The sequence below is a fragment of the Opisthorchis viverrini genome (genome assembly GCF_000715545.1).
Source record: "Opisthorchis viverrini unplaced genomic scaffold opera_v5_100, whole genome shotgun sequence".
NCBI classification, from domain to species: domain Eukaryota; kingdom Metazoa; phylum Platyhelminthes; class Trematoda; order Opisthorchiida; family Opisthorchiidae; genus Opisthorchis; species Opisthorchis viverrini.
Genome location: NW_008751756.1, coordinates 1,052,325 through 1,124,413, shown reverse-complemented (window position 1 = coordinate 1,124,413; position 72,089 = coordinate 1,052,325). Strand labels below are relative to the sequence as shown.

Here is a 72,089-nt window from a genome sequence, read left to right as displayed (position 1 = left end):
GACTCCCTTTAGTCTCCCCGGAATTTTCAAAACCCGAGGAAATGTCGAACAGTGTGGGCTATGGCATCATGGCACTACTCCAGCCTGACAATATCGCCAAAGTGATAGTTTCCCGTCGAAACAATTTGCGTTTCCAGTTAAAAAGTCGTCAGGAACAAGCTATCACTAATATATCCTCAGACGTTTTCGAAATTAGTTTTGCTCTGTCCACTAATCCGAAATACAACATGCAATCGAGCATGTATACTGTAAATGGTCCAACCAACCATACAGCATGATTGACTATGTACCCCACACTTCATAAAATAATGGATAGGAACAAAACCAAAGTTGGTGCGTAGATACCGATTCGTCTACTAAACCGGGAAAGCCAGAGTAACTTGCGCAAATCTCCGACACTTGTAATACCACTGTCCCTGAAACACTGGTTAAGGATGATGGGAATATCTGACTAGTGATGATGAGATAGATCGGGCGGGTTAGCAGAAGCAAATGACCTTCGATGAAAGACTTCATCAGCACGGACAGAGTTTAAGGTGGTAGTTTGTCAACCACAAACTATGTACAAGAGAAATCTTGGTTACAGATGCTGGTTTCGGTCACCAGAGCGTGGGAAAGCACGGGAGGTACAACCAAGCGCTGGGGACAATGGTACAATTATTTGGTTGAGTTTGAACCCCTCCGGTTGTCTGATAAGGAGCAAAACTGGGCAGCTCCAATCTGAAGGCGATAACTTTGAGGCGGGAGTTGTCAACCCGAGTGAATTTGCTGGTTGGCGACTTCACATACCATTGCCAGGCTGCAGACTGACAGCCTCTCAGTCGCTTCTTATATAATCAGCATAGGGATGGGCTACAAGAGGTCCGCGAGGCAGACGGTTCTCTGACACTAAAAGTTCACGTCATGACAAGCACAATCTATAAGGCGTGGATAGCTTGTCCATCGACGAAGAGTTCTTCCTTCCTAAACTGAGCATTGCCAATTTAACATCCCTGTTAGACCGGTTACCGAGTCTTCATACATCTTGTGAGTACAGGAGCGACATTTCTGACCTACAAATCACTAAGAGTCACACTGTCGCAGTGCCTTTGACAGATAAACTGGTATCACGTCGGTGTGGAAGGCTGACCAGGTCATCGCAATTCGAGAATTGGTTTCTTCTTCAGCCGCACAACCGGAATCTACACAACTGATCAGGCTTACCTGCCACGTTGATTGGCTGGTCTGAAAGCATGAGGTTTAGGTTAGATTTTACCAACCCCTCTAGTAACACTTTGCACTTCGAAGTGTGGAGTGCAAGTCAAGCCATGCAACAAAACTATTCGTGTTCAACATAGCATCTCTGAGGACGATCCTTCAATGTCAGTGAGGGAACGCTCTAAGAGCAAATCGATCCCCAGGGTTCCAAAGATAGGGGGAGAAGTTTCAACCGAAATGTTAAATAACAAAGTTGAGGATGAACGGCAGAAAAGGACAACCTTGTCAAGATCCCGAGAAGTGATGAAATTAAGTGATGATCTGTTTTGTACCCACAGGTGGATAGCTGACTCGGTATACGCTAATAATTTCGTTGTATCGAGTGATAACTTGAAAGAATCCAAACAGGTGCTAAATAACCTAACCACAAAGTACTCATAGGAATGTAAGTCGATATACCGACAACCAATTTCTAACTCAATGAACGTGCTTATTCAGCCTCTCAACGTAACAGGTGAAGTAATCCCGCAGACTACCCACTTTAAACATTGATTTCACTAGTTTATCCAAAGGACAGGCTAAAGAAATGAAACTGCATACAGACAATACCCGACATACCTTCATACAAGCAGACGCCATTTCATGAAAAAAACCTAGATTGGTTTACGAAGGGAAATCCGGGTCCTCAATGTAACCATCCGTCTGGTCCTGATTTATGCCTGCGGAACACGGCCTCTACGAGCACAATATACCTGAAAACACAGGTGTCTCCAACGCTATCTAAAGGACATGTCCAATGATGACAAGGAGGAAGTTCTCATGATCTACGTCTACCTAAACTTCTTCAACGACGGCATCTACAACGGTTTGGGAATCTGCTGCGTACAAGCGATGGCGACATTATCAAACACTGGTCAACGCAACAAGTCAAGGATACCGCTGTTGTGTCATTGGACAGCTGAAAACCTGGCTCAATACCTTTGTGAATGACATAAGGCAGCTTAACCTCCATGTGGCCTGTGGAGCCGATACTGCGTCAGTTTTTTTAGACCTGGTAACCGATAGTCGTGTCTTGCTGGCATCTATTCGAGATATTTCTGGAATGGGAACGTGAATTCTTTACCAGCCGCCTGGTTGACACCCGCCTTCTTTAAACCAGCTGATCGGGCACGGATGCTTCTCGCTTCCATCGCCTGAGCTCACGAAATCTATGAGCGTTCTGTGTAATCCTTCAGACTCTGTCTATGAGATAGATAACCAGTCAGCTGTAACAACCTTTCGGTGCCTAGCTGCCATGCCACGAGAAGGAAGCAAGAGGGCTGGGATACTGCCAGATTGCCCAAGCCTAGACAGACTCTGTCTAGCATTTGATGACTGTGTGCACCATCATGGCCGGTAATTTCTGGTGGCTTGTAGCCTTTTCTGGTGTCAAAAAGACCTGCTGATCTTGAGGAAATCTAGGTTCCACTTGATCGCGTCGGATAGCTTGGGCAAATACTCATAAAAGTGGAGAGTACACCTTCTTTCGCTCTTCTTCAGTCGTCCTCTAACCAATCTTCACCATCAGCGCGATTGCAAAGTAAATATTCAACCAACATAGCCAAACGCTGTTGAGCTATATAAAGCACAGAAGTTGGGGAATTGGGTCGCTAAGTATCGGCCTGTGTTATTCTGGTGGGAAACGAATTGACAATCGACCCCGGGCAACGGAACGATTGGAATCAATCTGCTAACCTCAGAAAGACAAGCTCCCTATTTGGTAACTGAAGTCTGCATTATCTAACTGAGTTCATGAGTAGCCTGTGGTTGATGAACTTCAGACACCTCAAAGGACGTGTTGGAAGGTTTTACTGTCTAGGAATACATGATGTTCAACAAAAAATCGTTCAGCTGTGGCATCCTTTCGGTACCTAGCTGCCATGCCACCCGAAGGAAGCACGAGGGCTGAAATATTGCCAGGTTGCCCAGGCCTAGACATGGAAAGTCGAGAGGCACAGACCTTTCGGTCAGTCAATTCGCGCTCTAACCACACAACATACGACTGAATAAGTCGCCCACATTATCCGCACGGTGACAATCGATTCCAAATCGCTATCTTACTGCGCTTCCGAGTTCGGCCGCTCAAAATGGGTGTTGCTATCACTCATCAGGGTAACATCGTCCGTCTTTCTTGTTAACCGGTGCAGTCCTCGCAGTATTCGACAAAATCCACTTCCTTCAACTTCGGATATGTATCCCGTCGGGGCGTATGTGGGCAAGAAAAACAGATATCGTTTACCATATCGATTGCTGTTGAGCTCAATTGCACCAAACAACCACATAGTGCAAAATCGACTGGTTATTGTAATCTATTCCAATGAAGCATTATGGGAATGAGTGCAACTACTACGCCGTGCATACCAAGAGCCAATTCATCGTCAGATATGCGAAGAGTGACTATGTGGTGAACTATTTGCTCGCCCAAAGGTGCTTGAATGAAGTGGTGTCTTGTATAAGTGTTTCGGAAACACATCGGCAGATGGAGCAAGCAAAGTTCAAACGAGGGATGCCCTTTGCCCGATTTCACAGAGTACGGACACTGATACCTACCGTGTGGATAAGCTCTGTTATCATTACTGAGGGCTTATTTTGGTTTATTTTACTGTGTATTGATCAAACATGAAAATGACAGCTGAAAGGATCGCAGTAGACATTCGAAAGGGTGGAAAGAGTGTGCCGAGGACTGATGGACGACGAACTGTAAGGGTATATGATATTTTCCCGTTGATTACTCCAAAGATCATCATCATCACTATCAGTTGTAAGAACCGCATACTTGTCATATAGTGGCTGTAGCTGCTACATTTTCGTTCACCGNTATGATATTTCCCGTTGATTACTCCAAAGATCATCATCATCACTATCAGTTGTAAGAACCGCATACTTGTCATATAGTGGCTGTAGCTGCTACATTTTCGTTCACCGATGATTCGGAAATGTGAGGTAGGTGGCTGTGTATTGGCGGTGGGAGATGAAATAATTGCTGCGACAATACAGGGTTGTCGGTGGAATTTCAAGTGGGGAGATTGTGAAGGGAGCCGCGCATTGAAGGCAATAGCTTAGATGCATGAGCGCCATCGAGGGCCATGTCTGACAATTTCTCTAACAACTGATGTGACCCGTCTCGGGATCCCCATACAGGAAGGCAGCAATGACCATCGCAGCTAAGCTTGCCGGTAATGGCTTCCATAATTCGCTACTCAGCCACCGTTTGACCGCCTCTGGCTCGTTTCCACCCTTCACGTGGTTGTGCAAAAAGAACCCTTAGAGGAAGTCGGTCGACTGGCATACGCAGAACGTGTTCAAGCCAGCGCGACCTTTGGCGTGATCATTTCATCTACCGAGGGTGAGTTATACCTTCCGAATACCACTGGACGTACCTCAGCATTGCTGATCTGGTGTTCCCACCACACTCGGGCAATACTCCCAAATTATCGGTGGTCTTTTGACGTGCTCGGAGCGCAGCGGCCATGTTTCTGACCGGTACAGTAATATGGAGCGCATCGCAGCAGTTTAAACTCGATCCTTGAAGTATAAGTTGATATTGTGCCTACGTTACCAGTGATACAGGTTCACAAAAGCTGTTCTGGACTTCCCAGTCGGGATGGAAATAGCATCGTTCGCGAGAATCATCGGGGCTGATACAGCTGTTCAGGTAAAGCAACTTGTCTACTACCTCAATGGGCTCATCCGCAAGCATGAGCTTAGGGTTCGCTCCCACCCAGTCCTACAGTAATACTCTACACTTTACAAGCGTGAAGCAAATGCCGAATCGCGAGGCAGAATTATTTATATTATGTAACATTGCTTACATTACGACGGCGTCCGATCAGAGAAGAGCTATGTTGTCAGATAGCTCGAAATCTAGGACGGACGTCCCAGGAGCACTTCGACTACACAGGCGTTGGAAGCTGATTGTAAGTCATCCGTTATCCTATCAATGACGAAATGAAGACAAAAGGTGAAAGAGGACAGCCCTGGCTGACACCACTTAATGTGGTGAACTCAGGCGAAAGCTTCCCGTAGACCTTCACACGGCCGCGGGAGTTGGCGGCTTTCAAATCAAGAAACAAAATCATTGCTGGTTGCTGGAAGCAGTGTCGCTGTTCCGGAAACTGCCGGAGGGTGAAGATTTGATCGACACGTCCTCTTGAAGGACAGAATCCAGCTTGGTTTTCATGGACCTGCATCTCCTTGTGTTCAGTCAACCTTCGAGGGATATGAGCAGAGAGCACCTTCGATGCCACAACTAACAGGCTCATGACAGGGGCCAAGGAACGGAGTTTGCTTGGGGGGATCGAGACTCTTTTGCGGTACAATTGCAGCACACGTAGCTGCCAAAATGAAAATTGATCAAGTCTCAGACTTTTCAGTTTGAAGTTTCAAGCCACAATGGGATTGACAAACACGAAGTGAGACTCTGCATTTCGTGATTATATTGACAAATTTGCACGAAAAGGATGATGGCACCTTCAGCGAACCCCACAAGTTGTAATTTTTTGAGTCGATTGCAAATTGAAATATGACCAAAGGTGATCGAATAAAAGACGCGGAGGGTACTTACACATCAGGTCACTTTTTTAACTGCAGTTAGTGTCGTCCTACCTATAGGGTGAAGGAAAATCGCGACTGGAGGGCGATAGTACACGTAGTCCTGCTAAATTACTTAATGTAATGTGACGATGTGATCAATTCACCTCCCACTGGATCGAATTACGGCTTGATACTCTCAAACCTGAGTCCCACATGATAAGGTTAAGCGTCGCAGTATTGTGAGGGACAGTCATTTCGAGTTCCTTTTTCGAAAAAAGAGGTGACGGCCCCAGTCATCACTGGTCCCACATAGGTTCAAAAAATTTAGTTCAGGCAAAAGGGTGAGACGTCAAAAGAGTAAGGCCTCGGGACCATACTGTCATTAACTTTCACTGCTCATCGACTCTAGATCCGGCAGCTTACAGAGGTGCATGCGTCGAATCCCGTACATTTCAAATCCAGCCAAGTGTAGAGTATTAACCACAGTAATATTCACAAGGGAGAAAGTTCCAGTTTTCAACAAATTCGGCAAGGGGTTTAAACTTGTTACAGGTTTTGGGTGATTTACTTAAAAAGGTTTAGCAGGCTGAGGTTGTGCTCTTTCGGATTCCGAAGATAGTACGAGAAACACGTGACGGAAACTCCAGTGAGCTTGACGGCTGATGCGGTTCTAAGGGTCAGTCACTCTAAGGTAGAATGAATGGACAGCACACACAGGGGACACGGCACACTTTTCCAGCACTCTCCTTCGTGAAGGTATACTTAGAGGTATCACTATCTCAGCCCTCGTGCTTCCTTTGGGTGGCACTGTAGCTGAAGGGTTATTGGTATGGGTATCATTACCACTATTATTATTTACACGCAACACTAGTGGATAGAGTAATATATAATCGTTCAGCTGTAGCACTCTTTCGGTGCCTAACTGTCATAATACACGGAGGGACGAGGGCTGGGACACTGCCAGGTCGTCCAAGCCTAGACACGGGAAGTTGAGGGACAGAGGTCGAGTTCGAACCACGGACCTTCCGGTCAGTAAATTCGTCCTCTTACCACTTGGTCAATCTCGTCTAGTGGATGGTTTGAACAAACTTCCAAGTGAAGTCAATGTGGCACAAGGCTACTAGCCAGTTTCTGCTCGCAAGTACGGACCCACGCTGCAGTGAATGTTTTCAAACTACCAACAACGCAACTACTACTGCGACGGATAGCATGCGAGAGGATGGAACGCCAAAAACCCCACATGAGAACTCAACTTGTTTTCCAATAATCGATCAGGACGGCGCATTAGCAGGAACTACCGCGTCCGTTTTGCAGCTATCTATAACCTCTGCAGACAACTATCAAACATATGCATTCTCGATGCGTTACTTGTATCCAGCAGCACGCACGAAACGCTGCAAATTGTCATCGCTAAAGATTGACTTCATTCAGGCGAACCTTTATGGCCTGTACACAGGTAACGACGGAAGCTAGAACCACTGTAGGCTCGTAAACGCTGCGTCAATTGATGTTGCCCCATCAGCATCAAACCGGATAGCGCACACAACCAAGCAGTTAGTCGACGGTAGAAGACAGTCTCTCTCAAATCTAACAGAGGTTGTGGTCAGGTTAGCCATTCCGTTAGGCATCCTACAAAAACGCACTACACATTTCGTATCTTTTCATAAACGGAAGGTCCATCTGAGGTTTATTTACATGAAACCCGATGACAGCTGTAAGCCCCATCGGCATCACAGTACACAATGTAGTGATTCCGAAAAAGCTCAGAAAGCATTGGGGGCGCACCGAAAATTCCGACCTCTCACTGAAGTTCTTTTATTATCAGCTTAACTGTATCCATAAAAATGCAATTTTCTCTGGATAACCTGATCAAGTCGTGCCCAAACTAGAAAGTAGGGAATTTCGCAGTCCGATTTTTTATTTTGAATTTGTAAGTGCTGAATACGGTTAAGAATTATCGATTGACTGCGGACTGTTCGATTGTCTATCATGTCAGCGATCCTGTGTCCTGCCGTCTCGTACATGTTGATCATGGTCAATGAATCTGCTAGCGTACACTGGTCATACGTTCCACACCAACGACTAGCAACCGTTGGAACACATGCGTTTCGTGTTCAGAAGTGAGCATTCGTACCTACTAACAAGGGACTCCAACACTCTTCCCCTTTGAGAATGTCCTGGATACGGTTCAAAGAACAACCTTTAGATCTAACCATTTCTGTGCCCTTGTCTAACCACGTAAAAAATAAATAAATAAAAACCACGTGAAGAACACCGCACGGTAACGAGGCTCCAACGTGCTTAAAATTACAGACGATGAGTTTCTATATTACCACACCGCAACTGGCTACACTGACAACGTGGTCAGTGCTCCTAACTACGCACATACACCAAAAACGGATAGCCGAATACCCTCGCCAGGACAGGCACCAGTATTCTACTCCGCAGGGTTAGTGCGTACGGCTGGCTGACACGAAGATGCTAGCACCAGATGAAACACGGAAAGCTTTTACACAGTGCTTACTGTCCCAACCGGTTCCAGAAGCCGAATTTGAAACCAGACCAAGAAATAAATGAGATCATGATAGGAAACCACGGGAATCCACACGCCAAGTCACTGTGACCCATATTCAGCCCAAAGCACAAAAGCTAGCTTTGGTGCTCTAATCTTCGAGGTCACCAATAGGAAACGACCCACCACATACTGGCTTAAATTGTCACCGCCGCTTTTCCATCCGCATCTACTGATTGCGGAACCTACCATGTGATGAGGTGCGTGCACTGTTTTTGACGAAAGACGAGCTACGGCCTGACATTTCAAAAAGTCTTAGATTGCACCTGCTTTGTCCCACCCACCCCCGACGTAGTCATGTGTGGATTCTTCCCGCTTCATCCATGGAATCCACGTGGAGCTCCCTATCGACCTATCGACCCCGGTTCCTTGAGCGACTCAATCAACTCTTCGCCTAGTGTACATACAAACACATTTCTTATGAAGTTGAGGATAGCCCATACCCGAGAGTTATAAACGAAGCATTTTGTGGAGAATTTTACCATCGAAATTAAATTTCAACCAAAATCTCAAATTATATGTACTGGATTCGCAATTAAAAGATCACGTATGACAGTGAAAAGTGTGGATAAGAACGTGGATGATAATAATAGACACTGATCAGTGACTCACCTGACCACTCTGCTTCAATCTGCCATTCGTAGAAAGAAATAAGTTTCCCTTTGCGGTTGTTCACGTGTGCTTCACCTTCACATTTAGTGACTTCAAGCTTATTGCAGAGAACTAACAAAATCAGAGGATTTGTAGCACTCACATTCGTCACTGTCAATGGTAAGAGAGCCCAAAAGCTTTTTTATAGTGTCGATGGACCATTGGGTGGCGTTTTTCTCAGTCCAGTGCCAGTTATTGACGTTCTTAGCATCAGCCCTCTCTTCTACTATCCAACGCGGGTCACCTTCACCCCACTTAGCCATGGACAATGTGGATAGCTACCAGAAAAATCCAGAAACCACCGATAAGATGTACGCTGCAGCGGACCAAGCTGGATTTTCGAGCGTGATTGGTCGGGTAACAATCACGTGCCTCAAGGTTTCCAGTCCAGTTCATGAATTTCGCAACCTCCGCCTATATTGAAAGAACTTGGTGACATGAAGGAAACTGCCCACAAGGTTGCTGAAAACTCTTCGGCAGCCCACGACCGGTTTCATCCTTCTTGGGGCTCATCAGGTAGGCGCAGTCTTGGAGATTCCGTCAACCTTATTTTACTTGAACCCAAACTGGACTGAATCATGAGGCGGCTTACGTGCAACACATTCAGTTGTAGAATATCATAAGCGAGAGATTCAGTTGAGTCTCTCGTGTAAACCAACTTGATTTGCAAATGAGTGTATTTCTCGAAAGCTGGTGACATACTGAATGTTGGCTATGTTCCAAACAATGTTTACTAACTGCATCATTTTCACTCCCAGATCCGGAGTAAGCCTTGCAGGGAAAAGCTAAAGTCATGGTTGTTCGGTAAAGTCCGATGAAAAAAAAACAACTTAGGGATTTTCGATCTTCAACTCCAGTATAAGGAAAAGTAAAAACCAAAGGCCCCAACTTGCATTCGGAGTTTGAGTGGCGTATCAAACAGCCACTAACTAATTTGGCGAATTTTCACCTGTATGTTACAAGTCATGTAAAAAACAGTAAGTATCCGGCGAATGAAGATGAGTTTACGACGCGCCACATTATGAAGCAAATATTCTTCGTTCACAACACAGTTCTGGATCAATTGCTATGCCACATGCTGATAAGCAGTTTCAAGGGTGGCTTAAGATCTACGGAACACGCCAGGGTGGCGTCGATTGGCGGTAAGCAGGTTTGTGAATAATGAATAGAAGAATGCAAGCAGTCAAGGTCATATAAGAAGAATACAAACTGCGTTACCGGTAAAGTGCGCAATATCTGTTGTTTCCTGATCTGATGCATCAAAAGCTTCTCACAATTTATAAATATCACAGGCCTGGAAGAAAAAGAAAACGCAAAAGTTGACCTTTTGGCGAAAATCAGTTTCGCGGCTGACTCTCTATCTATATTGCCTTCTCAAAATACAGGAAATTCTGTCCCTATTTGGCACAATATACTTCAGTCTATTACGTCGCGGTGTGAAGTGTATTAGATAATTTATATGCCAGTCTTGTTGCTACACGACCAATCAAGGGTTATTTTGTTCGTATGTCCGAATGTATCATTACGCAAAGATGCTGTGCGTCCTTTGGATGCAGGTGTTGCATCCAAATGAGACAACAAAATTTTAGTTTGCAAACATGAAATTTTGATAGTATACGCCAGAAGGGACAAGTTCTCCTGGCTGAATTTGAGTTAGCTTTCCTTCCTGGGGTGAGTTTTTGCAATTCCCATGCCTGGTTCAGTTTGGTTACAGACCTCTCGTGAGCGGACCATGTTTACTTTTATATAATTCCATGAAGTCGTAAACGGTGGGCTCTTTTAATTTTAAAGGCATCAGCTGTAGTACATGCACCGATGATTTAGTCAGACTCTTGCGTTTGCTTGGTCTGCACTTACTGGTTTTGAAACCGGTATTTTCCCTACTTGGTAGACTCATAAACGCAAAGCGAGCTTACAGAAATAGTTTTCCAGGAGTTTAAACTTTTCGAACGAAACTAAGCACATTTATAGTGAACAACATGTGAACGCAAGTGACGCTGCTTATTGACTTCTCCGATGACGCTACTGAACGACGGCACGACAGCATATATTCGTAGAGTACCAAGCTGGCGTAGCCCAAATGACACCATTGTTTTCAAACTCACAATGCACATATTTGGGCAAAAAATAAAATTGCATAAGTTTCTTGTAATGAAAGGGCTCTCAGCTTTGACAACTGGCGTAAACATAGGCCACCCAAATGAAGTGCTGAAAAGAACCTCCAGATATGAATGCGGTTAGGGGAGGATATACACACGTTCGAAAAGACCATTTGTGGGGTATCTCACTACACAGCAAGATAAGTTGTTTTCTCAAACAAGATGCGTAACCTTAAGGGGAAGAAGATGAATCAACTGAAGGATTCTAAAAACGAGGACTGAAAGCGACATACAAAAAATCCCCAACATTTTTGGAATGTATGGCGAGGTGGTTGGTTCAAATCTTCCCATATAAAAATGGAAAAACGGATACAGACAGAAATGCACTGACGTTATCAAGGGCAAGAAAGCGAATCAAACAAGTGAAATATAACGACATCAAGTGGAATCAAGCGTACGTAAGTTAGATGCCGGTCCTAGGTGTGAGATCTAAATCATAGCCAAGGTAAATTAAGTGCGTAAAATGAATATACGTAGAATAATTACGTACGACTTGTTCGTGCAGCGGGTAACGGAAGCATCAGAGCCGTGAATGAGTGTGCAATATTTGCCGCAGGTGGCCCGCAAGAACAGCAAATTTTTCATGAATCCGAGTCGGGTGTACTTATTCGCAAAAGCAGCACACAAAGCACCGTTTTTCCTGCACTTTTTTGTCCAAGGTGATACAAGAACCATCTTGAAGTTTTCTCATATTTAACTGAACACACTCATAAATTTTCCACTTTTTCGGACGATCAACTTCCGGTAACCGGAATGCTAGCCGAAGAGGGGGCACCTGCACGGCGTTTTGAAGTATGGAACGTCGTTGTGTGAAGCGCTGCAGTTGATGACCGATGAATTCGGCAAGGTCCTTAACACTCAAGTAACTTAAAACCACTGTTGGATGTGTCGACCACATCTTTGGAGTTTGTGACGCATAGTTGTGTTCCGCTGATGCAGATGATATGCCTTCGGCCTTGACAAAACGTCGGGAGACCGGACGTGTTCTCGTGCTGTAGACATGATAAAGTCATTATGGCCACATATGATTCTCCAAATGGCAGCAGATATTGTTGTTTTGACGCTTCTCAAATGTAGTAAATATCGAAAAAGATGCACTCGGCGAAGCGTTTTACTACTTCTCATGACAACTGAACGGTGGATACAGGCTGTACACTTATTAGTGCACAGGTGGCGATAGTCATAATACAAATCAGAAGGTGAATGTGCACTAATAGAAGTTTTAACATGGCTGCGACACGTATAAAAATGAATACAATGCGAAAGGGGTACTAGTCAAATAGGAAGTTATCGTATGTCAGATTTCCTTGGTGAAAGTCCGGACGGCGGTACCGTGTTTTCTCCGCAGTTTGGCTGCTACACGTGTTCCATGATTGTCCGTGAACTTGTGGAGAGGTTGACGTCCTGCTACCTGCGCGCGCGCGAATCTGTGTGTCTTGACTTGGTTCGGTTTGCCTTTATGTAGGTCCCAGTGCGTGTATATGAGCGCGTCGGCACATGAGTGGTTGCTGCGCTGACTAGGCGGTGCAGACAATCGATGTCCGATGAGTCAGCTTAATGCGACGTGTTTGTGCGTATGAGAAAAAAGACAAGCCAGTGAGCGACTGTGAGTTGAACAGTCAAGTATGTGGGTGACTGGGTCGCTACACATTTTCCTGATTACCGATGGTATGGTTACCGGATTTCCGATTACGTATGACCTCATAAAAAGCAAACAATTTGCTCCCGGCATATTGAGGGAAGTGATGAAGGGAGATTTTTCTAATGGATTATTTGTGGGCGCAAATACTGGCGGCAAGATTTTTATTTTCAGTTGTGAGGTCATGTTGTGCTATTTTCACGTCTAAAAAACTTTCGGGAGGCATGTATGCATCACATAACCTTCTTGAAGTTGATCACCGAAAACTCTGCGAACTGCCGGCTTAGAGTACACCGTATGTCTTGTCTTTACAGTGCCGTATAAAAGTTTTTGCTTGTGTTAATGCAAACACACAGATTATAAAAAGGCTTGCAATTGCTGTGCCGAACGGACTCACGATCCATCTCTTACCTCATGGCCCACTGGCTTTACACCGCCCGCAAACAGGCAATTCACGCAATATTCTGGATGGCCTGCTTTGGCACGGTGACGAATAACCAACCAAAGGTCATCTGAAGAGGCAAACGTACCACTAGGATGCACTAAGGACGTCAAAAGCTCGGAGAACACTGCGCAAAAAGAAGACCGCAAGCTTCCTGCCGAGGTATAATTAACAACTGAAATGCGCAACAAAGTTCAATTCTTTATCCTCTCCCAGGTGGACCAGTAACTTTACCTAATCGAGATGAACGAGTGCATCTCATCCAGTTGATTGACATACGTTAAATCCAGCTACTTGACTGGTCACTGTGGACTCCTGTGCTACACATCAGCTAATGCCTCATTCATGTGTTACGCAACTGTCAGCAGCATCCATCACCCTCACCAAGTTTGGGACTCAGTGGTAAGCGTGATGATTAGCAGCTTACCATGGATATATGAAGCCAAAGCAATCTGGTAATTCCCCGGGGCCGGCTTCGGTTAACCTGGAGTATTTTGCCATTTGCGATGGCGAATTCTTCTGCAGCGCAACACAGAACTCGACCTACTGGCAAGGGTGATCATCAGTTGACGGGCCTTGCATTCTTCAAGTCTCGTGTAATTTATCCCAGTATAATGAGCACTTCCCTTGCGATGGATACCAAGAGCTGTTATTTCCGGATTCCGAAAGGACAGAGTTCGGTATTCGTCTAGTCCATCGGAAGATACGAAGCAAAATTTAGCCACGGAAGTAATAGTAAAATGTATTTGAGTTCGAAAGTTCAATGCAGGCTGTACCAAGTTAAATAAGCTGATAAAGCCGTAAATTTCGCCCCTCAGAAGCGATTTACGGTTTGCTGCAATTTGCGATATCTTATTTCGAGGGCGCGCCAGATGCTCTTAGCTGCAAAACTTGGCGAATGCAACAAAACATTTTTTACGCCAAAATGTTGCATTTTGTTTCTTATGCGCTCACACCGAAAGCCATTACAATCTACATGCACAATTTCGCAGGTCGCCAAACTATATCGTCCACCGAAGCAATTATGCCTCTGGCGAAAATATTCTGATGGAATACATCCCCAGCATCACTTGGACCTTGGGAGGCCTAGGTGGGGCTCAAAAGTTTAGATTGGTGTTCAAAACTTAATTGCTTGTCTGTTTTATTTCATAAAGGACACGTTATGCCGCGTCCTAGACGCACACCCAGAATTCCTCTGAAACCGTGGTCCGAAAACGTAAAGCTTCAACATAGCGTTTCGGCATTTGATGGTGATTATTCGAGCTCTTAAGATCCCCCAAGCAACCGTACTTTTATAAGAAAGTGTTTAAACGAAATCGGAGTCCACCATGGCCGCGGAAATTGTATATTATTGGCTGCCGATGTCGCTATAAAAGTGGTGGAAAATTTTGTAGAAACGGTGGTTCTTCGCGTGTTTTCTTACGCACTGGACTTAGAAATAATCTCAGAACGGATAGAACAATAATCACGCCCATTACGCTCGCGCAGACTCATATTGAGGCGTGCAAATGCGACCTGGATTTGGAAAATTCTATGGTTGCGGCAAGCGTCCGCTGAAGCTAGGGAATTCGTCACAGCTAGTAAATTTTTTCATTATGGTCAGCACACGTTACATCTGGCTTAGTGCAAGGTTTTATATTCACTGATACACCGGGCCAGCAATAGTGCCGTTGGTTGCACTATTTGGTTTGTAAGCCGATCAAGCGGACGGCACAATAAGATTGTCACTGCTTTTAAATCCTTGTACAAATTAAGCGGGCTGAAACGGTCTTCTAGGCAACACGCTCGTCTGGAAAATATTAGACATAAAGTGAACTATGGACAAGCCATCAGACCGGGTATGGTAGTCGCTGTACCGTCATCGCGACGCCGCACTTAGGTCCATGGGCAGCCCCGTACAGGGGCATCTTGGATGAGCCGTTCAAGGTTGCCATTGCAGTTAGTATATTTTTGGGTCCATCGGGGGTTCACAGTGGTTCACTGCTGCCATTCGAGCGAGGTAATTAGACAACCGCGTCTACATTAAAGACTCGAAATTGGAAAAAGTGTCCGAAAGGTTTGGTATAAAGCCCTTTGATGTCAGTTAGAATGCCTCTTGGAAAAGTTGTCACAATTCCCGACTGCATTATGAGGCGACAGGGCCTGATTTCAAAAACGGTATTCGATATTCACGTGCAGATAATAGGTATGCGGTGGATGTGAGCTCGTGAGAACATATTGGAGAATGAGGGACGTGCGCTGGCTGGCTTGTGCCCAACTAAGTTGGTTCAAAGTTTGCAGAGACACGAAATAAGAGATACTTGGTTTTGCTGCGCTTTTGTACGATGAGCTGACCGCAACATTCAGCTTTTACGGCCTAAGGAAAAGCATGGACCATTGCAAAACCAGTTGCCTCTGAAGCGTCGCATCACGTGTAGTTGGCGCGTCTCCGTTAGCATCTTTTGCTCCCCTACCGATGATGATGATGATAATCGTGTTGTCTGGTGTGCACTTTGTACCAGGCCTGTCAAGGTATCATAACAATGTTTATTCCAACGGGTGGGTGGCGTGCCGTCAGGCATGATCATAAGAGTAAAGACAGAATACAGAATGAATCTGTTCGCAGTTGCATGTAATGGAACAAGTGGGGGATAGGGTACAGTCAGGAGAAGAAAGAGCATGTTGGCGGGTGTGCTATCAAACCAAGCATAGCGGTGTCATGCCATTATTGCACTGAAATAATTTGGGTTCTGGACAGCCACATAGCGGACGTCATCTTTGAGATGAATTAACTGGTATGTACGATTCCGTGGAGAGGAGGATATTTTTGTTTGGCCGAGGAAATCCGCAGTAAAACAAAGCCTACAGAGGATCGCAGGGTATCTTGTTGGAGAGGTTATGTGGAGCAACGTTCCATGTACATTCGAAGTTGTGTAGTTGTGATTGTAGAGTGACAGATGAGGTGAGTGCACGAACCCGAATTGCTTGGGTTGCCTCTGCTAATTCGAAACACCTATGGCGTCAAGGCGGCATAACCGTGAATATCAAGTAACGTGTGTATCAGGCTGCAGCACGGGCTGTTTCGTTGTATGGCTATGAGACCTGGCCCGTTCGAGAAACACAACCAAGGCGATTTCGGATGTTTGATAACGGCTATTTCAAAACCATGGCTCGCGTGCGCCGGTGTTGGCGAATTCGTAGGGCAAATTTCCGGTTGTGCACTGCGGATTTCCACTGAAGAATGTGTCCTTGCAGTCTCCATCCAGATCGTTATCGTTCTCTGGGAATGTTGGATCGCGTCATGCTTGGCTATTTTACTAGCTCATTTATTCGGATATAGTCGACATGATTTCGGAAGTGAAGATGGGCTGCAATGCTTTGGCATGAATGATGGGTTGGATGAAGCCCAGAAGGGTGTCCCTTGTTGATTAGGTTGCTAATGTGTTTGAGTTTGTGATGGTAACGAGGTTTGATGAGGAAGACCAAGCTGTCGAGTTTATCAAGCAATATTGTATCGGTATCAGAGGGCGTCATCGAGTGAAATTGGTGTTTAGTGCCCTAAACGAGCGGATTTGACATCAAGCACCTGCCCACTCACTGGATCTTTGCTACGGCTGCTTCCACGGGTGCGTGTTTGAGGACGCGTGTGGCCCCGGGATCTTAGGGCTCATGTAAACACCACTCTGCCTTACAACCGACAAGTAAACACCCCTCTTTAGCTATAACTTTGCTGCGCGTAATAATGCATATGGTTGCCGAATCTCGCCATCGAATCATCAATGTGCACACGGCTCCCTCGTTATCGCCAATTGGACTAATTCAGCAGGTAGTGAGTTCACCTTTATAACACTAAGTCTCCAGGCTCAGCGCGGAATGGTGGACAAAGGGACTTGTTAGGCAATTGGTGAGTTAGCCACTGCAACTCTGTTTAATTATTTCTTTTGAATGATATCGCGGAAAATGTGCACTAGTCGTAATTAATTATATATATTTTTCAGAAACCCTCTAGAGTAAAAAGCTGGGAACTGGATTGACCACACATTACGTTTGTACAGATGCAACCAATAAAGAGAAACATAATTTGGTGAAGTTAGTTGTTTATTTTTCAGGATATTGGACGACGTATGGATATCAAGGAGTGCCGTTTGTTGTTGAGTTAGCCTATTATGTATAGCTGGGACATTGTAGTCAGCTACCAGCACGTGCACGGGCCCGGTAGTTCCCATATGTGGCCTCGGCAGGCGAGATCGACTATAGTTATAAGTATGACGGGCCGTCGTTGGCCATTGAACTTGGCTACTGGGCATGGTTGGAGCCTCATAATCAGCGTTGCACATGGACACTGGCTTTGCAATTACGATAGGTAGCTAACGTAGGCGATACCGACTACAGTTACGAGTATGAGAAGCCGTCGTTGTTCGTTAGATTAAGACAGCACACATAGTTGAAGCCTTATTTTCATCGGCTCGCAAAGAAACTGGCCTAGTGTTTACTATAGATAGCAGACACATTTGGAAGCATGCATATTTATGACCATCATTGGCATTTAAATTACCACACTGCGCAAAGTTGAGGCCTAGTAATCAGCTTCGCAAATAGGCACTGGCGTAGCAGTTTCGAAAAGTAGGCAAGGTAGGCGATACCGCGTACAGTTGTGGGTATGAGGTCCGTCGTTCGCAGTTAAGTTAGCTATGTGTGCATAGTTTAGGCCTCGTATTCATTGGTATGTTTAAAAACTGACCCCGTGTTTATCATAAGTAGCAAAGATAAGCGACAACGCTTAGGATTAGGTTGGATTAAATTACCGGCCAATCAATGCCGCGGATGGACACGAAACTAGCAGGTACGATTTGTAGCCAGGTAAGATTACATAGAATACAGCAAGGAGCACGATAGGCCACCAGATTAGGCTATGACACATAGTTCCGACTTTGATTTTGCCGGCCCGCATGGATACTGGCCTGGTGTTTACCATAGGTAGCATACGTACGTTTATGGGTATCGTTATCCATTGGATTATTTTACTGTGAATAGGCGAGTCCCGTTAGAGTTACGAGTATAAAAGGGCGTCGTTGGTGATTGGATTTGGCTGCCGTGCAAAGGCGAGGCCCCATAATCAGCATCGCACATAGACACGGACCCAGCAGCTACGATAAGTAATCGAGGTGGGCGACAATAAAAAGCTGGGAACTGGATTGACCACACATTACGTTTGTACAGATGCAACCAATAAAGAGAAACATAATTTGGTGAAGTTAGTTGTTTATTTTTCAGGATATTGGACGACGTATGGATATCAAGGAGTGCCGTTTGTTGTTGAGTTAGCCTATTATGTATAGCTGGGACATTGTAGTCAGCTACCAGCACGTGCACGGGCCCGGTAGTTCCCATATGTGGCCTCGGCAGGCGAGATCGACTATAGTTATAAGTATGACGGGCCGTCGTTGGCCATTGAACTTGGCTACTGGGCATGGTTGGAGCCTCATAATCAGCGTTGCACATGGACACTGGCTTTGCAATTACGATAGGTAGCTAACGTAGGCGATACCGACTACAGTTACGAGTATGAGAAGCCGTCGTTGTTCGTTAGATTAAGACAGCACACATAGTTGAAGCCTTATTTTCATCGGCTCGCAAAGAAACTGGCCTAGTGTTTACTATAGATAGCAGACACATTTGGAAGCATGCATATTTATGACCATCATTGGCATTTAAATTACCACACTGCGCAAAGTTGAGGCCTAGTAATCAGCTTCGCAAATAGGCACTGGCGTAGCAGTTTCGAAAAGTAGGCAAGGTAGGCGATACCGCGTACAGTTGTGGGTATGAGGTCCGTCGTTCGCAGTTAAGTTAGCTATGTGTGCATAGTTTAGGCCTCGTATTCATTGGTATGTTTAAAAACTGACCCCGTGTTTATCATAAGTAGCAAAGATAAGCGACAACGCTTAGGATTAGGTTGGATTAAATTACCGGCCAATCAATGCCGCGGATGGACACGAAACTAGCAGGTACGATTTGTAGCCAGGTAAGATTACATAGAATACAGCAAGGAGCACGATAGGCCACCAGATTAGGCTATGACGCATAGTTCCGACTTTGATTTTGCCGGCCCGCATGGATACTGGCCTGGTGTTTACCATAGGTAGCATACGTACGTTTATGGGTATCGTTATCCATTGGATTATTTTACTGTGAATAGGCGAGTCCCGTTAGAGTTACGAGTATAAAAGGGCGTCGTTGGTGATTGGATTTGGCTGCCGTGCAAAGGCGAGGCCCCATAATCAGCATCGCACATAGACACGGACCCAGCAGCTACGATAAGTAATCGAGGTGGGCGACAATGTTTACCGTAATCATGGCGACAGATTTATGGTGGCCACCACCTGTAGAGCGTCATGTTCACAATAGGAATGATACCCGGAGACATCTCGCGACGCCGTCTTATCTACAGGCTAGTTATGCATATCCGGGACAGGGGATCATCAACAGAGATTGTCTTCGCGTTGCCACTGCACAGTCCATGGTGTTGTCTAACAATGTTGTACTTAATGGAAGTTGAGATCAACAGGAAAATTTGTTGTTACCAGGTTCGCCGAACAAATATATATTTTGCGATTATAATCGCATTTGTTAAAGCTGAGGGGCGTAAAGCAAACAAACGTCAAAAACCGGTCTCCTAGGATGAAGTTTACGTTAGATATTCTTCACATGTTTTTATTCGTGAAGAACATCGAGGAACGTGATTTCGTGTTTTATGTGGAAGTCGATTCATGCACAAGCCAAACTGGAGCAAATAACTGGCTTGTCCTAGTCATGTGATCCATACCGAAACATACGCCTACTACGTACGAGGCTCAGTTGCTTAGCAGAGGTTTGCACCGATGACCGCTCATGGCTAGGTGGATGATGGGGTAAGCCTGAGAGTGGGCCTGGTGGTCCGCGGTTCAAGTCCGGGCGGCGTCGTCCGACCCCTTTTTGACTTCCCCGTTTAACATGTTGCTTTGTAGGATGCCACTGCTTTCGTTGAGTCATATGTAGCATGAAAATATGAATAACTAAGTTGAAAGCAACTTATTATTCTGAGTGCGAAGTCTTAAATATGTATATATATCCATGACTATAGTTAAGTTTGAATTAAGATTTACGAATACACAAATGTCGATTTCCTGCCAGACTTTTATTGAAAGAAGTAATGTGGGTAGTCAGAAAACGTTTGTGCGAAGAAAAGCAGGTCGATGGATACGTTAAGGTACGTGGATACGTTCTGTCACGTTAAGATTTATTATTTAATGAACGTTCTATTGCAACTATTTCACGTGGATAAGCGGAGGTCTCCTGCATTCAATTATTAACATTGCTTCATGCTATTTTCCCGTTTACACTGACAGCCCATCTTTCCTTGATTTATACAACTTCCACCATTTAACTCGTTCTATCTTGGCGCCGGTGGCTAGACGCACACCCAAAATTTCTCTGAAACTGTGGTTCGAAGGAAGAAAACTTTAACATAAAGTTCCAACATTTGATGGTAATTTTTCGGGCGTATGAGATCTTCCCAAATGGCCGCAGTTTTGTTGAAAGTTGTTTAAGCCTACTTAACCACCACGATATTCAAGACCCGCGAAATTCGTATTTTAATGGCTGCTATGGCTGAGCACGTGAATGCGGAGGATGGTTTTGTGGAGAATTTAACTGGTCAAAGTTTTTTCTTATTCAAAGCATAAACAGTCCGCATAACCTCCAAAAAGAGCAGCAATCCGTTACTTTTGTATGAAAAAGCATTCTATCTTTGCAGCAGACATCCCTGCAGACGAAGCCGAAGCCGTGGATTTCGTCGCACCTAGTAAGTTCATGGTTGATTGTGTGTACGCGGTAGCACACGTCGTACTGGTTGTCCGGCAAGGTTCCACATTCGCCGGTACCATGACTGCTTGAGGGTTAATTCCTACTACCTGGAGCACAACCATCCACGCAGCAAGTTTATTTTTGACAGGCTCCCCATCAAACGGCGACTGACAAATGATGAATTAAAGGAGTGTTGTACCCTTTTGAAATATGGTGCTCCGTCATCGGAGATTCGGCAGTACGTCGCCGACCACTTTGGAAGGGTACTCACCATCAAGGATGTGCGTAACCATCGCGTCAAAAGTCGATCCCCATTGTTAAGTAGGTCGTTGGTTACCTTTTAGTTGGTTTCTTAGATGACATGTTGTCCATCATAGCCAAGTTTTGAGAGTGCGGTCACGCGCTGCTAGTGGAATCGGACGACGCTGTTCCCTGCGCCCTTTGTGGCCAGCAAACTGACCCTGCTGATTGGTGGTGTTAACGTGATCGACTTCCATGTCACCGTTATTGCTGCGGCAATGAGCCCTGCCCGCTATGTGGAGAAAATCTTCAGGCGCGTCAACCAGGTGAGTGAACATGTAGCAATTAAACTAATAATAGTAATAATAATTTATTTTAGTTGCCGGTCAGTCTACTCACCGGTCAGATAAAAAAAGCCTGCTTTGATGTTGAACTTGATCGGTTTATGGAGGACGAGCCGAGTCTGCTCCGTAAGACAGTCGCAATAAAACTGTTTTATCCAATTTTGGAGTTGATGGAGACTGGTAATTTGAGGCTTAATTTCTTAGCATACGCTTTGTAGACCTTGCTTTCGAATCCCTTGATGACGAGGAATTCGTGTGATTCTAACGCAAATGCCGAATCAATGCATCCATGGCAATCCGCAAGGACTGTACATTTGTCGTTCATGACGGCAATGGGAACTATGAACCACTAGGTAAGCAAACAAATAAAATTCCATTGCATTCAGGTGCATAAATGCTGTTCCCGAAGATTAATTGTTTGCCCATTCTCCGTTTCAGAATCCTTGTCCCGTGAAGTGGATCTTAAGAAAATGAAAAATTGAGCGACTACCAATGAAGCTTGCATCAGTGGTGCCAATGAATATAATGCAATTCGCCAATGGTGTTTTCTTAAATTCCTGGCGGGCGCATTATCAACACGTGGAGTCATGAGTATGGAGCGCCGTCGTTGGCCATTGTATTACGTTGCCGTGTATAGGTGAGGCCTAATAATCTGCGTCGCGAATAGCGGTTACGCTAAGTAGTCGAGGTGAGCGACAGCTCATTGTTTCGGGTAATGGAGGGATTGGTCGAGGGGGTACAATCAAGTGTAGGAGTTGGGAGTGCGCTATCAAAATGGGTGGTGATTGCAGTTTGACAGGTAATGACCACCGTTGATCGTTGAGTTAGTCTGTTATTTGTCGCCGGGGCATTATGGTTAGCTACGCGTGCGCGGGCCTGGCAGTTACTATAGGTAGTCACGTAGCTTACGCCGACTACAGTTGCGATGTTTACTGAAGGTGGCAAACATAAACGGCATCGAGTAAGTGTGAGTATGACGATAAATAGCCAAGTTATTTGACTTCGAGTACAGTTATGAGTATAACATACTGTCAGATCAGGCTATCACCCATAGTTGAGTCCTTGTTTTTACCGGTCGGCATGTGTACTGGATTGATGTTTACTAAAAGTAGCGAAGATAAGTGGCATCGCATATAGTTAAGGGTATGAAAGACCGTCAGCCTTATATTCAGCGTTTCACATAGACACAGGTCTTGCAATTACGACAAGCAGTCAAGGTAGGCGATATCAACTGCAGTTACGAGTATGACGGGCAGCCGTTGGTCGTTAAGATGTCACGCATAGTTGGAACCTGGTTTCTATCGGCCCGCATAGATACTCGCTTGATGTTTACTGTAGGTAGCAGGCAGGTACGGCAGTGAAGATCGGCGTTTAACACTGATTTCATGCTCTCCATGATGCTATAAGTAGCAGACACAAGCGAGAGCGCGCACATTTATGGGCATGACGGGCCATCGTTGGCAGTTAAATCAGGACACTTTGCATAGCTGAGGCCTACTATGCAGCGTCGCATCTAGGCACTGGCGTGGCGGTTTCAATTAGTAGTCAAGGTAGGCGATATCGCGTACAGTTATGAGCATTAGGTCCATCGTTCGTCATTAGATTAGGTATGTATGCACAAGGACACTGACTCAACAGGTACGATCAGCAGCCAAGTTAGATGACTTCGAGTACAGGTGTGAGTAAAACAGGCTGTTAGATGTGGCTATCACGCATAGCTGAGGCCTTATTTTTGCCGGTCGGCATATATATTGCACTGAAGTCTACTGTGGCCAGCGAAGGCAAGCGGTATCGCGTATAGTTAAGGGTATAAAAGACCGTCGTTGACCATCGGATTATGTTACTGTGCATAGGTGCAGTCTCATTATCAACGATGCACATAAACGCGGGCCTAGCAGTTACAACAGGTATTCGAGATGATTGAAAACTATTAGAGATACGAGTACAAGGGGTCGTCGTTGCTCATTGGATTAGGCTGCCGCGCATATGCGGGGAACCGTAATTAGCGTCGCACATAGACACGGATCCAGAAGCTACAATACGTGGTCGAGGTGGGTGACAATGGCTACCGTCATCGAGGTGACCGCTTTATGGTGGCCACCACCTATAGAACGTCATAGTTATAATAGGAAAGACGCTCACAGCCATCTCGTAACACTGTATTATCTACAAGCTAGTCATGCATATCTGGGAAAGGAGATCATTCACAGATGGCCTCCGCACTGCCGCTGCAAGACTGTGCTGTTATCTAACATTATCGCACTTAATTGAATATGATATCCATGAGGAAAATGTGTTGTGAGCAGGTTCGCCGAGCAAAAATATTTCATTTGTTAAATCTGAGGTGTGTAAAGCGAACAAAAACCTACGACTGATCCTATAGGGTGGCATTTGCATTAAATAATCTTAGGATGTTAGTATATTCTTCAGGAACACCGAGGAACCCCAAAATATGCTAAAGTGAGATTTCGTGTTTCATGTCGCGTAAACCGGCAAGGAATGCAAATCGGCGATGATCAATGACCCTGACATTTCGCTCACTTAAACAAAATGCCAGGTGCAACATGTCACGGGAAGGTGCGAATTGATTAGACTGACTCCCCAGTAAAACAGCAACTTCGAAAACCTTATAGTTTCGGCGAACTCAATTTGGGTGTGCCAATAGCCTGCGGCTTTCTTGGCTTGTGCACAAATGCAATTTGAACGAGCGCGCTTCCCGGGTTGTGCACAGCTAACCAATCAGAATGCTGGCTTGTGCATGAATCGCATGTCGTTTTATGCCACGTAAGCCGGCAAAAATGCGAAACGGCGTTTGTCTGTGACCTTGAGATTTCGCTCGCTTAGACAAAGTGCTACATTCATGTCACAGGAAGGTGCCAATTGATTAGACTAACTCCCCGTTAAAGTCAAAACTTCAGAAATCCTATAGTTTCGGCGAAAATAACTTGGTTTGTGAAAATTGTCAGCAGCATTCCATATAACTTTCCAAGATTTCATTCCATTGTGCGACTACGGATGCCATCGTAAACTGGTCGCAAAGTGCGAATCAGTCAAGGTGAATTACTTTGAAATTTCGCTTACTTACACAAATTGCTATAAGCAGCTCATCACCGGAAGGTACAACTGTATTACGATGGCACTCTTTTAAGGCCACATCTTTGGAAACCCTACGGTTTTGGCGACAATGATCCGGATGTGCTTCCAGGGAGCGGCATTGATCTCTTTGGTAGGGATGTTGAAACCTCTGCCGGAAAAATTCCCCGTTCGCATTATAAAGAATCTCAACCTGGCAATCCTTCAAAGCTTGTAAATATCACACGAATGCCCCTTGGTGACGGGTATTCAAAGTTGTGGGTGAAAAGAATGGGTTTGTTAGTTTGTATTCCTGGAAATGTAAATTTATTATCTGTCATGATTTTCAGACTAAGATTGACTCTATTCTAAACGGTTTGGGTTATGCTGATGGCGTTACACTCCAACTTTATCAATGAAAATTACGGGCTTCATTGCAAGCTTTGGTTCAGTAGCCACAATGAATGACTGATATTAATTGGAATTAAGCTGCAAGAAGTTATTACTAGTTCGTCCGTGTTTGGTCTGCGTGTCCATGGTGCGGGGCCTGTCCGAGTGATATGTTTGGAGCAGCAGGTCAGCCTCTGGTGATAACAAAGAAGCAAAACCTAATTTACGGCTGGGTAGAAGGTGCCGTGACATCAGTTGATTCAATGTTATTCATACAACTGCAAAGCACAGTAATGCTGTGAACATTTTGCAGTTGTAATGTGAACATCTATGAATTGAATCTCTACGTGACACCGCGCTTTTTGGTAACCATAATACCTTGCAATCAACCAAAATTTTAGCAGCGTGAAACCAACTGCTTCTGAAGATTATTGCGGTGACAAAATGCAAAATCACTGACGTAGCAGTAAGCTAATTTCCGCCCACTGCGTTTGTTTCCATGACAAATTCCTCCGAAGCCGCGTTTAATTCACCTCGCGTCCCTTGAAGGACAACGAACCCAGTGTGGCCTGATTGACGTAATTAGCCTTAAATACCTCTCTAATTGAGCTAAACATATCGGGCATGGACCAGAAAAACAACCATTTGATATATTGTATACAGACAGAGTACGGTGAACATGAGTGAAAATTTCCTTTGCAAATGTTCAAATAAAATGGGACGAAAATAGCTAGAAGACCCTCCATAAGATTAAACGTGTTAACAGAGTGGCGAACATCGCTTGGCCGAAAGCATATCTTAACCCTTTATATCGATATTAGGCACAATACTTTGAGTATCTGATGCGAGTCTCAATCAATGGGTATAGTTGTGTTGTAGCCCAAATTAAACGGATACAGGCATATCAGCAACCATTTACAAAAAATTCGGGCGCTCTCTTCTTCTCCTGTTTTCTTAAAAACTGTACATATGTCCCCGCCGATGTAAAGATGGGGATTGTGTGGTCCAGACAATAAACACATATGAGTTCATATGTCGATGAAAAGCGCTAAAAACCGCTAGACTTCCCTATGCGTGTAAGCCTTTTGAAGTCTAGTGTGTACCAACAGGGCAACCAAAAACAGTGCAAAGGAAAACAGAAAAGTAGCCGCAAATACATGCATGCCGAGAGATAGACTTTTAAAAGTTTGCAAACTGTGGATGGTGATGTAAGCATTCTTAGTGAATTGTCAATGATGAAGAAATTAAATCTACTTCACTCGTAACAAGACTGATAAATGTTCCTTTTAAAAGACCCCAAACTTAAATCTACCCTTCGCGGATCAGTATCTCACAAACAACACTTGTTTTCCCGAAAAATACGATACTGTCGGGCAGCCACGTGCTCGAGATGAAAGACAGCTTAATGGAAACTGGTGGATGATGCAGTCGTAAATTTACGGACTTGTGGTGAACAATCCGTGGATCTGTTGCCAAAGCTTTCTCGAATCATTACTGCCAGACTCCCCAAAGTGCTTTACACCTGGATACAAGCGTGAGTATTCACCGTGTAATAAGTGGGTGCCTTGTCGAAATAGGTTAACACTTTCAGCAGTGACACATCAAGATTAGATCTGTCAAACGATTGATGTTCGATAGCAGTTTTCCTAATGTTCAGGTGTGTCTTCCTTCAAAAATCTGTGCGAGCAACTGTAAATCCTTCCACATAGGCTAATTATGCAATGCTCCCGATATGCAACACGCTATTGTGTGTTAGGCAAGTGAATGTGTTGCCAACACATAATTTTCATAGTGATCGCGCTATTTGTATTCGCGTTTGCTAATCCCGGACGCGCTGTAGGACTAACCCATATGTCGTACGTCCCACCAAAAGGTTGATGTTAAGCTGTACATAAACAAAAACCCAATATTCGCACGGGAGAACCTTTACCCGCATAATCTCATCATGTGTCGCTCACCTGACAATGCCCCATCCTCAGGGATGTAAAAAACCGGTTTGACAGGCCATGCCAATCATTTGTGTTAACTAGGACAGATGGTGGCATGTGTCCACTGGTGGAATAGTACTATTTACTCTCCGTTTCCTTTGTTTTTGATTAGAATACCGCATATACTTTTCGGTATGAAACAGGCAAAAAGGCAAGAATGTTTTGAATGGATAATTTTCACGGGCATGACGAGAAGAAATATTGGTTTTAAAATTGATAAGTGTGAGAATTTATGGGGCGTAATATTCCCCTCAAGACCTGATTTGAGCACTCCTCGAGCTTTTGATCGTTAGGTTTACTGTCATCGGGTGATTGGTAAGGTATTAGGCAATATATCTGAACAATAAAAGAGACGTTGCTTGCAAAATTTTGTGCGCCACCGCTTCCTGTTACGTGCCTGCGATACGCGTTTGCCAGTTTGAAACAGCCTGAACAATACCGCACACTGACAAGGGCCTTCACTTGATGACGGAACGACAAAAGTAGATGCTTCAAGCTTAGAATGAACTAATAGGCTTGAGTAGATGTAACTGGAGCTCATTCTTGCCTGATTTATTGTTCTGGTTACCGGGAGGAAATGGCTTGCCACTTATGTATCAACATGAGCCGGCGGCAGCAAGTGTAAGTCTTGGTCTGTATGGAAGTTTGGCTGCAGGAAACTGGCGAGTCTAAGGACAAAGAAGGCATAGTTTGCGAGGTCATAATTGAAAGCGCAAAGGATGGAAAAGTTACAGGCAGTGAAAACAAATTAAGGTTGCAAGCTGGCGCACAGAACACGAAAAATCTGTGGCTACGCGAAAAAAAAACAAGAAAAAGCCACAGCAGAGCCCAAAGACGAAAACTTTGCTATCCCTGCAGGCCACCAAACGTTTTCCTTTTGTAGGGCCATGCACGAGGCCAGACCGTTTTATACCCCATCCATCACCGGAAAAATAAAGCCCTCTTTAGTTTATGCTTAAAAGACACGGGCGCATGGACTAACAAATGACGAATTGATTACTGTTGTTATAAGCGACGAACGGGCCAGTCTCTCAATGGGTTAAGTAGGGAATCGATGTCAGGCGATACTGTTTTGCACTAAAATCCAAATCGAGCAATATTAAGATTCATACTTCATTCGATGTAGGTAGTGAACAGTTTGCATATTTGGTCCTCAGCAAGCTACCCACGACGAAGACCTCCAATCTCAGCTCGCCGGCGAACTGCCCAACAAAAATGTAGATTAGACGGTTAACATTCGTTCTCGTTGGTGGCACCCGAGTTGGCCGTTAGCGTTTCGAAGACAAAGACAATACTGCTGCTCCATGTACATTTCTAATCCAACGGTAGAATGTGGTGCGATGATACGCCCGTTTACATTGTCCGATGATCTCCGTATTAGGCACATGGGATTGAAAGTTCATCACCTACCTGGTGCTCTTAAGTGCACGTTTTGAGAGCAGTGGTTTTATAACGGATGCATTGGTCTAACAAAAGTATGCCTTACAGGCAAAGGCAAAAACACAGAAAGAGATTCACACCCACAAGTTATCATTATCAAGGCATGCTCCCAACTGAAGCACACATGTACGAAGTTTGTAAAATGGTGGCTTGCGAACTGATGCATTTTTTATTAGCAATCTCCCGACTTGTGAGGCGCATACTAATTGAGGAACGATCAAGTTTAGCATTACGTAGAATATTAGTTCTTGCACAGAAAAACGAAAACAGGTAATGAGAATAGCTCAATGTTCATCATATTTTCATCAGGACACTTATTTTAGGACATCTCACCTGACGCTGGATTCCAAATATAACCTCCACGCGCATTAGATTCTGACCCAGCTGGGGAATGAAAAAAAGCGCTACCGAAAAAAAGCGCTACCGGCAACCGATAGGATCCTTTTGTATGGAGAACCTAGTAGAAGAATATCATAAGTGAAATGATTTACCAAGGACCACCATTATCTCACTTTCATTCTGGCGTGTTGGGCTGGGGCTCTTAACTGAACCCGAGCGATTGGCAGCAAAATATTTCTGCAGACCTTAAGGCAATCCTTCGCAATTCCTCTTTCTTTATTTACCTCTTCAATCAGTCTATCTTTGGTACTCCGTTCAACCTGGGGATTGAAGGAAGTCAAACGTCCAAAAAGGCATAGATTTACGTCTAACAACACGGTGATATAAGTAAGAACAGGAGCTCCAAATTAATTTAGTTTGGGCGTACGCAGTATCGTGCTTTGGCTGATTGCTGGCGCAGTTAAAACGTAGTGCTATCAGACATATCAGCTGATATTTTTTAGGTGGTTTAGGATTTAAGATTGAATAATACCTCAGAAAGTGTGGAAAAAATATTTTGTATGAAGATTGTGGTTAGCGAAGAAGTGTATTGTTTGTATTCCGTTGTCACTTTTACCATTCTTTCTGAACTTGAACTACACTTTGTAACTGTCGTTCACATTGTATCATGACGTTTGTTTTAATGTTGCGAATACGCAATTTTCCGGTGCGACCTGCTGACTTCTTTCTGAACGAGTGTATTTACGCTCCGTTGAACTGTTTGCTGACTGCTGATCCAGTGGGACCAGATCTCTGTGTTTATGTCAACTGTTGAACGTCACAGTAAATCCCTGTGACATTTTTTAGCCGAGAATAATTTTCCTACCGTGGAATTCATCACGCACGCGGAACCATCTGTGGGAAATTCCGGCAAGGGAATATTTCCTCTCACAGCCAGTTACTGCTTTGGATCGGTGTAGTGGACCATTGGATCTACACATTCGTGAGTTCCATTTGACTACTCATTCCTTTCCTATTGTGATTTTGTACTGGTTACTTTGCTTCTTAATTTATCCGAACACGCTGATAAGGTCCTAGTCCGCTACAGAAGCCGCCGGCGGAAACCGGATTTGAGGTATGGCTTCAACATCATTCCAGCAAGAGACAGAGTATTGCCACGCCACATAATGGGTTGTGGTTGGAAAAAGTCTGATATTTCGCTCGATCGGATGTGTAATCCTATATTGCGGGTACTTGTGGCCAAATGAGACTTGCCATGTCGCTTCAAAATCTTCGAAATTATAGGTTGCTTAGGCCTGGCTTGTGAGTAAATGAATATTTGCCGTCACTTTTCTGGCAGCTGACTTACCTGGTGACATTATTCTTTAGTTTTTAGTTTGTTTATAGGATACTTCAATCGATTTTTCTGCAAGCATCTCAACTTACACTTTTTGGGTACTGAAGCTACTCACTTATTACGGCTATCGTTTGCGACTGTTCAAGGGCTAAATGCTACCGCAATGCATTTAAGTCATTCCATGGTCGGCCATAAAGCCCTTGAACCGTACCAAAAAGACACACAAGGACGCTGTGATAACGAGAATTTTTTTGCTTGCGGTGTACGGTTTACAGGAAATTCCTTCGGGTACTGGAGCACCAAGTTGATGCATTTGCAACTACTTACATTATTTCAGTAGCTGAATGAATGTGGCAACACGGATAAGTTCTGTGTGTGAGGTTGTCACGTATCGAGATTGATGCCATTAATATTTCCGGAGTTCTGATCAAAAAGGTGTCTCTACGTTAACGTAAAATTTTCGAATGACACTGACGACATATTGCAACTGACATTAACGCTGTTGAGCAGCACGCGTCTACCACTCCTAATCGTCGAATTGGGTTTGGTAATGAAGCAGGCGAAGCCTAGTATTGTTTATTATTCATACGCCTTTTGAGAATTGAGTGCAATCCCAAGTTCATGTTGTCTACAATAATGCTGGTTATGACAATGATGCTTTATTGCGTCCTGGTAAACAGGTCACAGAGATTTATGCATAGGACTACCATGGTATAAGTTGGCTACAATACTCTGTAGACACATTTCTCATATCATCACTCCAGATAAAATAGACAGAGAATGCTACCAAGATGCACCACAGCAACGCAAAACAACAGGCATCTCTAATTTAGCATAAAAATGAAGATATTTTCAGGGAATACATCGGGTAAGGGGAAAGTTCATTTACTTGGCAACCGTGTTTTCTGTCCATATGTTCCGCCTAGGAAATTACACTCAGTACGATCGTGGTAACCGAGCCTAACTACATGTACTTTGTGACTGAAGAACTACTCTGTATTTACAATAAATACGCAAATTACCTTGTAAACCAAAAACCTGACGGACAATGGAATGAATTTTTTGACATGAGAATTCGTGTTTGACACCTCAAACTGACAGTTCTTTATAGACATTTAGGTGAAAATGTCACGAGGATAGTAGAAACCAGTGCAATTAAGTGGTTCTGAAGTTTGAATTATTTGATGATCCCATATGCCTGCGAACTTACACAAAATCCTGCCCAAAAGATTTCAGTGAAATATGCAGTCAGACAAGACTCATCGCTTGTAAAACTTTCGATATAAGAAATTCAGTACTTTCGTAAGAATCTTTTCCTGCAGATCCTTTTATAATCGACCTTTATTGTTTTGAAAGCTTTACCGTCCAATTTCGAAAAGCCATATAACCCAGGTACTCAAAAAATTTGGTAACATTGAAGGAGGCTATCAAAAACACAAGCCCACTTGCCTCCGGCTTACTTGAACTTGGCTTTACTTTGGAGGCTCTGAAATTCACACAATAAAGGGTTCCAGAATGGTGATAGTGGCTAAAATGATCAGTCAGCGGCCTCTTCTTAGCTTGACTGTCTTCACTCGACAGTCATGCGTCGTAACAATTTCGGTCTTACACTCATAATAACGAAAACCGGGAGCATATGACGACCAAGTAATTAGGCAATATTTAGAAAGACATTTTTCCCACCATGCTGTACTAACCAGGTAGGGTTAAATTTATTTTTTCATTGGATAGCTATGAGTATAATGTACACACACCAGTTGCTATATCCGCCCAGGGATAAGAAACTTAAATAGTTGTGTATGGTCCCGTTCTCATGAGCTACTAAATGCTTGGACTGTATAGGTATGATGCCGTCGATTATCCGAGACATATAACACTCACCAAGATGAAGGCTGTTTAATACGGCCTATCTAAACTGGCTAAAAGCACTCACAAACAAGCGAACCCTGTGCTAAGTACAGGAAACGGTGAGTATGGTGAGTATCTGTCGGTCCTCTCAAGAAGGAACATATCCCTAGGGAAGGCATTCTGGTGTCTTCCGACGGCGCTTCGTTACTTGTTGTGGGAAAGAGATTCACTAAGCCTCCGCGTGATGTACATTTTGTAACAAACGTAAACACCTACCAGAGTTCTGACACCACAGAGATCTTAGCCATATTCTCGTTTGATATTTGTGCAAGTTCTCCTTGTGATTTCATGAAACCTTAAATTTACGCCTTAGACTCATCATAGTCCACTTCACATGCTCGACTAAAGCATGTGCAGTTCAGCATCTTTTTTCCAGAAGTTGTCGGTAATCAGTAGGGTAAATCCCTTTTTATGAAAGATATATTTCTACTAGAGTAATCCTTTCCCGAACTTAATCGTTGAGGCTAACTTCTGCAATACTCTCATCGTCTTACCCAGAACAACGCTGTTTTAAAAGTGACGTTTTCTGCACCGCATCACGCGTGTGAAATACCAATTACATAGCTATTCTCAGGAGTGATTGCGACTGAGTATACATTGTCAGCAATCTGGTTGGTTGAGCTCTTAATCAACTGTCAGATAGGGGAGAGAGCTCCCACGATAAAACAGCTATGTCACTCATTTTAAAGAGAATTGTTTCAAACATTTTATCGACTTTACTTGTTTAGAAGAGGTGACAGTGGTGTGTGTTAGTCTGAGAGCCGATAATCGGGGTGCCCATAGTTTCCTTAATTTCAAAAATTCATTGCGGGAGCAAACATTAGTGTAACTTGCATGGCGTAGCTATTGACAAAAGGAACCCATGAAGCCTTAATTTTAAGACACTTGAGTACGTACAGATGTGTACCAAACTACGGTCCAGTTTTTTTTTAAAATTATTATTTATACCCATTTATTATCTATTTTGTTCGATAAAACACCGCACATTGCACACTTGTCACAAGGCCACGGTTATAGATCTTGCTCAAGATGGCTTTCGAACGAGAAACGCATGATATTGTTAGCGGTTGTAAAGCACAGAAGGAGCAATCCTAAGGGATATGTTGTTGGGTGTCAGAGTAACACCGCACAAGCCTGTGTGCCGACAATAGTTCACGTTTAAAAATAAATCAATAACAAAAAAACCTCTTCGCGAAAACAAGAGGAAGCAAACCTTGAGGATTAGAAGAAACCAATTGTTGGCGTACGCTAAAAGTGTTGAGCATTATTGCTTATTTTTCAACTGAGTGCTCTGTCGTGTTTAAAGGGTAAAGTGTAAGTTTCATGAAATATATTATCAAATGAAATGATAACGGAGGCGCCTGGTTGCTTGCTCCTTTCTCTTCCTCCACAAGGCTCTTCATTTTGCGTCACATACAAGAACGACTCTCCAGTGCATGTTCCTGGATATCCATTCGTTTCAACATTATCCGTACTGAAATTTTTATAAAAGTACGGCTCAAAACACATGCTTATCCCGTGGAGATAATTTTCAAAAAGAGTAGTATTTTTGCATAGAGTGAGAGCTCTTTGGGATGGTCGTTGAACGGGAATTGTTTTGCAACTAGCTTCAGAGTGTGATGGAATCAAACTCTGTTTGATAGAGAAATATATACCTTTGATTGAACTTTGTCTTTTCAAACGGTTTACATTTATATGTTGCATTATTGACGGTAGAGATTCCAGCATCACGACAGCTGACCTCCTAATTGTTCACTACGCTAGCCAGTAAATTTCGGTTGTGTAAAAATGCACACTCAGGAGGCAAGCATGAACGGATGCACAGTGACATCGGGCGAAACACTTAATGAAAGCTGTGGCAGATTCGCTTGGTAATATTGCGAGGGAACAGAAAAATGTGCATGCTCCCTGACAAGATGGTAATGTGGCCTTTAAAAACTGGCACAGTTAAGTCCTTATTCAGCTTAGAAGCTTTCAGGTTACATTCGGATTATCCTGAAATCCATTTGAAGCTTGACCTCACTCAGCAGGAATCCAAAATCCTGAGATTTACAGAAGGATGTACACTATCTCTTAAACCGATCAGATGGACCCGCAAAATATAAACGCGCAATTAAGATACCAACTGGTATTTCTGGAAAGTGGGTGGATGAAAATTAGTATCTAGAGCCATATATCCCACCCATTTTGAACCATTGATAAGTAATGTAAATTACTTAGCTCAGTTTGTTTTCGTCTACATGAAACCCGATCAACTAATGTTGAGCATCAATGCTTTTTCCGTGCAGCTGGAGTATAAATTGTCCATTAGAGAATTGTCCTAAGGAGTCCTCCCAATAGTGAACATTTGAGGCTAGAGTTAATCAATTGCAGCTTTATTGAATTCTCAAAACATCAAGGAGATTTGCTCACAGATAAGCAGATGAATAGGAGCGAATGACCATACTTCCGTTAGTTCTCCTCGGAAAGGAGAAACATGAGGAAATACGCAACATCCTAATTTGTGTCAACACAGTAATTTGATTTTGGTAAATTTGGTCACACACAGGGCGTTTGTAAACAACCGGCGGCAAAACGAAAACATTGCGGTTGACTCATTTCAGGACTTGTGTTTGCATCATCCGGATAACTCTAAAATGTTTTCTACACATTTTGGAGTTCAGCGTCGTCTTATGCTTGACAGTTCCAAATCAGTTTCACCAAGAGAAAACGTGATTTGTTCCTTCCGGACTCGGATCCGAGATCTATTAGTATGGCTGTTAGAAGAGTGAGTGACACTTCGGTGGCATCTTCTGTCTTTTGACACATACTTTTGAGTGTAAATTTCTGGGTTTGACATCTGTTTCACCAATTCTGCATCTTGGAAAGCTTCGCCCATTTCGGTATAAACTCTCTACTTCGTCTTTGCACTTTGTTGTAGATCAGATATGAAGCTTTCGCGGTTTTGTTTACAACCACTCAGAGCCTTTTGTTGTACTTCTGCTTGCTTGAAATGGAGCATAATTAAAGTGAAAAGGTATAATACAAGTTTGAGTGAAGTGACCACCGTCCCCAAAATGTGAATGATCAATAAGTCTTAGTTGAAACGAGATAATCTCCGCGCCCATCATCTGAGTAGTGCGCTGGACAACATTGTTTCCCACAATACTGCTTGATAGTTGATAAAAAAAGTCACTTCTGAAGAAAATAGATAACACGAATGGAAAGTATTCTGAGGGGTTTTTCTGAACATTCACCTGTCGCTCAGTGAAAAGCATTCATGTGTTGCAAATGAATACAATCAATATTTATTTCCAGCTTCTGTAAGATGGAGCCCTGACAAAATTCTCAGTTTGTGCGCCATAACATGGATCTCGAGAATCATCGTAAATAAAGCTGCATCCCATCTCGTTTATGCAGCCCTTAAGAGTTTTACCAGGGAGATATGACCCGTTGTCAACCACAAGAAATGCTTTGTGGCTGGAAACGTTCTTCATTGGTTTAATGAATAATTGTACAGTTGAAGGTCTCATGTTGTTCAGAGTAAGAAACAGTTCAAGAAACAGTTCAAGAATAGATTGCTGCAAAGCCTACTTTATTACTGGGCAGAAAATCTAGTTTGACGGTGGTTTCTGTGTTCTTTGTCTATACTGGAAGAACGCTATTGCTTCCCGACGGTTATTATTATCACGGGTGGCCAAAAAGCAAGTAAACCTTGCTATTTGCTTCATTTTTTCACCTCCGGATTATCAGAGTGTATATCTTTTAGCATTGCACAGGTAGGGAAAGCAAACCATAGCCTTCTATCTAAGCTTTTTCGGACACTTCGTCGTGGTGNATAGCCTTCTTCTAAGCTTTTTCGGACACTTCGTCGTGGTGACAAAAGTGCTCTGTTAAGTGTCTTTTAGTGTCCCAAATTCGTTCAGCACAAAACTGAGATGGCAACTGGTATTTCGTGTTAAGTCAGAGCAATCTACAACATAGTTTGGTTCAAAAGACAATCAGTCGTGCATTTTCTGGCTCTTGAACTGAAGAAGACGGCGAGATGAATAGTGAGAACGTTTTGATGTATTTAGCAAACCACTGATGAGTGCTATAGTCACATCCAGCGTTGGATAATGCCTAAAGTGGTTGGAGAGGATTGGCGTGTAACGCCACTCCCTCCCACATGAGCAATTTACATGAATCGATAGAGTTCATTATGTTTACAAACGTTCGGTTGTTCTCAGTAGTTTTATTTGTAAGCGTGTTCTCTAAGAACATGGTGTGAATACAGTTTTCCAGAAGAAGCATAAATCCTGCGACTGATGGCTTCTCAATGGATAACTGTTAGGGTTTGATTCCTCATACCAAGTTGCCGCCGTTGACCAAGCCAGTAAAATCCACAGGTTGGTGGTCACATTTGCATTTAGCAGCCTGCATCGTCACCTGGGGAATGAATCTCGATGTATATTAATTTGAAGCATATATCACCGAATAAAATTTGGCGCTTTGTAATCCCCTGAAAAACTTATGTCTAGCATACTGAACGAAGGCAAATCCAGATTCTGCGTGCTTCACAGCAGTCAAACGCTTAGACTGGGGCCTCAAAGGTTTATGGACATTTTTCTCATATGTCTGAGAATGAGTACAAATTTCTTCTTACCACTAAGCTTTTCCTGCTTTTGTAACATATTTAGGACGGATCAAGGTAATTTTCAGTTCTCCTGTTTCTGGAATCAGTATTTATCGGTTCCACAATTGGAATTGCTGCCAAACTTGCCATGGCCCGATGATAATCTGGGCATTGTGTGAAAACGCAGTTATTTCCGTATCACATCAGAACTCGCAATCCAACAAGGCATACTAATTTTTCCATTGGGTGGTGCAGGCCCAATACATCAAAGGGTATGTAGGTACGTACAGGAAACGATTCTTCAAACTCGGTTACTAACAATCACTGTGACTTACTGAGGTGCAAACACACTAAGAAAACGCCGAAGAATGCATTGCATCGAATTTGAGATCTACCATGATAACATTTACATCTCTAACCGTCATCATTGCTCTTTTTGAATCGTTCTCATGCACCCTTTTCTCTTTCGGACAAAGTGTTTCAGACAATTTACGAATGATCTCTTCACAAAATCTTGCTGAAGTTTAGACGTACCAAAATAACGAGATATTTTTACCGTCTTCGTTTACTCCGGCGGAGTCCAATGCTGCTTGCTTTCATTTGACTTAAAGACAGCTTTTTGGTCTTTGGATTTTCTGCCAGCGTAGCATGTTGTGCAAGAGAAGTCTGTGTCCGGACATTAGGAGATCGCCAGCAATGATTGATACGCTTTCGCGAACAAACTTTATGGAGATAAGCCTCATGCTTGAAGGTTACATAGCTCCCCCAGACTCCTTCACAGCCGGTAAGCTGTTTCTTTTATGTTACATTTTGTGGTTTATATAAGTGATCCAGTGATAGTAAAAGCATAAAAGCATAAATTTATAATCTGACGTGATGTGGTTGCGTTTCCATCCATTAGTTATCACAGATACCTTTCCCAGCGGTACTGTAATACTTCAGTGTGGTAGACCAGTTATATGTGCTCATTGGTGTCTAGATAATACGGGGATGGTTCTTTGCAGGTTATACGGAGCCTTAAGGGGAATTCAGTTTTTGACGGCTCGTAACGAATGCTTGGCTGACACCGACGACACAAACCTGTCTGACAATGATACTTTTAATTTTATGCAAAAGTTGAATATTCATCAAAGAGTATTAGGTCATGTAGCGGCGCTTTACCATATTCCCCAAGCCGTACACCCCAATGCACAACTCATCCGAATTTCGGCAATAAATCCCAACAGTTCATCACTGCATAAAAACGGATAGACTCAGACTCACTCATACTCAGATCCAATACATTTAAATATTTTTCTTCCGCACTTTGTGCTTTGTGTCGAGCGGAGGTCACTGGTAACAAATGCATGTCACACAACATGATTCAGGAAGACCTGTGGTTTGGTCTTCGTGTTGTTATGCCACATAAACTTCTTTGGAAATTCTCACTAACCTGCACACTGGCCTGGCCGGAGCTCATGGAAAAAGTTCCTGAATCTGACAGAGTCCACAACCGTTTTCGCCCTTCTTGGGCTCATCAGGTATGTGCAGTTCCCAAGTTTCTGTCGAACTCATGTTCTGCGTGCACCTGTACTGATTTCGACAAGTGCACTCATTTGCATATCAGTTTGGTTTTCATGAAAAGCTCCACCGAATCTCTCGTTTACGATATGCTTCAAGTGAACATGTTGCACAAAGGCTGCCTTATATTTCAGATGGTACGATGTTTGAGATATTGCAGTGTATTTTATTGAAGGATTCTATCAACAAGGATGATGAGAACGCTTCGACAACCTACAGTTGGTTTCGCTCTTATTGAGGTTCATCATAAACGAGAGATCCAGCTGAGTCTCCCGTGAAAAGCAAACTGATATGCAAATGGGGTTATCTGTGAAAATATATAAAAATTGAGTCCCAGTGGAACATAAAATTGATGAAATCGTGAGGGGACTACGCCTATCTGATGAGCCCCAAGAAGGGCCAACCTATGACGATGAGTTTTCAGCAACCTTGTGAGTAGTTTCATTTGTTGAAAAATTCCCTGACTCATTTATCATGCTGGAGATCAAGAATGATTAAAGTCCTTGCCAGATGCTGACAGTTGCAAACTGAAGTGCAAATTGCAACTTAAATAAAGGACACCACAGAATGTGTGGATTGTCGTACTATGATCATTTGGAGTAAAGGTGAACATTGAATTTCTGTGTGAGTAAACTAACCATTAGGAACGGGCTTTCCATTAGCCGCAACTGAAATGTCAAAACGGGACACATCACGTAATACTTACTCGCATTCGAACAGAAGAGCTAAACTTTGGACTTTACGGAGAAAAAAATAAAGAACACTTTGCAAGAATCCGAACAACGGAACCAACGGGTGAGTTGTCAACTATCTTAATTTAATGAATGCATTGAGGGAGAGTGCATTCCTCAGACAGTAGCATCTATCTGGAAAGCAAAGACATTTCATAATCACCCATTGCCATTCTTGTGCGTATTAGATGTAATTGTGCTGGAACTTTGTGGGCGTTTTCTGCAAAAGAGTTTTCATTCATACGAATAACTACTTTAATGACTTTTACTCGACTGACCGTTAGCCGAATAACGAGCACAAATTTTGGAAGTACAAAGCAGATGTAACTAGCCGGCCAATCACTTTTGTTGTGCTAGTGGTCAAGTTGGTCTCATTGGATTTGACTTCACTCAAAGATTGTGCATTTTAAAGATTTTTGTTATATTACTGGAAAATATACTACCTTTCCTTTGTTTGGGAGGTAGGGATGGTGAGGTGCAAGGTTTAAACATTTAGAGCCAGTTGTACCGAATCTTGAACAGTAAAACTATACTTCTTTAGATGAGGCCTAAAGTCCTTTAGCAGAAAAGTACACAGATGGGTTGCACGTTATGAACATTACCTATGGGTTACTCATAAGCCTCGTGCAAACACGTAAATAGCTCAGTTTTGGTTGCCGCTGCCTCTTTTGACGGACTGTGTGAATCCAACCCATGTTGTCGAAATTTAACGGCCTGCTTGGCGTCATCACTATAGTTTTCCATCACTTTTTGCTCTCCGCATGGGGTAAGCAGGAAATCGGACGTTATTCCTACTGAAGAGAAAAACAGCTGTCACGGAAAATGGGGATTATCATCAAAATTACCAGGAGTGTTATTTTGGTGTGGTACAATGGAAGTAGTCACGCAGAAAGCAATCACACTTTTGTTAAACATGGAAGGGGTGAAGCTGACTTGAACAAATAGGCATAATGATGTACATAATTGATAATATCCGCTTATAGTTGGCGGGACTTTGTAATCGGAATACAGCTAGCAGGGAGCTCAAGCGGACATGAAGGGTGTAAACATGTTTTTCGGGGGAGGGGGAGGGTGATAAGGAAATGATTGGGATAAGCCTGTACTTTCATTGCTGTATTTTCTTCCAGAAGGTCAAGACTGACCATAGGCTTTTTGGATGGTGGGTTCCGTTGCTTGCAGATACGGAGACCGTTCATCTATGCTGCGCTCGAATACAGAGGGTGGGGGAGGACCTGAAATGGACAAGGATATCCAGGATCACCAACCGTTTGTATGAGCAGATACGTGGTGCCTCTAGGATGGAAGTAAAGAAATTTTCAAGAGTTACTGGTCTAATGTGTAAAATTTTCTGAAAGAATAAACTTTGCCCGAGTCACACAGATTTGGAAATGGTTGTGAGCATCGGCCTAAGAGATTTCGTTTTTCCTCTTGGTTTACCATTGAATACGGCCAAGTTCTGATAACCATGGAAGAAATACCACGACAGGGGCATTCGCGATTGTATGTGCGTACAGTTCAATTTTCACGGAAGGTTTTATACACAAACCGTGTCACTGATGTGTCATTGAAACCCTGGTTATTAGCTCTGCAACGTCAGTTATATATATATATATATATATATATATATATATATATATCTTTCAGCTGTAACACCCTTCCGGTGCCCTGCCACCCGGAGGAAGCACGAGGGCTGATATACTGCCAATTTGCCCATGCCTAGACAGGAGAATTCCAACGACGGACCATCCTGCCCGTTATTCGCGCTCTAATCACTTGAACCACCTCGCCCCCTTGCATGATCTACTCGCGAGTGGACATCGTGGGTTTGGTTGCTGATATGCAGGTACGCGCAGTATGCCTATGCAAAGCAGAAATCTACCATCTATTCGTCTGGTCTAGCATATTGCGGTTAGATCAAATGCAGTAAAGCGTTCCGGATATCTGCCGATTCTCTGCAGCTACTCGACGCGCATCTTGAACTACAAATAGATCGCATTTTCAGTGAAGCACATGTGATCCTGAAAGGAGAGACAGTGAATTGTGGTGATATCATTATGCGTAAATTTCCGGACGCTGTTGCAACTTATACGAGCAACAGCTGCTGATCGATAAGGTATCAGCGAAACTAATCTCGCCTGTTCGCCTGTTCAAATGTGACTATTCAGATGCGTCCAGCGTGAGCTGGTGGGGTGGTAGTAAACACGCTCACCCCGTATATCAGTCGAAGGAAGGGGCTGGGATACTGCCAGGTTGCCCAAGCCTAGACATGGAATTCGAGAGGAAGAGGTCGGTTTGCTGAACCTTCAAACACAACAGGGAGTGCTGTGAAACGGCTTGCTGTCCCCAACTCGTTAGAAAGCGCTTCTACTGGGTGTATCTTGCTTATACTTTCTTATTCGTTTCACTTTCGTGTTCAGTAGTGCATAACCGATTGCTGCCTTCATTTTTTATGTAAGATGTCTTAATTTTGACGCCTGAAAACTTGTTGGTGATACATATCGTCAGCTTGTACTTTTGTACACATGTATTAAATCAGTAAGGACGGAAATCCAGCTAAAATAAAAACGTATGATAAAATGAGCAGGGAATTTGTGGCTGTTATTCGATCAAACTCTTCTGAAAATTATGGTGTCTGATGGCTTTATTAGTGATGAATAGTATATATCGCAATGTCTCTTTCTAAACCTGCATGGTGTTGGTTAAGTGAAACTCACAGTCCAGTATGAAGACCTGGTAACCGGTGTTTGAAAGTGAGCCACTTACTGTTGCATTTTAAGCAAATGGATTTAAAATGCATTCAAACCAAACTGTTTTTACTTTATTTTTATGGCAATTAGGACATTTTTGGAGCACATCTGTGAAGTTACTTTGCGAATTCGCTGTGGGTCTAATATAAGTAACACACATTAGGACTGAGTGTCCTGTCACAAGAACATCGATATTCAAACGTCCAATTCCCCACTTAATCAGACAACTATTTACCCAGCTGCCAAACAAACAAACAAGCAAACAAGCAAGCAAGCAAACAAACAAACTAGCTGTCTAGCTAACTAACTAACTATTTAGCTAACTAACCAATTAAATGAGTAGTTAGCCATCCAATCAACTCACTACTCAATGACTAAATAGCCAACTAACCAAATCTGCTTGCTCACTTGATTGCTCAGTTACTTATTCATCTAATTACCTACTTACTCAATATGTTATCCAATGTGTTCCTTACTCTATTACCCAAATCTTTCATTCAATACTTACACCGCTGGACATTAGGATGTGTATCGGTAAGTGACCCTTGTAATGAGGTGACTTAAACCCTAGGTTCACAAGATAAGCATGACATTTAGATCAGGTGGAGTGATTTGCATATGATTTAGTAATTCATGACTATGGAGTCAAGATCCTTCCCAATTTCGAGTATTTCCTGAAAGATGATAACAATACACGCGGAAAATTGTCGTAGCTATTTGCTGGAGGTGCATGTGTAGGCCATCGCATGTGGAGTTTAAATGATACCTGGATGTGTGCTGTGCGCTGAAGGTCCACCGCAAACTTGTGACGCTAGTGGACGTGCTGTTTTAACTGGGAGCATACCACAAAGAACCCAGCTCACACTTCGGCTGCTCGCATCCTCTGCTTTCCCTATCTTGTTGTCTAACCTCAGTGCTTCACATGAGACTTGAAATGCATGAGACTTGAAGCACAATGTAACCCTAGTACCTAGTCTGATTACCAGAGACCTGAGCACGGATATATATAGAAGCCACGGATACACCCAGTTCCGAGGTGCATGAACTGATCTTGAGTGCTTTAGCTAAATATATTCCCTTTGGCACTTTGCTGCACTGAGTCTACATTCGCATGTACATCTGTCGTACATCTGTCGTACATCTACTTGCACTTGTGTAGTTTTATGGGGGCAAAAAGAACTGTTTAAAGGCGCACCACCATGAAAACTAAATTTTTTGGAGCAAACAACCGGAAGTTACCTCCAATTGGGCCAGGATGGTATTTTTTTTAAAAAAAACTGCATTTAGCATCGTCGTGGTGCCTTTTTTGGCCAACTGGTGGAAAAGACAAAAGTGAGATAGAAATATTTCGGGGCGCGTGGCAACTCGATGAAACATTTGGACAGATTTTCTGGACCACATGTAACGGGACTTGAAACCCCCCGTGGTGGCTCGTGGGAATCCACGTAATGTAAGGCTGTAGGACTGCGCATAAACCAGAGCTTCTTGTTAATTCGTTTGTACGTCTTAACAGCGAATCACGTCGTACCGTTTAATAAAAGTTCCGGCTTTTGTAAAATCGAATTGGATGCATTGAGGCTCATTATATAACAAGAAAAGATGCCTATTTACAAAGAATGCAGCAGCCAGCTTACCGCACTAGAGAACCTTTGTAGCTCACAAACAACTCAACCGGGATAGTAAGTGGTTTGAAGACAGGTAAACCGCTTTAACGACCATAGAGTATTGACTATGAGAAATGTTTGCCTTCATGATGAGATTACTGAAAACTTACCTCCTACACTGGACTGTGGCAGCTGCTGCTCCAGTATTTTGTAGGATTTCGGTTGAACATTCTTGAATGTTGGACCACCGTGGCGCCAGAGATGTTCCTCCACAATTTCCACTCGTGGTTCTTGTGATTCTGGTCCTGCCTGACTGGGCTTATTGGCAGCTGCAAATTGCTGCATTGTTATGTTGTACTGAACCACGTTGAAATCGCGCCTACGTATGGAATTACAGCGACAATACGTCTTTAAAACTAGTATCAACGATACAGCAATAACTGTGGAAACAGCCAGGTTTGAAAAAGTTAACATATGAGGTGGATAACCAACCAATGTGAAAAAAGATGAGCAGCACACTGGAGAGCTGAATAATATTCACTTGGGATATAATACGTTTTTCTTATCTGGGTGAAGCAACTTCCCAAAAATTATCAAGTCCAGTGTACAACCCAACCAAAGACCATATAACATTTGCTGCCAACCTTTACTGCCACATTGTCAGACGCTGCGCGTTAGGTATTTGGTGTTCATCGCAAAACAGTGGCGTTAAACTATGCTTGTTATCTGAGGTTGGTGTTCATTTCCCATATTACACATATCCATGTGATAGTCGACCAAAACCACTCATTTATTGAGATTAATTCACGGACACGTGTTGGAAAAAACTTGGTACATGGGTTGGCACATTGTATAGTAAATAAGTTGAAAAAATGGAAACTTGTTTGCGCAATGGACTTAACCATAAGCCGACTCAAGGGGTACAATTTTTTGGACTGTAATTTATGGGTCACGTGACTCCTGCAGCTGATCGCAGTTTGAAGCGTGCCAGTCTTGATCGGTTCACGGTAATTTGATACACGCCTTGGAAGGAGCTTTCGTTATCTGCAGTATGGTACGTTTTGGCCAGGGGTGACGTCATCACCCTTGAGGTTGATTTATCTCATTTAGGAACACAGGGTTGAGTCTCTCTGACCCTTGCTTGGACAGTGTTTATCCTGTTCCAACACGGCTCTTACGGCACGTCAACACCAATGTGAAAAACCACTTAAGGCGCGTTTTGCTGGTAGTCGAGTTCACCAGCGGCACCATGTGTACAAATCCGAACCCCCTATCATACGGGAGTTGGGTGTGTTACCTCTGCCCTATTAGTGTGCGTTGGATGCGGGTGAATTACTGAGTCTAAACGGGTAGCGTTATGGATACCCAAAATTTTTGACAACTGCAATCCATTGACAGTATCGCCACGGTAATACAAACTGTCCACACAGGTTCATCCGAAGTCAGTTTCGAGCTAACAGTGAACCGCTGGCGAAACAGTCAATTGGCAATCATCAGTTCTTACCAATAAGCTTGTGGTTTGTACCTCAAATGCAGTTCATTTAAATTAGTGCACTAGTCTGGTGTAAAACAAACAGCATTTCATGGAGAATGCTTATCCTGTTCTCAACTCGAAATTTACCGACGACCAGAATTTCTGCGTCAAGAAATTTTTTGTGAAATTCGGAAAAATTCTGGCAAACTTTCATTCACTGAAACATTTTAACATATTTTTTGAATTAGTACAACTTGTCCAAATCTTTAGTGTGGTGCTGGTTGACAAATAGGTGATCTATATGCAGTCTGGTGTTACTACTGTTGTTGTTACTGCATGTTACTGCGTGGCACGGAAGCACACAAAAACAACCATTAGAGTAGTATTCACCATTTGTTCGTGCACACTCTTCTCTTACATCCACCAACTCGAACGGGTAAGTTCTTGTGCAATCCCCCAACGGTACCTTCTGTCTCAGAGATGAGCAATCACACACCAGACACGGTATTCCTATTCTTGAGATTTACTGAGTCGCACGAATATGAATATGTAGAACATGAATGTACGGCCACATGACTGCAGTAGGAATTCTCCACAGCTTTCGCATACGAATAGAGACACTGCAGAAGTTTGCGGATAAGTAATTTTCCGAAAAACATTGTGAAGATCAGTGACGCAGAGCTAGAGAGCAAGCTGAAAAGAATTCAGAATATCTGTTCTCCCTTTAGACAACATAATCATGCCTCCGTGGTAAGCTCAGCGATAATTCCTAACTACTTCGTAAACCAGCAAGCACATATTTCATTGATCGCAAGTATGAGCCGCAACTAAGGGATGGAATAAAGTTTGTTGGGTGTTTTTGTAACTTCTTTGCTCCGGTGCCAAATGCTGAGGTTCAACGAGCCGGTTTTTTATGAACTGACCGATGCCTTTACCTGGTTTGCCATTGAATGATCTTTCTGGATCACTAACTTGCTCAACACCTTATCATTGCACACTGGGTTTGTACTATTTACATGAGTTGGAATTTTCGAATTATTTTATTAACGGTGGTTGACTGTTACTTGTGGCTCAGCGACATGCTGTTTAAGCTCGTAAAGCACTTATTTGCCATTCCGCTGCACCGAAGGTTCAACCAAAGATGTGTATATCTTAGCTGGAAGAAACTACAGATTTCTTAGTGACCTTGTCCATAAACCTAAGACCTGTGAACCGAAAGCACGAATTACACCTTGCCATCTTGAGGGACTCTTCTAAAGCGCATACCACCCTTGTTATTTCTCCGTTAATCCAGGACAACGAAGGTGGGAAGTCCTATAGATCAGTGAGTATAAACTGACTGGGTTCACCTGGAATATCTAAATAAGATCCGTCTAATCAGGTAGACAGCTTGTGTTTATACACAAAAAATAAGGAGTGTGGTAAACTGTGATGCACAACCAAATTCACTGCTAAAATCGCTCAGAATAATGACCAAAATTTGAACCCGAAAGCAGTTATAACGACGGCTAAATAACAGGTTCTGAACGCAGGGACACCTACACTCAACACTGGTATGGCCCTCCATTAATCTTCAAAATCAGCAACCACCATTTTAGATTGTGGGAAGGTCTCGCACTTGACAGAAGGGTCCTAAGAATAATTGTCTTTATAGGCGTAAGACGCGACGCACCTCGCTGCTCCATAATAAGCGGGTCAGGAGGAAAAGCCTCTATCCCTCAAGCACAGCCAAGACCACACATCAGTAGGATCGGTCTTGTGGTTAACCAACATACCCATACCGGCCTGTCTGCCAGAGCAAACAATAAGAATGAGTTGATTTTGTTACATTTTCCAAACATCAGTTACTGGACATATTTTCATCCTACGAATGAGAATATCCTGAATCGTACGGTTAATCGAATGAGGTCACTTTGACTATGATCAACTCAGAATGCTCTATAATATTGGAATATTGGCACGGTATTTTATTCTGTTCGCACGGTGACTCACCACAGGTCTCTGGATACCTTATTTTCTTGCCTCGGTTTCAAGATCTTAAACAAGCACATCATTTCGCCAAGCCCAAACCATCATCTAAATACGCCTTGTCGTTTGATGGTTAAAAATGCCAGCTGGCTAATCCGAATCAAATCTCAGTCATTCACTTGTATACAGTGACCTTTATATAAGAGAGGCCAGGTGAGATCACCCTTCCAACCAGAACTACTTCGGTCCGGTCCCCCGAGATTTGGTAATTGACTGTTAAGTTAACAACGGAGACCATTCCGGATATATCAGAGTTGCAGTTTTTACCCTACAAAGAAAAGGACAGAAACTTTCGAAGTTATATAAAATCACGCATTTGGATAACCTTACGATGACTGAAGCTGACTTGGCCTGAGATACGGTTTTAGATAGTATTGTACAAGGCTGTTGCGACAAATGACCTCTGAAGAACACGTAAAACGCTGACAAAGTTGGTTCGCATTAGGTACGTCGTAAGTATTGGCACCTTTTTCATACGAACAACCTAGAAGGATCTCATTTTTTTCGACTGGTTTCCAAGACGAATAATATTTCTATGTTGAAAAAGTTTCATCTTAAACAAAGTGGGCAAAGTACCGAGCCTTATGTAATCAAACGCCTATGGTCCTTCAGTGTGTCGTTAGTTTTGCCCATCTAAATTACTGCTGAAGTAATGAGGGTTTTAAGAGATTTCCTTCGATTATCTTGAGCTGTGCCATATTTGAATGAAGTGGCCGTCCCAGTTCAGAAATATTTTACGTCAAGACGTACTTTTAATCCTCTCTTAAGGCTCTGCAAATACGGCCTCTTTATCCACAGTATGGAGACCAAAGCCCTTCAGAACAGATGGCTTATTGTGTATTCGGTTATCGGGAAAGTGGCAAAGACTTAACAGTGGTATGAGGGTATAGCGCTTGAAGATTGAGTTGGTTTTCAGAAGTAGACGAAAATATCTGCGCCCAACAATGTATGGTGTAGAGTCAATTTCAATAAGTCTAAAAACATTTTCCCTTTCTTAACAGATCATCCATGAGAATTAAAGAGGAACCTCACGTGGGGATGCTTGCTACTGAACCAGTTACTACGCAGCCAACTACAGGTAGGTCTTCGGAGGTCTAAAGTTAGGCGCTTCACAAGGGGATTCATGGAAGAGCAAGCCACTCCGAGTGATGGTTGGCATATTTACAGCTTTATTCTAAGGTGCTGCTCATTGCTATCGTGCGTGTTCAATCAAGTACTGCGAATCAGTTTGGAAGTCAAATCACGCGGCGATTTTTTAAAACTGTTTGTTTGTCCTGCTTTGCACTACCCCTCCCTGTAAGGCATCGCCTTTGTTGTGTAGAGGAACCTTTGGGTAGGTATGACACTTTCTGACTTTAAGCTGCTAAAAGCTTCCATTTCTTCCTCTTATACCTGGACGACTCTAAGACACTAGAATAGGAGGCATCTCTTCGTTGTCGGTAAGGTAGCTTTTGTTTCGTTCATGGACCTTGGCAGATGGCCTGGGAAGATTTCCTCGCTCAAGTCGCGACTGGGGTCTTCAGTTTCAGGTGACTCAGCCCAAAGACGACATCTTTTCAAACACTTTTATATTATACAGAATCGCCATTCCAAACACGGTGGTCCTCCACATATAGAGTTCGCCAAAGGCGGTTTCAAAGTATTGGTCTGCCTAAGGTCCGGTTCTTATGCATAACAGGCAAATGCATTGGTGAAAGGAAGCACGCCATCAATTATCCAAACGATATCCTTCAAAAAATGTTACTGAAACACCCAAAAGTAAACACCGTTTTCTCTCGGCACTGTAGTTTTGTGGCTAGTTGGAAGACAAGTGGACCAAAAATGTCCGAGACCGAATGAACGGCTACCAATCGGTTTATAGGCAGTTCATTCAAACGCAAGAAATCCATGCAAATCGGTATTTTGTGTTCCTTTTCTTGGCCAGGAACACTGAGGAGTTGTATGTACTATCGGCTTTCTAGATTATACCATTTTGTGCACGTAAGCCTGTAGACAGAGTGGAATCTGATAAGCACAGTACGGATTGAAACATTCGAAAGGATGAGAGAGTTCGTTTTCAATCCACTGGCAGAAGCTAAAGGCATCTTCATGCCTACGAACAGTTTGGCGTACTCCTCGAACACAGAGTGCACTACAAAACGGAAGCCTTCAGACAGGTAGCTTGCCCACAGCAGCGTTGGAGAAACATCCAAGTCTGACTAAGCCGTATTTTGTCATCAACTTGCCCCACTTAATGTCTACCATGGATTACGCGGCCTTGAGAAAATGTTTTGTAAGTTATTTGCTTTACCTATGGCCTGCTACACCGACCTGTCGCCTATACGCACATGGTAAAGTCACAACCCGTCGAACACCATCTGCATCCTCCCATTGCTCTCGATGCTAGCGTGAACGGTTTGCATTTATGTTCTTTTTCCATCTATCTCAGGGACGCCCATGCCTCTGCATCGTTTAAGCAGAGCTTCCTCTTCCCGTCCATCTCAATAATGGCCTGTAAAAACTACCTCTTCTAACCTAGCTTTAAAATGGTCTTTTAACTGTTACGGTTTTTCTCTGTTGACCATGGTCCACAGATGTTTGACCTATTCTCTGGAAACTCGGTCACTGAGAATTCTGTCCCCAGTTTGGACGCACTCGGCGGACGTGGAAGGAATGGTCGGTTTCTGGTGCTTGTGCCCAAAGGTCGATTTGTACAGCCGATAAAGTCAGTTGTGTGACTCATGGCAAGTTTATTCAGGTTACTTGAGAACTGATTAGCCCTAGAATTAGATCTTCTAGATCTCATGTTTTGCTGGTGAGTGTATGATTAACGTAGTTCCAACACTCAGGATTTTAATGCGCCTCCATTGATAAATAACACATTAATCTGTGTCTTTCCCTCAGATAGGCACATTAAGAACAAGGTCAGCCAGGTGAGATTCATTGCTACTAATCTCAAACAACAAAACACAGTCATACAATCAGTTTGAAGGTAGGTTTTTACGGAATGTTGCAAGCCTGGTGTGTACAATACTAACGTCTAAAAATTGTCTCAGTGTCGTCACGAAAAACTGGGTTGCAATTATTGATATTTTTAAAGTTTCATCATAAAAGCAAAACAAGACCACAGTTTTCATAAAAGAAACTACTCACAAGGTTGCTGAAAACTCTTTGACAGCCCAGACCGGTTTCGCCCTTCTTGGGGCTTATCAGGTAGGCGCAGTCCCCGAGTTTCCGTCAACCTTATGATCTACAGACCACAGTTTCCGTAAAGGAAGCCTAACAATGTTACTAAAAACTGCGACGGGTCACGACCAGCATCGCCTTTATTAAGGTGCATTAGGTGAGCGCAGTCCCCGAGATTCCGTCTACCATATGTTCTGCCTGAACCCAAATTGGACAGATTTCGACAAACACACTCGTTTGCATATCAATGTGGTTTTCACAGGACACAGGAAGCTAAAAGCTCATTTTTGCCAACACTAACATCTAAGTGTCGTTTCGGTCAACAATGTCGCATTTATTGATCAGTATTTTGTTGAAAGTTCATGGTAAAGGCAAAACAAGACTAAAGCTTACTTTTTTACCGTAAAATCCAGGTCATTTCCCGCCCTGAGAATTTCCGCCTTCACCTGCGCATGTGTCATACCCGTGACTGGCGTAGCACATATTCTTATGATAACATCTCCTGGCTCCAGTCCAGACTTGTGAGCGATTCCATTTCGCGTGACCTGAACGAGACGGAAATCAACATATGGGAGATGTAAACTCGGAGAATCGTTAAATATATTTTCGAATTGTTTTCGGGTTTTTTAAAAAGGAAACAAAACTTTACTTGTCCAAAATCTGAGTTATCCGAATTTAATCGATTTTGAGAGAAAGTCACCGTGGTCGGTAACCTCGATATCACCAAACTAACCTACTTGGTTTCTGTACACAATTCTACCCGTAGAGAACTTGTGTTTGATCGGCAAACGCACTTGGAGTACGTTACGTCCGTACACATATATTAAAGCTCTGCAGCCATTCGTAGAATATGGTGAGTCATCGTTGGCCTGCCTGAACCCATAACGCTATACTGTTACAAATGTTTTCGGTAACAAGAGGAAATTAATCAGGTTACGACCAACGGTACGTAACAGGACGGTTAGTGAATGAAAAGCCAGAGGAGCATACAATGGGACCAGAATCAATCAACCCACGGCAAGCTTCTCACATGAGTATTCTTTATTTCGGAGCATAATTGGGAATCTGGCTTGCGTAACCAAATTTTAAGGAGTAAAAGTAATGGAATTTGTGCGTCCTAAATGCAGTTTTTGTCTGTGTTGTATATAAGAGGGCAATACATTACTGGTCTGAATCATCCAATACAAGCGAAATTTATCCAGCAGACAGTGAAACTCCAGAAGTAAGAAAATAGTGAGATTAAAAAGCAAACTCTGGCGAAGAGCTGGAAACCTTTCACGCGCAGCCATTCTTCACTCGTCAGAAGGAACAAAATGATGACCTGTCAACACTTCCGTTGAATATCTTGAAAAAAGACGGTTGCACCATTATTTGTAATATGTATGTCCGTATTCTAAGTAACAGAGATATCTAAGACAAAATGCCGTCTGACGGTTATTGTGGGCACACTCCGCTCGACGGGACTTCATGCGTTCAAGAAAAATGCTTTAGCTCCTATCCGTTTTCGTTTCGAGCACAAATGAAGACTTCAAGTCTGGAAACAGATAGCTTCATAATTCGACCTTCTGATCATATTAGATGGCCTTCGTCATAAGAAAAATAGGTGGAATTCCAAGAGACAAAACAAACAGGTTGACCGGCATCTACCTTTGCAATGTCGAGTGGCTGGCAAATTTGAATATTGGTAACTAGTGTGGAGTAAATCCTTGCCGGCTCATTTGTCGAAATTGACGGTTGACTGGAAAATGCTTCGACACCATTTAGGGAGGTATCTTAAGCGCCTTGATCATATTTTCTTTATTTGATTGGCCGGAATATGAAGGTCACATGTGCTCTAAAATTGGAGGCGAGATGATCAAACTATTGGTTGACGTACATAAGCCTTGATCACGCAGTGGATGTGAATTGGCCGTCATAGTGCTAACTTTTGTGAACGATAAAGAGGGTTCTTATAAGCAGATCTTGAGGAAAAAATGTTCTTCGAATAGGGCTACTCTCCCAATCGGTTTTCACCCTGGAGAACTTCCCTTCTTTCTCTCATAAAATCATTTGTTTTCGTAGCGGACCTAATCAAAATCACGGGCCTTCAGTGCGTTTTTAAGTCCTTTTAAGCGATCAGTTATGGTTCACTGGAATTTGCTTCGTAGCTATTAGGCATAAAATGTGTATTGTGCTCGGAAATCTCAACCTTGTTTGTTGAACGCAAAGTTAGTTTGATATGCCGTTCACATTAGAACGGAAACGAAAATTGCATTTTCCTTGACCTATTTTACTTGGAAAATTGGAATTTTTGTTTATTTAATGGTAAACGTGAAGCGATGAAACTCCAGACTTCACACAAGAACAAATTTATCCTCAGCATTTAAAAATTATTCTGGGGGAACCTCATGTGAATTTAATTTCATTCACGATTTCTATACGATCGTCATTAAGATGGAAGAAAGTGGAAACCCTTCCTTAAAAAAGACAACCAGTGACCTGTTGCAACAACATCATGAGCTCATTTTATAACTTTGCTGAAAAGAAAAGGTATGTTTGGTTGTTTTGAAACTTTATTAGACGTTTCCGGATTAAGCTGTAGCTTACGTCCATTTGTTTGATGTTTACATGCAGATTTTTCCAAGCGACACCAAAGTTCACTCAAAGAACTCTTCGTAAGACTGCGTAGCAGTGAAACACCATTATTCATCTCTAGTGTCAACACCTTTGATGATAAAGTTGTTGTCGATGATGATGCTGGTGATGATGATGATGACGATGATGATGATGATGATAATGATAATGATGATGATGATGATGATGATGATGATGATGATGATGATGATGATGATGAGGTTGGACGGTCGGACATACATACATAAGGAATGACGGCTACGATATATATATATATATATATACTTATGAGCATTATCAAAAATAATGGAAATCTCTGTTTTACCACGAATCTATGGTAGACGGTCAGTCAAAGAATGTCTTGTGAGTGCGCACAACCTGGATAATCTGACTTCTCACACTTTAAGATAGCATATGGTGCGCAAGCTGCCGCAATCTTTGCTTTAATAGTTCTCCGTTTGGTTGGACCTTCCTGAATAGGTCAGCTTAGTCTTAGCAAAGTAATTTCCTCAAAAACACAACTGTTATTCCTTTTAAATATGCACCTGGATTGTAAGCCTGGTGAAATCCTCTGATGTATTTGCCTGTTTTGGTGGTTAGGGCTCCTCAAAACATTTGATGAACAAACTAAACACTCATAAATCAGTGATTGGCAGTGGTATTTGCATATTCAGTGAGTTTAGTCTAGCCATGGGAAAGGAGGATGTTTAGACGTCAATTTCGCTTTATTGAGTTCTCCTGGGTCATAGACCTTGCTATGACGAATTCGCATAGAAAACTTAATGTAAGGGAAGTGGTATTTCGGATTAAATATATCGCAGCTGAGCATGTGTCTATCTTAGTTTTCCGGATGGATGGTGATTGATCTAGTTGTCTTGATGAGAGCGGGGAATAGTTTAAACTACTGGTAGATTTAACAAAAAAGTCCACGATAGCTTCGAAAACCAATCCCACTCCGCCACTTTTGCAGAGTGTTATCCGCTAATTGTAGTTTGCCATAGCTAACCACCCTCGAGTTTTGTTAGACAGCTTTGATGCCACTAGATGTTGACCAGTCAACTCTTAGGACGTTATTTAAGCTCATGATCATACTGATTAGTAGGCAGAAAAGGCATGCGGTTTCTTCATAAAACTTTTCAGTGGGCAACATATTCTAAGTTTAACTTCTAGAATATGACGTAAAAGCGTCATGGGTAATCAAACTAGATTCACGTCCTATTCATCAGTGTGACGGGAGGCTGTGTATTCCACTCATTTTGAAGGACGTGGATGTTCCTTGGGAAACTGTCCCAGTGCATGACGGATGGTGTTATATTAAAACTATGCTTGTGGAAATACCAGAACTTCCCACTGTCCAGCACTGAGTTGGTGGGTCTGAATAGCCTTGAGTAATTCGGAACTCCTATTTGGATTACACTGACTGCGCTAACAAATATAGTGTTTCTTTGTTTGCCAAATATTCTCATTTTATGTGAATTTGCTTTTGTCAGGGAACTCAGCTGGGTCCATCTAAATCTCTCGTTAATAAAGAACTACTTTAGCCGAATGTTCTGCACCATACTGCCTCATACTTCAGTTAACAAGATGTTTGAGATAGCGCAATACACAGTCTAGATGTTACACAATAATCATATGGGTGCTGAAAACTGCGACCGTCACCGATCTGTTTCACTCTTCCTGGGGCTCATCAGCTGGAAGCGGTCCCATAGTTGTATTCATTTAAAACACAAGGTTCACGGGAACTTGTGGATGAAGCGCACCAGGTGAACCTCTGAAATGGCGCAATAAGTAGTGGACTGTCGATTTCAACAACAAGGTGAGTCATGTGTTAGTTCAAGTCAGTGTTTCTTTGTCTCCAAATATGGTGCTCATTCGCATACTCATTTTGCAGGCAAGTCCAGTTATTTCTACAAAATTTGGTGTCAAGTATATTCAAAAATTTACATTTTAAGCCCAATGATCAAGCCGGATTAAACTTTTTAATGAATCCAATTCGATGATAGTCCAAACCTTTGGAAATAGCAAGGTGCCGCTAATATTGGCTACGTTTACCCAGTTTAGAAACATAAATGTGCGTCCAGGTGTCTGACGCAAATGAGGTGAAAAAGCCACCTCTAAGCCTGCTGGATTACTTTCAAATGCGACAGGGGAAAGCGCAACGATTGATCGACACACTGACTCTGATAGATCAACAACTTATTTCACCAGATTCAGTGATGACGATAATATCCTCTAACCGGCGAGCGCATATGAGTTAAATAAAGAGAGCTCAGAGGAGGATAATACAACAAACGTAAAATATTAGCAAGCAACCCAGAAGCGCAACAGGGAACAACATCTCTACTGGTTTCATGAGACAGTCAGTGGTCACAAGGTGGGCATTAAGGCACCCAAGTGAACATTTTTCCATAAAAAAGGCTTCTTTTAAAAGGTTGCGAGAATTATCTTTACAAAGGGGACACTAAATGTTGTGACCTTATCCTATATGGATACGCTAGCCTAGGAAGAGGATTAAAAAAGAGGCAGGTTATAAAATCTTTAAGGCCGATGAGTTGTCAACATTTTACGCTGCACTGTAATACTTCCCACGATGCCGGTATTTCAACTGCTTGATGATAAACAATGTATGTCAAAATTTCGGTTGAAAAAAAAGGGAGTACTAACTAGTCTTATTTGGGAATACTGGTCGGTTTTCGAGGTAAATTAACTTCGCTAAAGTATTTCCCAAGTCTAAAGTGTTTTATTGAACGGTATTTTTAGACTAAATCGGAAAAACCCCAAAATTATTGCTAAATTTTTCAGTTGCTCCAGTTGATAATTTATTCACTACACTGCACTGCCAAAATACAGTAGCGAACCATGGTGAAATTTTGCACATGTGTTGCAAGCAATTTAGAAAACATGGATTTAATATAAGTATATCCAACCCCGGATATGTGATTCTGAGGATATTATTGCCGGTTAAAAATAGTGATGTAGTCATCCTGTCGTTTTCCTTGCCGTGCGATGTAAACGTGTCATTCGCACGTGTCCTCGAATCACGGATGCTCTTAACGGTGCAACGGTGATATCGCCGCGGTTGATGACGAAATGTCTGCAGACTGCTTGCCAAAGTTGACGAAAGGACCAACAACTACCTGACAGAAAACTAATAACTGCAACTGCTCATAAGGGGTTAGTCTTTCAGCCAAACGATCCTCCGTATTGTGTTCACCACTTCAACAAAACTGTCCGGCCACGCACATCTTTCGCAGGAGATAAGTAATTCAATCGCATGTTTTGCGTTGCTAAATTTACTTTGCTGTTAAAATGTCACAACAGAACATGTAGTGGCTTGTGCATAGTAGCATGAAGCTGTCGAAGACTTTGACACTTTGTACAGCTTCTGAGTGTGCATTTGGAAAAATCTGAATTTGAAAGTTTTCTCTTCACACTGTCAAAGCTAGCATAGCTAGGCGGCGAAGTGATAACATTGACTGCAGACTGCACTCTAATTTTGGCTGAAATGAGGTGTGATTCATTTTTGACCATTTAGAAGTTTACACAAAATCTACCCTTCACCTGTTGCACCATGACGTGTCAGAAAGAAGCGACAACGAATTTAGTAAGCTGTGGTCTCTCTGACCGCGACTTTTTAGTGCCGATTGGATGTTTTCATGGTTCACATATTTTGGTGAAAATATGAGTTATCTAATACATTTATTCGGTGATGCTTCGCTGCATTTTTTCCAGTGTGAGGGACGGACACGTTTGTGAAGCCAATGCGCTTGTGTTTGTTTGATTTAAACTGGATTGGACAACAGGGACAATTTTTTCAAACTAGCGATGGCACAAGACGTGCACAGGTACAAATTTTTTTATCAGCGGATACGGCATCTTCTCCAACTCTTCTAGTGGAGGGCTGGATGCCAATAAGACAACAGCTGAGCTCAGATCGGGAAAGAATTCAAGCTCAAGTTCTGAGCAGCCCACTAAATATAAGCAAAAACTTATTCGACGAGCAACCGGCCGCTCATGTATTCCGAAGGCTAGTTTATTGAAAATTTGATGCATAGTTTTCAATTGCACCAACTCCTCACTCCGTGTGCTCGTACGAGCCAACTTTACCGTTTAACATACATGTTTCTCACAGTTGTACGATATTGATTGGTGAAGCTTACCTTGCACCCGTATCGCAGATCCAAGCTAGGATTTCTTTGTCATTCCGTTCCTTTGGGCTGGGTCATGGATGATGGAAATCGTTAATATCGTGAACGCGATGAGCTCCGCTGTTCATGTCATGTGAGTGAGTAGCTTGCTGGCATGCCACATTTGCTGTGGTCGGTCTCTATAGCCTAATCCGCAACGCTTTTCTCCGCCGTATTTTTCCCATCAGGTCTACATCCATTTTGTGCTAATACCTTTCAGGATTTCTTGAAAATGAATCCATGACAGAGGAGGTCAACTATCGTGATGAATAAAAGCGGCTCTGCTTCAGATATGACTGACCTGAGAGACACGCAACTGTTTGGGTTTCATGTCAGAGGTAGAAAATTCCTTGAGCTGCCCTACCTTGACGTTAACTCATCTCTACCCTCCTATAAAAAGTGGACACTCTTATTTAATTCCCCGAAGAAATTGGTCATCGGAAATGTTAAACATATCAGAGCAACCTAGCATTAACGAGTTGTAGTTGTAGTCAAGTCTCCAAATAAGGCTTTCCTCAGTTTAGTTTCGTGTACTCAAAATTAGCCGCATGCGGAGTGAAACAATGGTAGTAGCAGAAAATGAACAAACAAGTTTCTCTAGAAATACACTTATTTGCAAATCAAATTTGTTTTCACGAAGGAGTCAACTGAGTTTCTTGTTTATGATATTCTGCAACTGAATGTGCTTTACACAGGCTGCCTCATGTTTCAGCTGGCAGGATATTCGAGATATTGCAGTATATTCTCATAAAGAAAACTACTCACAAGGTTGCTGAAAACCTTGTGAGTAGTTTCCTTTGTGAGAACAAGTTTCTCTACTAGAAGTTCAACTGGAACGACGATTTCAGCGCTTCACAAACGTTTATTTTAACCTGGGGCACCCAAACACAGTTTGTTCGTAGCAAACGAAAGTTATACCCAGTGGGTTGGGAAAAACCAAGGCGTGGAGCCAATCAGAGCAAAGCACGACGGAGTGAAACAACACACGTATGTTGTTACTACAAATTGCTTTTTGTAGTTTCTCGGAGGTAAGTGATATGCAGAATTAAATACATGTCGTTTGGATGGAATGGCACGCCTAAGTTGTCTATCCATTTGTCACAGTTCATATCCCTTACACCCAAGTGGACACATAGCTAACTTTGTTTTGTCTAGAACAGCTGTTGTTCACGGTTTAGCTTTACGAAAAACATCTGGATGATTGCGCAGTCATGGTGATGCTTTCGCTGCATCTGTACTTATTCTCAAGTTTAAACGATAGACAAAACAACGCCATTCCTATGTATATTTGTAGCCGAAACTGTCACGTACGCGTGGCCAAACAGCTCGGATAAATAAAATGTGGCGAACTAAATAAAATTGCTGGGGAGTTGTTATGCGAGTTTGATAGCAAAATAATATAGAAATGTAAGTTTCGAAAGCTGTTACAGATGTAAACGGAGTTTTTACGTATTAGTTTAAAAATTGCAGAAAAAATTGCCTGAATCGATTCTCGCCGGTCCTGAGACGGTAAGTCTATAGATGGTGCAGCAGCAAAGTGGTCTGTCATTAACTGGATTTTGACGCAATTAGGTTGCATGTCAGATAAAGAACTTGAGCCACACCTTAGGTAAAGAGCTAATTTGGTGGACAGCTTTAGATAGTGAAGTATATTGAACTTCACGCCGTCGAAATTGCAGAGTGATTGACAGTACTCAGTAGTGTGTCATGAACAACTGAGATCTAAGTGCCTTTTGGGAGGAAATTTTATTGATCGGCAAAATGGAATATCGTTTATAGCAAAACGTTATTCAACTGACCACAAATGAAATGCTACTCGTAACCGGAGTTTACCTGACGCGCAGCCGAAGCATACACAAGATGTTCAGAGCACATGCATAAAGACTGAAAAAGGCTTAATCGTGAGTAGGCCCCCTCACTTCAGTCGTTTTATTGTGCTAATTAGCCCAAAGGAAGGATGATTGGTGTCTTAAACCGGGAGATAATCTATAACCAATTGCAAACAAAAAGGCGCTGATGTTCGTTCGTTTGATTTTGATTACAGGAATGTCCTCGTTACATTATTTTAGCATGCCGTATATTTTCTGCTTAACAAATTGCCTTCAACCTAACCCAGAATTCTGGCCCAATAAACGAAATAAAACTAGTCCGGTACAGGGAGAAACACCCACTCCATTATCTTGTAGAAGATAGCCTGCGATATCATTTATTTTATCAGAGACAATTTTTGTGCCTAAAACCGTATTTTATACGAAAGGTACTTGATATTTCTCCCCGGCCAGAGTAGAAAGGAACTAAATTAGTTTGAGCTACGCATTGGATTCGTTTGAAATCTGGGCATTACGAAAAGTTCGGTTAACCATTCCTACATTTCTATAATCTTAAGTGTCTGTTCGATAATGATAGCGATAGAATAAAACTGCCGTTTCTTACCATTTGCTTTGTCTTGCCTAGGATGAGTCGTGCGAAATTTGCAGAGCCATTCGCTTGAATCAATCGTGCACATGGTATGACTGAACTATACGGCTTTTGTTAGTCGGAATAGGAATCCGATTACTCAAACAGAAGCCGCTACGGGTACGCGAGCCATTTGGGTTGTCTTCAGGAGTAACGCACATCCAGCAAGCCAATTTTCGGAAGTTTGTGCAACATCTATGGAAGGTTGCAGCGGTGTGTTTCACGGCCTCTGTCCTCTATTGGATTCCAATACAATTAAAACATACTCTGTAATGCATTTTCCAAGCTCATTCGGCATCATCTCTAGGCGAACCTCTAGTGTTATTGGACGAGATAACTAGCGTTATTTAATCTTGCTTGTTGCTTTTCATTTGTTTCGTTTCATTCGTCGTCCACTTCCTTTTGATAGCAAAATGTCCTCGTGCAAGTTTGTGAGGGAAACTCGTAACCGAATTGATTTTCATGCTTTACCTTTCGTCCCAAGTCAAGAAACTCTGAAGGAAATATTTTTCACGCACTATGCAGCGGGTGCGGTAACTTGGGTTGACCTTGGCCATTCCATATCACCAGAGAAGTGTATCCAAAATTTAGCTTAAGCAAAAGTATCCTTGCTTAAATTTATCCTATCTTCTAGGCAGATTCGAGACAGTATTCGGTGAGGTCGTTTGTGATGTATGAATATTCTACTATGATAAAGGCCTGTGTGAGGAGACCAAAGAGGCGCCATTAAGAAAAATGATACCTTTGAAACCTGAGAGTAAATTCAGAAAATGCCAACGAGTAGCTGCATAGTTATGGCTTTGACTTCAAGGCCGAAGTTTCAAATAGCTTGCAAGTCACTAGAACATTGGCTTGTTTCGCGTAAATCAGGTTGCTGGTAACTGCTACGTGGCACTTGAGACCTATAGACTTTGATACATCTAAGGATGGTTCGCACTTAAGGGGGGAAGCAGTCAAATGACTTGTATGGGAATTAATTTGTTGGAGTTCTGAAGTATGGAAGTAACCTCTATGTAGTTGTGAAGTCCTATGGAAGTCTGTTACTTTGGTCGCTCCCAAAATGTATCCTCACTCCTGAAGAGAGGAAACAGTTCACTCTCACCTTTCTGGCAGTGCCTATCTGTTGGCGATTGGGAAAGCTTATAAAATGAATCCAATATCGACTGATTGGCTAATGCTGGCAAAGAGGATGTACTCATATTTTGCAGTGCAATTAAGTGTGCAGAGACTCGGGACGGTGTTCGGATGTGCGATCATGGATAATGAGGGAATGACGAGAGACCAATGGCTGCCTTGAGTAAACCTGTAGATACCAGTGTGGGTACTGCGGGAGTGTACATATCATTATAATCATATAAATCCTGAATTTTCGTTCACAAGTGAGTGCACGTGTATGTTAGCTAGACACGTCATGTCACATTTAGGAGTGGAAAGTTCGGTGCATAACACAAAACGATCGATCTCTTAGCCTCAGCTGATGAGATATAATGAGGACCGATCGGATTTAGTCAATTTTTACTATTTTACTTTATTTTTTCAATTTATTTAGTCCTTTTTCTCATACAATATGGCATCAGACGGTAACAAGCATAGGTCATGGCGCATATAGTTATCCGTTATCCTATGTCCAGTTATCATCCAGCCTTCGAATGTCACTTGTCCGCAAGATTTTCAAAAGTAAACAGCAACAAAAGGTATCCAGGTGCTTCAATTTTCAGGATTTAACATAACCAAAACTGAGTATACTAAATGCATTACACAACCCGACGAAAATCAAATGCACGAATGTGAGGAAACTTATACCGAGATGACTCACGTCATTCTGCTCACAATATGACTTACCTTGTGGACAAAAACTGGAAGACCTTGATCCGCACCACCTTCTAGTGCAAATCCCCAAGACTTGTCAGAAGTTGGACGTCGTAAGCTCAAAACCACGGGCTCGACGGCCATCCTTTTTTTGAAATGAAATCCGTGAATAAAGTAGAGGCTTTACTTTAACCGTTAACTCACTCCACAAACCACGTTAATTAGGTCTGGCACGACGAAGCAACACAGGAGTTTGCACAACGCAGTTGGTCGAACGAATCTATTCCAGCATTAGCCTAGCGCACACATCGGCTTGGCCAATCACGAAAATTTTGAAAGAAAGCCTCGAGTGCCAAACTGTGCATTCGTTTGCTGTGGGTGCCAGATGGGTGGCGAGTGGGCGGTAAAATGTGGGAAGGTGTTCAGGCTTAACCAGTCATGTCTGATGGAGAGCAGCTGCATCTTTCCCATTCAAGGAACGAAAATCGACTGCGCATACGACGTTTCGATGCACATACGACAAAGTGGGGATAGATGCGGCCGCAGCTGGCTACAAGCGTAAGCATACGCACGGCAGTTGTCTGCTTTCGGTAGGCGGAAATGTACCTCCCTTGGCAGCACGTGATTTGAAACGGCTATCGATTTATTTTGCACTTGCTGTAGTCCAGCCGATGAAGTTGTAAAATCTGCCACAGCCGGTCTCTTATGTGTTTCCAGAGTGACAGGATGAAGATTTCACTGAAATGAAATTCTGACGACTGGTCAGTGGAAAGCCTAACTCTATGTTAGTATATTGTCCCACGAGTGGTCTAACTAACACGGCTGTATTCATCAGAATGTATTTCAAAATACCCCTTATGGTGAACATTAGGTTTAGTTGCCCGAACGTCCTCTCGTTCTATATCAGGGAAGAAGAAAGTTTGGTGATGGATGAAAACTGAAGGCCAGTGTCTTAACCCATCAACTATGGGCTGAACACGGTTTCGGTTAGTAGTGCTCGTTGTGAGTGACTGCTGGGAGATGACAATACTTACCGATAAAAGTAGTGAGTTGGAAGTTTTACTGTTGATTTATTGTAATCCAGTGACGCTTCTACAGCAGTGGTTCTTGAAAGACATCTTCCACCTCATTGTTTTTGCAGAATCCAGAAGCCTTCTCATTCGCGGAACAGTATGACGAAATATTCGGCAAATCTCGTCCGACGAATCAACAACCAATTTACGGTACTCACCTGGTTTATCCACGTTTTCCAATTTTCCCAAAAGTATCATTACCTTCAGAGTACCGCCGGTGCACACCTTTAACGAACAACATGCTTTATTCGTTCGCATGGGGTCTCGCTAAAAATTGCGTCAATCGTTGACTAAATGGTCTGTTTATTGACAATCATTTGACGTTCTGTTGTGATACGCAGTCCTGCACGCTGGGTTGGAAGACGATTTGCACTTTTCGGTTCAAAATGAACACACTACTCAGGGGAACCAGAATACATATTCCTTATTTGGTCTCCTTGCCATGAATAATGAAACTCTTGTCACCGGAACACCCAGTGGTTATTTCATTGTCTATCGTTTGAGTATGCTTGAAATCGGTTATCTAACATGATGTAATACAGTGCTAGTAGAATGGGTTCTGGTGTTTGCAAAAACGCCAGGTAATGACAACGTTTTGGCAAGGTTAACCTATCTTGGTCTATCTCATATACCTCTACGTCGTTCTCAAATTTCAGGAGTTACATCAGAACTAAATCACCTACTGCACTGGTACATGCGGTTTGTAGATTTTTAGTCCACTTCATTTAAGGTGAAAAGACTACTTCAGTTAGACAGTCCACTGCTCAACCGATGTCCCTGGTAGTCACTTGGTCAGCTCTACCTTATCCTAAATGTTTAAGTCCGGTTTTTTTAAGGCTCATCACATTTTTTTGCCTCCTGTGTTAAAACACTTTGAGAGGCTGAGTTAGTAAATAGTGTAAAGTGTGTTCTTTTTTCACTAACAGGTGGCGTTGTTTAATTACAACTTAGGTAGAGGATGGTCTTCTTTCTCTGATTAAACTGAGCTTCTTTCAAACCCTGAAAAATGCGCAACGAATTTTCTCGAAGAATAAACATTCGGGATAATCCAGTGGAATGGGTGGGACCATAAATTTATACGGCGGTTTGTTTAGTCATACGCTTTATTAACACACACCAACCTGTGCATGAAATGTTCTAAGGAATGGAACGGATGGAAATTCGAATGACACAGAATGATGGAATTGGGCTTGATGGAGAGGAGGAAAAATCTTTTGCTTATGCCTCAGAGAAACAAAATAACCACAACCGGGACTCGCTTCTTATTGGATTACGCCTGAGTGCCCACGTGCTCCCTACCTGATAAGTATCTTAGATACACCTAATGTGCGCCGCTGCGCATGAGCCAACAAAGTATACCGACCGGTTTCTTCATCATAGCTATTTGAGAAGGATTAGGGATAGCTGGAGGTACCCTATCACATTCGGCAATAAATGATTCATTTAAATGATTGGCACGAAAGCTTTCATAATATTCCTTAGGGCTGTCTGAATATCTGTCTAACAACATCCCACCCGTTGTAGCATGGCGTCCATTGCCCACCTACAGGATCTTGAGCTCTAAGAAATTATGACGTCTTATTATATCCACTGACTTTCCTGTTAGTCCCAATGCCTTGACTTTGGTTCTGATGACGATTCACTACCCAAGTTATTGAAACAATGTGCGGTCTTGTTGATGTATATTTTAAAGGCTCATAACAGGACTTAATTGACAATGCTTTCCCTGGCACACATCCCACACATCAAGCGGCATATGAAGTCTGCAGTTTGAAGGACAGACAGACAATTCTGAGTTTCTTGAACTCTCTACCTAAACAATCATCAAAGATGTGAATAATTAACAAACCGAGCTTCTTAGCGTTTGACCTCGATCGCCCCAAATTTGTACAAAAACATGCTCTCTAAAAATGTTTTTTTTATCTAACAGGTCGGGGTTTCCCATACTGGTCTATAGCAATCCGAATTTCTAAACTCAGAAATAGTTGCTTTGATGATCTATTCGCGTCACAAAAAATCTGAACTGACGGAAAACTTACATTAGTTAACTTTGGAATTCGATTGGGGATGACACCCAAATGGCCTTCAAAAATGCCAAGAGGACTACCGACGGGAACAGTCTTCATTACATAAACCGAACTCCACACAATGGATTAAAAGCTGATCCAATACGAGCTTTCTACCCACATCTTCGTTCAATCGGGGATTTATTACATTCACTGTATTCGATGACCCATTATTTCTAAAAATATCATTTTTTGGCTCCTTGCCTGTCGTTTAAGGCAAGCCAGTTTTGTTAGTTTACGCTGCCAGGTTTTCTGGTCTCGTAAATTCCAAAAGGAAAGTCCAGATACACAGAAAACCAGAAACATTACTAAGTTCTGGAAGTAACACACTATTGATAAGGTGGCTGAAAAATCTTCGATAGCCCGCCGACTGTTTCCCCATTTAAGATAGGCTCACTCTCCGAATTTCCGTAAACCTCATGTTCCACCTGAATACAAATTGGACGAAATTCGCCGAATAATCCCTTTTACAAATGGGTTCGGTTTGATGAAATACTCGGCGATAGGCTCACGAATTTCCGTAAACCTCATGTTCCACCTGAATACAAATTGGACGAAATTCGCCGAATAATCCCTTTTACAAATGGGTTCGGTTTGATGAAATACTCGGCTGAACCCGACTGAATCTCTCGTCTATGTATCTCTCATCAGAATCAAATCCGCATGCAAATCAGGTTATCTGGTGAAAACTAGACTCCCTGACACACTCGTCGGGTAGCGAACTCACCATTCACCTACAGTTTCTAGTCCATAAGCATAATGATGATAATACAGCACTTATCCGTTGACTTAGAGATTTTCGACTAACTTACACATTCTTGTGCGTATATTTTTTGTTTTCTTAGAAATTTTGATTTTTATGCTGAACAGTCATTGAAACTACATCCTTGAAGCTGAATAATCACCAGTGTTAGAATAGTCCAGCAGTTAGAACAGTCGATGTGTTTCCATGTTCTTGATTTGTGTCCAAACAGCGCAACTTTGTTAGAATCAGTGCCTTCTATCTTCAAATGCTACGTACGAATTTGTGGTACTTAGGAACGCGACTGATCATATGTATTTTCGTGTTGCAACCAATGTTTTCGTGGCTGGTGCAAAATCGCTGAAATTTGACAATAGCAATGGTCCAAGTATGCATGAAACAACTTGGTTCCCTCCAGTTTCCAACACAGATTTTTGCAATTACGATAACGACGACATAAATGAACCGCTTTGCCTACTGTAAATTGTGGACTGCTTCGTCGAAAACTAGGATCTTTCTTGGTGCAAGCCACCTCCAGAGCGCAAAAAATTGCACTTTCAAGGCATACATTGCAGCAATCGATTAGTGTCTACGTAAAGCTTCAGAAAAAAGGCGGGGAAATTTCGGAGCTTGACTTTGGCTTTCATGACATTTTCCAGCTGCCAATAGTTCGTATTTTCTGGTACGCCATGTGTTAAGCGTCGCAATCAGAGACAAAGCTCATCAGACTGGTGAATGTTTCGGCCATTTTATACACTCAGCAGTAGTGGAACTGTACCCATGCTTGTATCAGTGTATGACAAAAAGAAACCCTCAGTAACAGATCTTTCGATAAAAGAAGGATTGAATTCATGGATGTTTTTTGGTTCTACATGACTTGCGCTGAAATTCCTATATAGGTTAGAAGACCGTTGAACTGGACAGGGAAACCTAACTAGACCCGTATGTGGCGTAAAACCCTTACTTGAAAGCACTAGTACACCACGCGATATAGCACTGCGTTCATTACATACCCCAGTGTTAATTCCCTCTCTCACTGACCACCGCTCAACTCTATCCACATTGTCTGAAGCGGTACTGTTATTCAAGCACTTCAGGGCTGACAGGTCTATCCTGTGGTCAACTGATATCTGGAGTTGTGTCTGTATATTTTCTCTGGACTACAACTGGTGCGCGAAATGTTATTTTCTAATGTTTATTCCAACTAACTTTTGTGGGCCAACACGAATGCGTTTGCTACCGGCATGTACACTCCACATTAGCCTTCTGGGCTTTAAAGATCTGTTTTCGCAACGGGATAAAGCCAGTTGTCACGTGACCACTCCTTGAGGTAGGGAACAACGACGTTATCGACTCAAGGGATTGTCACCATTTCAGCTGACAACGTCCATGGCGAGTTGTGAGTAATAAACTCAGAAGGGGATCTGCTCTCATTTGATGACCACCAGTCCGAATGAGAACAAATAATAGGAGTATTAACTCAGCCGCCGGTCATTAAATCTAAAGTTTGTAAAAGACGATGAAAATGCCTTGGGAAAAGTGCGGCTGCAAGGCTCGAATGTGAATGAAGAGAAATAAATACATAAACACTGAAAGGTTTTCTTTGTATCACTGTCAAAACAGTGCTTGTTGGTGCACAGTAAAGCAGAAGGCGACGTATTTAATGTGTGAAATAGTGTGCTTCAAGTTCACATTCAACTCCCACTCCTTTCCACAACTGATATTTTGATACGGCCGCTACCATCAAGCGTGATGCAATGATGACGGTAAGAGTGAGTTCCTACCATCCTGGTGGGGATGTTTTCGAAAGAACTCCATTGACCCTTGTTGGGACTGTTTTCACAATCACAGTACGAAACGGTTGAAAAGCCGTGCTGCAAAAACACATTTGTTTTGTTGAAGCACCTTCTTGACAATAACAAAATAATGGGGGAAAAAGAAAACTGGAAAGCTAAAAAGGTGCAAAAATGGTTCACGACGCGAATGTTTACCGTAAGTTTGTACAGTCTATTGAAGTCAGAGTGGCACCTCTACAGACCTATAAGAGTTCTTTGTACCGTTAATAGGAATACTGACATACACGGGGATATGTTAATTTTCGGCGCATGGTACACATAAAGATGAAATTCTTATAGTTAGATCGGCACAACTGACAAAAAGAATACTGATCAAAAGTGCTATTTTGATATACCTACGTGCGTATTCCCGGGACAGCAAATTCTATGTAGAGAGGAATAAACTCAAGAGATGAAAGTGTAGTATTTCTGGTGTCGATACAAACTATATGTCACTTGTCATCAAAATGGAACTACATGGCCAAGCCTAACCAGCGGAATCGAGCCATCCTGCGTCAAAAAACTGGTCACCTAGAAGCGGAGGCTTCGTTTCATCCTCTGTTGCCTTTGAGAGCTTACAAGGCCCAATTTCGATCGATCGAGCAACTTCTAACAAAAACGGAAGAACACATATTCATTGTGAGCAAGTTAGTGAGGCGTTTTTGTTTTATGAAAGACAGCTTAAAGGTTAGAAATCCGACAAGCCTCGACGAGGACCATCCAGTAGCAACTAACAGAGGTCTGAATGAAACTTCTATCTGAGAAGTCGTTGCTCGAGGAGCCAGTCAACACGTGTGACCGCGTGATGTGGATCCCGTGATTGAAGAATGAGCGGCACTATGTCCTGTCTAAATCCGAGTTAATCCTACTGCTGATCAGCCACTCATGGCCGAACGGTTAAGTGTTCAAACTACTAACCAGGATGTCACGGGTTCGAGACACGCACTGCTGATGATTCCCAATAAGGATGAAACACCTGTACACTGATTCTCGGCTTTTCAGCATAGCTTAGCTTCACTTACAGGACGAAACCTCCACAAAAAGAGGCCTAGTTTATTGAAGTAAATATCACTTCTTGAATGTCGTTACGTAGCTGATTCAATTGTCGTGTACGCTTTCACGACACTACCCAAAATGAAGGGTGTGACTTTTTGGGATAAAAAGATGACAAAGAAGAAGACCTCCTCTCGGACGCCCTAACGGATACTCCCACTGGTAGTTACTCAAGTGTTGAACGATGATCCCTACCCTATCTGAAGGAAAAGATCTACAAAGTAAACGAAAGGATTAAAAATTCATGGAAATAAATGCTTACATTGACTTGATTTTGTAAGGTGCTCAATTAGTACATATAATCTAGGCTCAGGGTACCGGAATGAAGCGATTCAGATAAGTTCGAGGAAGGCAGTTGCATTAGGGGTCCCAGGTATGAGTGATCTGGCTGTTTTTACGATAGCCGAATGCGTTCAGACACCAGGCCCAGTGACCTCACCACTGCAAGTCAGCGGTGTATGAATGGCTGATGTACCATGATGCATTGATAATTCCGCCCCGCTTGAGGGCGGATGTTTGTGACAAAGGCAGCGAAAATATTTATGCACTCTGTGCCACCAAAGTTATTCTAGATGTGGATATTCTGCTGATGTGGGTCAAATGAGTCTACCATATAGTCATTTTCTTTTCGAAGCACAAAGATGCAATGTGAACAAATATCGCACGAAACACTTCACGCGCCTATCTGCATTGTTTTCTTTTTCTATTCACTTTTCCGAGCAAATTCAAGGGTAGAATTTAACCTAATTCTTTGAAACACATAAGCTAAAGCATTAACTACAGATTTATTACATTAGTGCATAGTCGTAAAGTATGCTTGTGTTGTTCACTCGCTCACAAGGAAAATTCCTCGACAGAGAGATAGTTTTGAAACCCTTGTGATTCCCTATCCAGGTTGGACTACAGAATAATGTTTTCTTTACGATCCAGGTGCACTTACTTTAAAAATCAGCACCTGTTTGAAGACCCGTGAACTACGCGTGGTCTTTATTCGGGTTGCAAAGTAAGCAGGAAATTACGGGAAGAAAAAACAAACACAAGTTATTTTGGGATCCTCCTAAGCTATCCTGTGGCTTGCTGACCTGGTTAGATTCGGGCAAAAATCGTCATCAGCATTATTGATAGCTTTATACTGGCAATACCTACAGCTGCTTTGCTTGCATTCAAATAGAGGAAGGAAGTCCTAGTAAGTAATCAAAAGTAAGGAAGCGTGGAATGTGGCGCGAGGAATTCCTCTGTCCGCAAATAAGATGATATTAGGGTATCTACATCTTCGGATAGCATGGGAAGAAGTACCAGAACATCATGTTGAAATGAAGCGCCTACATCGGAATCAACCGGGAGTCCTTTATGAATTTAAACTGGCATAATTCAAGCATACAAAGGGAAATGGATCCTAGTTAGGCAGTCTAGCTTGGAAATGACAACATGCGCGCCACTGGGATAGTTTGCGCGCCATATCATTCAGGGTTTCTCACCATCTGCAAGCAGTATCACACAGGCTCCAGCCAGGAATGTGCGATGTTCCCTCAACACCCAATTCGACAAAACCGGTTTCATTTAAAGAAATGCACTCATTTGCAACTTAATTTGGTTTCCACGAGAGACTTAAATGAATCCCTCGTTTATGATATTCTACAACTGAAAGTACTGCACACAGGCCACCTCATGTTTCAGCTGGCACGATATTTGAGATTTCGCAGTATATTTCCGTAAAGAAAACTCCCCACAAGGTTGCTGCCGAAGAGTTTTCAGCAACCTTGTGAACGGTTTAATTTCACTTTGCTACGTCATGTCTTGTCCCCTGAAAATTTTTCACTAAAGGTAATTTAGAATACAAAATGCCTCTTTCCTTAGTAGACGGTGACTGAGCCTACGTAGGACAAGTCGCAGCCACTTCAATCTGGTAAGTTTATTCTGATGCTTTAACGAGTTGGATTCACCAACAAGTACTTGCTTATGCAATACTTCGCTACGGACTTGCTGCGACCAGATAAAGATACACAAGTGATCAAATACCTAAAGACGCCTAAGGTCCTCGGGACACAGGATCCAAGTCTCATTCATAGAGCAAGACCGCTCTTAGAATTGTCCCATATACTCGGCCCCTCAGCTTCGGTGGAATTCGGTTCTGACGCTGTAAATGATACAAGTTCGCGAGCTCTGCCCGTGCCTCGATCATGCGACAATTAATTTCGTCCGTTGCAGTACGATCACAGATTACACAACTGCCAAGAAGACTGAACCGGCTAACGAACTCAATTTAGAAAGTGCATTTTTGGTTGTGTAACGGGTACTCCCATTGAAGAATGTGTCCAGCACCAGCAGCTGCGTTGTTTGGGACATGTGTTGCGTATGCCGAACCATAGTTTGCCGAAGAGAGTGCTGTCTTCCACGCCCACTTCAGAGTGGCGTAAACAGAGAGGTGGCCAATCCTTGAATTGGCAGGGGAGTACGAAGTAGGTCACGAAACGCTTGGGTGCTGCTTCAGTGCTACTCGCCCTTCAGGATGGGGACCGCGTGGTTGGAGACACTACAAGATATGGTTGGCAACCGATGTCAGTGGCGTTCTTTTCAGTTTCTATCCAGATCACCTGAGTGAATGTCCGGAGGTTTATGCCCCTCGGAATGATTATGGTAAGTTAGCACTAAGTCCATTCCCCATCCACCTTTATTCTCTTCTTTACAATAAGTCTGTCAAATAAATCATGGTTGTATGGTAGTGAGGCATCGGTGCTGAACACTGATGTCATGTTGTCGATAATGATGATGATGATGATGGTGATGATGCTGCTGCTGATGATGATGATGAACGAACTCCAGTCCTTCAATCTCAAGTTTCAGAGAGACCTAGGTTTGCAAACGTTGAAGCACGACTTTTCCATTTAAGAGTGGAAAACGCATATCAGGACATGGGATGACCTTCGATATCCTGTTTGGAGTATTTTGCATGGACAAATAATCATCAAAAGCAATAAATGGTTGTCCATACAATCCAGATCATCATTCACTCGTTAGGAGTGATATTCCGATGCCCAGAATAAGCTTCAGAGTATGCAATACATGATAACGTAAATAGTGAAAGGAAACAAAAAGGATAAAAAATAAAACTTCGATGAACACTACTTGTCGTCCTAAAACTTTCAGACAGTGTATTGTGCACTCTAACCTAACTAGACATACGGATATCCAGGGCATACTGGATGTTAACAACCTTCCATTTTAATCAGTAATATTTTGAATAGCCAATGTGTCCAGAGAATGCTGCTTTAAGGCTGAGGCAAACCGCAACTGCTGGTTGGTGCTGTGCCCAATACCGAGCAACCAACTGAAGTAACTCGAAGTTTTAACTAATGCACCAGGCGCCACGTTGAAATCCCCCTTGGTGCTCTCGGACTTTCGTCTCTCATACCGACTAAGGACGGCACTTGTTCAAGCGTCCAATATGGAGGTTAGAGCACTGCGTTTGCTAGACTTCTATTCGTTGAACAACCTAATTAGAAGGGATCTGTGGGTGCTGCATTAAAATCTCATAATACAGCACAATGGGTTGCCAAAGTATGCACAAGTCGCATCACGAAAATGTCCGCTTTGTTCGCAGAGGATCGATAACCAGTGAATGAAGTTGAGATGTAGATTCCTGTCAAAAGTGGATAACCACTTCCAAAGGTTCATTGGAGTTGGTGCACGAGAAACAAACTTTCGGAACACAAAATACGGGTAGGTTGTATTAGCTGATTCGACCAGTGGAACACAAGCTTTGCTGTTACACTTGTGTGTGTGTTGTAGGACACCATAGTAGTGATTCTCCATTTAGCAATTTAGATGACCTCAGACACTCGTTTGAACAGCCGTCCTCTTGTCCTGGCCTAATTATTCTGGTGAGTCCAAAACAAACAAGGGAGACGCTGGACTGGAGCTTCGATCTCATTAGAGCTCATCACCATTGCATATCCTAAGCCGTGATGGGCTTTGAACTCCGAACATCTGACATCCGAGGCAAGCGTATTAGCACTATTCCACCACCTCTGAATTTTCACAACTGAATTTCTTCACACCTGAACGGCGTGAATGGTTTTCCCCGACTCCTCGAACGACGACCCAATGACATATCTTGGTTGTGACGACCAGTTGACTGGTCTCTCAAGACTTCCCCGTCAGGTAGCGTCAAAGACGTCTGAAACCCGTTGGACTATATTATTTACTTGCTTCGGGTGGTTGAGGTTCACATTCACATC

The 72,089-nt window shown here is 42.8% G+C and overlaps 3 protein-coding genes across 3 annotated transcripts in view; 1 reads left to right on the top strand and 2 right to left on the bottom strand.

Moving 5' to 3' along the window:
* The window catches only part of T265_05367 (hypothetical protein), a gene marked incomplete at both ends in the record, with an annotated part of 17,464 nt that extends 8,209 nt beyond the window's left edge, over positions 1-9,255 (bottom strand). The window contains 2 exons of the mRNA XM_009170358.1: positions 8,954-9,064; positions 9,096-9,255. Coding sequence (XP_009168622.1) covers positions 8,954-9,064; positions 9,096-9,255 — 271 coding nt within the window. The remainder of the gene's footprint in view (positions 1-8,953; positions 9,065-9,095) is intronic.
* A 30,466-nt stretch (positions 9,256-39,721) lies between these two features.
* Positions 39,722-61,318, bottom strand: T265_05366 (hypothetical protein; the record flags this gene model as incomplete). The annotated part of the gene is made up of 5 exons (XM_009170357.1): positions 39,722-40,230; positions 43,520-43,728; positions 50,410-50,561; positions 61,116-61,227; positions 61,287-61,318. The coding sequence occupies 4 exons, from the start codon at positions 61,224-61,226 to the stop codon at positions 40,130-40,132; spliced, it is 573 nt and encodes a 190-aa protein (XP_009168621.1).
* Positions 51,437-57,567, top strand: T265_05365 (hypothetical protein; the record flags this gene model as incomplete). Its single annotated transcript, XM_009170356.1, has 3 exons — positions 51,437-51,449; positions 52,630-52,850; positions 57,418-57,567. The coding sequence occupies 3 exons, from the start codon at positions 51,437-51,439 to the stop codon at positions 57,565-57,567; spliced, it is 384 nt and encodes a 127-aa protein (XP_009168620.1).
* Positions 61,319-72,089: the final 10,771 nt, after the last annotated feature.